General features: G+C 34.6%; 1 pseudogene; it reads left to right on the top strand.

Annotated features, from left to right (window-relative positions):
• The first annotated feature begins 21,022 nt into the window (after positions 1-21,022).
• LOC145165478 (NADPH:quinone oxidoreductase pseudogene) lies at positions 21,023-21,937 on the top strand (annotated as a pseudogene).
• The last annotated feature ends 50,152 nt before the right edge of the window (positions 21,938-72,089 follow it).

Consider the following 72,089-nt stretch of genomic DNA (forward strand, 5'->3'; position numbering starts at 1 on the left):
TAATTTTGTGGTCAAAAGAGACTAATTAAATATATAGGGATTGATTGTGTAAATCATTCATTCTTATAATGTGGGCTAGTGATCCATGATTCCTTATGTTGGTCTTAACCCATGTGGTGACCCATGGATGCTCCATGGAGATTAAACCCTATGGATCATGAGGAATGTGGAAAGTCATGAGTTACATGGTGTAACCCTAATGTGCACACTATATAAGAAACCCTTTGGTTCAAGAAAATGGCACCCTAATGTATTGACAAGGAGAGGCCGATTTTGTGATCATTATAGTTTTCTTCCAAGTTTCCAAAGTGTTGGTGGTGATTTGTGATTCCACTTGAGGCATTCACATTATTGGTGCTAAGATCTTAAAGCTCCAAGCAATAAGCCACGATAAAAGGTATGTTTCCTAACTTGTTTTATTCACTATGTATCAAAGTTTTGTATGCTAGTTAGGGTAATACCTTGGAAACTTCAAGTTTGCATGTATAATAGTGAAAACATAGGTCCAAGGTATTTAGGGTTGCATGAACACCTTAGGAGTGTTAGAATGCTTTAAACCCTTCAGTGGTATCAAAGCCTAGACTTGCTTTCAATTATACTTGATGCTACTTGCTGTTTGAAGTGAACAAATCGAGTTTTTTGCTTTCTGACTGATGAACTCATCGAGTCCACTGATGGACTCGACGAGTCCATGTACAAATTGTGCTACTCGACGAGTACAGTTCATGGACTCACCGAGTTGGCTAGGCAGAGTGCAGAAAAACGATTTTTGGCCCCAAATGGATAAGATCATTATCCCAAACTGTTTTGAATCATAAAAATATGTTTTTTAAGATATGGTAATGATCATGTTAATCCATTTGAAAGGTGATTGTCAAAATTTCATGTTTTGTTTTAGTTTATATGATTAGTCTAAATTACATGGAATTTGTTTGATTTGAATTACCTTGATGATATGAGTTTAATCTAGAACTTGAACATTCTTGTTAGTTAAATTGTTGTTCTTGATGATTTTAATGGACTCCATAACTTGTCCTCAAGTTATGGAATTCCAAAAGTTTTTCATTTAAATGAATCATTAAAAGTCATAGGTTATAGAAAAATGAAGAGTCTCATTTTAAAAGACCATTAAACTCTTATGTTATGAAGTTGAAAAGTTTTGAAGAGTTTCAAAACTTGCCCTCAAGTTTTGGAATTTGTAAAGTCACACATTAAAACTTTAATTCCAAACCCTAGAATTTTAAAAGTTTAAAATTCAACCCTTATACTATTATAGTATTATAAGTTTAATAATATATATATATATATATATATATATATATATATATATATGTATGTATAAGAACAAGTCAGTCTTACTGTTAGTAGGCCTCATTTACGAAGCCGGTCTATAAGGGGGGGGGTATAAGGTTACTGCCTATAATATGGTGGTTTAATGGGTGTCCACTCTCACCCACCACTTCCTTGACTGGTGGAGGGTCGTTAGCCGAACGAGTAGGACAAAGACTATAATTCTCATTAAAAGTATAATGATAGATATAAAGTAACTAAATGTTTTATAAATTCCCAATCTTAGTTACTTTAGGAAAATGTGAAATTGATGCTAACCCATAAAATTACACTTTGTACCTTGCCAAGTCGTTAGTGGAGCGTGTGTGGTTAACCGACACAGTAACATGGACTAGTAAGGGTGGCAAAGGGTGGCTTAATGTTTGTCATAGATCGATGGAGCTTGTGTGGTTAACCGACACATCGATTAGGTGATAAATGACATTAAGAGTACCAAGTATATATGTATGGTTATTCACACCTTGTTTGTGATACTCGGTATCCCAGTCACAAACTTGAAGGGTATAATCGAGATTTAAACATGCCATTGAAAAGTTCAATGAATCTCAAAAGAATCTAGGAATTTCAATTCATCTAAAACCTAATAATCAATTTCGTTTTTCATGGTGGAAATTGGTAAATCGTCATTTACCTACCTTCAAATATTTTGCAACTTGGATTACGACATCCCTCTTCCAAATTGTAAAATATCGTGTTAGGTCCTAGCCTTAATATTTCACTTTGGGTGTTATATTAAGGACTCAATATCTAATCTAAACTTTGTCTTTCTTCTTTTTCATATGTCTTCCAACAATGCTGCTTCTGGCTCAAACCCTACCTGCTCCTTCTCTCTCATGAACCTTTATGGGAGAGTCGTCTTTGATGGAACTAATTTCAATGATTGGATTAGGAACATAAGGATGGTCACTCGTTATGAGGACAAGGAATATGTCCTCGACAAGGAGCTTAAGGTCATCGATGAGTCGTCTGCTACTCCCGAGGAGATTGGTGAGTACACTACCCATGAGAAGGATGCCACTAAGGTGTCCTGCATCATGTTGGCCACAATGACAGCAGAACTCCAAAAGTCCTATGAGGACTTCTACCCTTTTGAAATGCACCAATAACTAATGGAAAGATACCATCAAAGTGCACGACAAGAGAGGTATGAAATCATCACCTCCATGATAACAACAAAAATGAAGGGTGGAGAGTCCATCACAACCCACTTGCAGAAAATGCAAAGATTTGTGGACTGTTTGCTTAAGTTAAATGTGAACTTTGATGAGGAGCTAGCTATAGATATTATTCTACACTCCTTACCTCCATGTTATGATCAGTTCCGCATGACCTATTATATGAACAAGGAGGAGGTCACACTTATCAAACTTCAGGGACTTTTGAGGACTGCTGAAAGTAGTCTCAAATGTAAGAATGTTGTTACCACTCCTACTACTGCTCCAGTTTTGGCAATCGGGCAAGGCAAGGGAAAAAAGAGGAAGACCCCTTCCAAGGGTCACAAGGGAAAGTCTCTCGATGGGTCCTCTTCTAGCAAGACTAAATTCGGTCCTGCTACTCCCTCCTCCAACCCAAAAGAAGTAGAGTGCTTCTAATGTCATGATAAGGGCACTGGAAGCGAAGCTGGCCGAAGTACTTGCAGGATGTTAAGGATGGGAAAGTAAAACCCATCCATGTAAGTTTTACACTATATTGTCTAATAACTCACCACATACTAATTCTTGGGTCCTTGATACAGGTTGTGGTATTCACATTTGTCCTGATTTGCAGGGACTAAAAAGAAGTGAGGATGTGGAGCATGGGAAGATAAACTTAATCATGGGGAATAGGAAAGCTTCACCTGTCACCAAGATTGGAGTTTATTCTTTATTGCTTTGTAATGGGTTAGAGTTAGATTTGAATAATTGCTGTTACTCGTCTGAAATGGCGAGAAATATTATTTCTTTTCATGGTTTGTACAAACAAGGTTTCATATTTTTGTTTGATAATGAAATTGGTGCAATAAATGCTTATTATAATGGTGTTTTTTATTTTAGAGCATTACCTTGTAATGGTGTATATGAAACTGTGATGGTTGTAGACAACTTAGGAAATAATGTATTGCATATTGATTCTTCCACTAGTTTAGACAAAGCATCCTTGTGGAATTGTCGTCTTGGACATGTCAACAAGAAGCGCATAGGCCAACTCCAAAAGGCGGGAGTCTTGGAATCATTTGACTTAAAGTCAGATGATAGTTATGAATCTTGTTTACTTTGAAAAACGACTAAATCACCCTTCACTGGCACTTGTGAGAAGGGTGAAGGTTTGTTAGACCTCATACACACAGGTGTGTGTGGACCCTTCAGAACCGCCACAAGGGATGCTAACCGCTTTTATGTGACTTTTACTGATGATTATAGTAGATATGGCTATGTCTACTTAATCAAGCATAAGTAAGAAACCTTTGAAAGATTCAAAGAGTTTAAGAAAGAAGTGGAGAATCAGTTGGGCAAGAAGATAAAGATGCTCAGATCCGATCGAGGTGGAGAGTATCTTTGTATCGAGTTCCTAGACTATCTTAAGGAATGTGGAATTATTTCACAATTGACACCTCCTAGGACACCACAGCTTAATGGTGTGGCTGAGAGGCGCAATCGAACCTTGTTGGACATGGTTCGTTCCATGATGAGTCGAGCTTCGTTACCTATCTCATTTTGGGGGTATGCTTTAGAGACTGCCGCCCATATCCTTAATCGAGTCCCTATCAAGAAGGTTGCCAGTACACCTCACGAGATGTGGACAGGGAAGGTTCCCTCGTTAGCACACATCAAGGTTTGGGGTTACGAGGCTTTTGTGAGGCGCAAGACTCATGACAAGCACGAACCTCGGAGTGAGCGGTGTATTTTCATCGGCTACCCACATAAATCCTTTGGTTATCTCTTCTACAGACCGAGTGACAATGTTGTCTTCGTTGCGAGGAGAGGAGTCTTTCGTGAGAGAGAATTCATAAGACAAGGAAACAGTGGGAGGCAAATTGACCTTGAAGAGCTTCAAGAGTCAAGCGGTGAGGGAACCTCAAACACTAGTGATCAACCTGAGGAGGAAACTCTTGTTGAGCCGATTGACGAATCTGTACCTCTGAGGCGTTCCACAAGAGTTAGGAACTGACCTGAGTTTTATGCTTTCCATATTACTACAGAAGGTGATACATTTATCAGTGATAGTACACTGGTAAATTTGGATGAACCTAACACTTACAAGGAAGCCATGGCGGGCCCCGAGTCTGCAAAGTGGAAAGAGGCTATGGATAGCGAGATTCAGTCCATGTATGACAATCAAGTTTGAAACTTGGTTGACAATGTACCGGGTCGTAAGACAGTCGGGTGCAAATGGATCTTCAAAAAGAAGACCGACATGGATGGGAAGGTACACACTTATAAGGCGCGACTGGTTACGAAGGGCTTTACTCAAACTCCAGGAGTTGACTATGATGAGAACTTCTCACCAGTGGCGAAGATTAAGTCTATTAGGGTTATGCTAGCCATTGTTGCATTTCATGACTATGAAATATGGCAAATGGATGTCAAAACCGCTTTCCTTAATGGAAAGTTTGCTGAGGATGTTTACATAAGTCAGCCAGAGGGTTTTGTCGAAGCTAAGTATCCTAATAGAGTGTGTAAGCTTGAGAAATCCATTTATGGATTGAAACAAGCATCTCGCAGATGGAATCTTTTTTTCGATGAGAACGTCAAAGAGTTTGGCTTTTCAAGAAGAAAGGATGAGTCCTGTGTATATGTCAGAGCTAGTGGGAGTACATTTAGCCTTTTGGTACTGTGTGTGGATGACATACTACTCATAGGAAATGACATCCCAACCTTGCAGGACGTGAAATCCTGGCTTGGGAAGTGTTTCTCTATGAAGGACCTTGGAGAAACTGCCTATATCCTAGGGATAAGGATATTGAGAGACAGGAGTAAGAGACTAATTGGACTTAGTCAAAATACCTACTTGGACAAGGTGTTGAAGAGGTTCAACATGGAGAATTCCAAGAAAGGTGACTTACCGATCCAACATAATGCCCGACTGAGTAAGACTCAGAGTCTGAGTACAGAGGCTGAGATAGCTGAGATGAGTCGATTACCATATGCTTCCGCTGTTGGCTCGATCATGTATGATATGACTTGTACTCGCCCTGATGTGGCCTTTGCTTTGAGCATGGTCAGCAGATATCAGGGAAACGCTGGTAAGGCTCACTGGACTGCGGTAAAGAATATTCTCAAGTACCCGTGAAGGATTAAGGACTGGATTCTTGTCCTCGGTGGGAGTGATGACTTGAGGGTGACAGGGTACAGTGACGCCAACTTTCAGACCGACAGGGATAATTTCCGCTCTTAGTCGGGCTGGGTATTTACCTTGAATGGAGGAGCAGTAACTTGGAAAAGTTCCAAGCAGGAGACCGTAGCTGATTCAACGTGCGAATCAGAGTACATAGCAGCGAGCGAAGCGGCGAAGGAGGCGATATGGCTGAAGAACTTCATAGGAGACCTTGGAGTTGTACCAGCTATAAAGGAGCCTATGGAGATTTTCTGTGACAACGATAGTGCGGTAACCTTAGCCAATGAACCAATTGATCATGGAAGATCCAGGCACATTGATAGAAAATATCACTTCATAAGACACAAGATAGAAGAAGGACTCCTCGTGGCAAGGAGGGTATCGTCAGAAGAAAACCCAGCAGATCCCCTCACAAAGGGACTGAATAGGGTTAAGAATTTGCAGCATGCAAGGAGCATCGGGCTGAAAGACGATATTAGTTTTAATAATTAGATAGTTATTTCTGAAACTTGTAATAGATAAAATGTAATTGACATTTGATGATTAAATAAAAGTTGTTGTTTATTTATGAGTAAAGTTACTATCTTGTGTCAATTATTTACTATTGTTTCAATTTTGCATGTTTTGACTTCCAGAATAATAAGATTATTCAAACTGTCCACAGTCGATCATACTTTGGAAGTAGGTATTGAATCAAGACTGTCATGATTTTGGCTTGTAGGTTGTCTGAAATGGTTAGACATTGCTATGACATTCATGAGTGCTCATAAGTTCTGAGTATTGGATTAAACTCACGCTTACTTGTATCACTTCAGTGAATTTATCTCGAGTGATCGTGAGACGATAATATCGTATAAGTATTCAAACCAAGAGATATGAGTTGTTGACTGTGAGTCTTCAAACGTATTGTTGTGTATGATTTGGCGAATAGTTAGTACAAGCATATGAGTCGAAGTTTATCTGTTCCCTTTAGTCCTTAGAGGACTGGAAGCGATATATTGGGCCCCTCGATGATTTTGTTTTGACTTATGTGTCGGGCCGGTCAGAACTCAATTGATGTGTTCGATTAAGTTCTATGTCAAACAAATCGGAAATCGGGAAACAAACTGCTGGACAATAAGTATGACGTTGTTCCATGTATTTGTCTGGCTAATATCTTGAGAACTGAGGATTATATGATCACTTGTCTAAAATGGCGCATTCTAGTTCAACAGGTTTTAAGAGCTACGATTGCTGGTCGGATCCTGAACTTGTACTTGCAATTATAGTTATTAGACTTATCCAAGTGGGAGATTGTTGGATAAGGTGTCTAAGTCCATAACTATATTTAGTGTGTACTTGACCCGATTTAGCATGGTCCATTTGGGTTGCACTTCACCGGAACAATGTGGACCTTGAGAAGCGGATATGTATGATTTATTAATATATTATTAGTTATAATATATTAATATGAAATCATATTATTTAATTGGTATTGATCAATAATTAATTTGGAATTAATTTTGTGGTCAAAAGAGACTAATTAAATATATAGGGATTGATTATGTAAATCATTCATTCTTATAATGTGGGCTAGTGATCCATGATTCCTTATGTTGGGCTTAACCCATGTGGTGACCCATGGATGCTCCATGGAGGTTAAAACCCATGGATCATGATGGAAAATCATGAGTTACATGGTGTAACCCTAATGTGCAGACTATATAAGAAACCTTTTGGTACAAGAAAATGGCACCCTAGTGTATTGACAAGGAGAGGCCGATTTTTGTGAGCATTATATTTATCTTCCAAGTTTCCAAAGTTTTGCTGATGATTTGTGATTCCACTTGAGGCATTCACATTATTGGTGCTAAGCTCTTAAAGCTCCAAGCAATAAGCCACGACAAAAGGTATGTTTCCTAACTTGTTTTCTTCATTATGTATCAAAGTTTTGTATGCTAGTTAGGGTAATACCTTGGAAACTTCAAGTTTGCATTTATAATAGTGAAAACATAGGTCCAAGGTATTTAGGGTTGCATAAACACCTTAGGAGTGTTAGAATGCTCTAAACCCTTCAGGGATAACTATTGTTTTAATTCAAGTATTAAGTTGATTTTTCGAAACATTATACAATGAATAAGGTCAAATCAATATGGTGATTAAATAATAAGTGTTTTATTTATTTTCAAAAATTTTGAGACCATATTGTATTAGTTTGGTCTTGTGTTTCACTTCGCATGTTTTACTTCCCGAATAATAAGATTATCCAAACATCCACAGTCAATCATACTTTGGAAGTAAGTAATGAGGTAAGACTGTCATGAATCCGACTGTAGATTGTCTAAGTTTTTAGACATAGCACAAGTTTGCTGCAGTGTTCGTGAGTACTCTTGAAATAAGATTTGAGTATTGGATTAAACCCACGCTCATCTGAATCACTTCATGGATTTTATCACGAGTGATTGTGATACGATAATATCTTATATTCTTGAAACGGAGAGATATGAGTTGTTGTTTATGATTCGGTTGCATATTGATAATGCATAAACGCACCAATAACTTGGTGTTATAAATCATATTGTTGTGGGTGATTTGATGAGTAAATAGTACAAGCATATGAGTCGAAGTTTATCCGTTCCTTTTACCCTAAGAGGGATAAAAGCGATATTTGTGGGCCACTCGATGATTTAGTGATGACATCCTAAGCGTTTGGCCAAGCCTGGACTAAGTTAATGAGTTCAAGTGTAGTCTATTGTCAGTCGTCATAAATCGGAAATCGGGAAACAACACATGGACAAAGAGAATGATTATAATCCATATCTCATGTCCATATGATATCTTGTAGAATGGAGGAATATTTGACCCCTTATCTAAAGGACGCGTTACTGATATGATTAGAGTTCGACATTGGCTTTTGAAAGCTACGATTGCTAATCGAATTTTGAAGTCGTACTTGCAATAATAGTTATTAGACTTATCCAAGTGGAAGACTGTTGGATTAGGTGTCTATGTCCATAACTATTTTTGGTATGTACTTGATTTAATTATGAGCATGGTCCTTTTGGGTTGCCTTCACTCATGCAACTTGGTAGGATGACAAGTGGAGAGAGAGTAGGATTTATTATATGAATAATAAATTGGTACTCAGAATGATTTTATTAATGTATTATAAGATTAATATACTATTTGGAAATCATATTATCAATTAGTAATTAATCATAAATTAATCTAGTATTAATTTTGGGATTAAAGGAACTGAATAATAATGGAGGGACTAGTTTTGCAAATCATTGATAGTTGCAAAATGGGCTGATGGACTCCATATGGTGGAGTGGATGAAATCATATAGGGAAGCTCTATAGATTTCGTCCAAGGGCTCTAAGGAAGGAGTCCATGGGCTGTTTAGGCCTTAAGCAGGAATTAGGGTTTCCTCCAGAAACCCTAGCACCCCACACAACTATATAAAGACCCTCTCACTAAGGATTTTCGGCCTATGCATGTCTTCAAAGGAACCCTAGCCGAACTCCTTCTCACTCCAAGTCATCTTGTTGCATTGAGTGTTTGTGACTCCATTAGAGGTGCAACACTTGGGGCACTAGGCTTTCAGAAGTCAAGATCAAGAAGGATTAATCTTGTCATTACTACATAAAGAGTAAGGTAAGCTTCTAACCCTAATTTGTATGTCAATTTCGAAAATTGTATGCTAGTCCATAGGGTTATTGCTTTGGTGTTCATAGTTATATGTTTAATCGAGAAAAACTTAGATCCAAAGCAATTAGGGTTGCATGTACACCATAGGATTGTTGTAATGCTCAAAACCCATCAGTGACACCCACCACTATAATGGTTAGTGATGGAAATAACGGATGGTCTTATATCTCTTTATTTTTACCTAGTAATTGAACAATTGTATCACTACTAGTCTCGTATCCTTCATATATATATATATATATATATATATATATATATATATATAGGGAATGGTTATTAGGAAAACAAAAAAAACCCTAAAAATCATAAAAATGCATAAAAAAATACTTAGAGATTACGAAACTTTTTTTTTTTTTAATTTTTTTATAAAAAAATCGCAAGTTTTTTAATAAATTCGGTAAAAAAAATAAAAAATCAACTTTAAAAAAAATTCAAAAAAAAAACCAGCAAATTTATTTAAAAACATGCGATCTTTTCATAAAAAAAAATTCAAAAAAAAGTTTTGTGATCTCTAAGTATTTTTTTATGTATTTTTATGATTTTTATGATTTGTTTAGGGTTTTTTGTTTTCCATAGAACCTAAGCCTATATATATATATATATATATATATATATATATATATATATATATATATATATATATATATATATATATATATATATATATATATATATATATATATATATATGATTAGGTTATTGTGTTTTTGATAAGTATTGTGTGCATGTATGGTTGATTGTGGACCAATCATTTTAGTTATTTCAAGTAAGTGATTAAAAAATATTATTAAATTAAAGATAACACAAAAATACCATCTAAATTCATTATAAGAGTATTTTAGTCAACTCAGACAAATTTAAAAAAGGAAAATTCGAGATTTAGGGGATAATTAATGCTCTTTATTTTAAAAAATCTGATTTTTTAAACTAATTCAATTTCAAACGTAATTTGTAAGCATAAACCGATTTTATTCTATCAGAATGTTATTTTGTTATAATGATGTTCTGTGATTCTGTTAGAATGATATTTTATTAGAATATTATTAAAGAATCATTTTTTTGAACCCCCAGTTGAATAATAACAACATTCTTATATCTATTCATAGGCATCTGAACTTAAATACAAATTAATACATATTCTTACCAAGGTTCTAAATAACGTAAGGCATAACTTGGTGGCAATGACAAGCCTCAAGCTTTTCCGAGCCTTAGCGAGCCACGTCGTTTGTAAGGCGTGACTTAAGGCGACAATTTTGTATATAATTAATGTTTTTATACGTATTTTCAACTATTATTCTATTATATATATATATATATATATATATATATATATATATATATATATATATATATATATATATATATATATATGAGTTAAGACGGTGTTTTGTTAAAGCTTGACGGCAGGTTCAAGCCTTGGAGCCATGACGAGCTTTTTAGAACCTTGATTCTTACAGAATAAAAGACTTATACATTTTAATATAATTACACATATTCTAACAAAATGTCATAAAAAATGAATAAAATTCTTACAAAATTGCATTCTTAAATATACAATTATTGAACAAATGCACTTGATCTTCTTCAATGGTCCAAATAATCGACTTGATTCTAACTATTATTATGAAAATGTGATATATTATCGTAAGAATGTAATTCTTCAACCCATTCTTCCATCTATTCCTATCACAAATAAAACAAAAACTAAAAATGGTTAAAAGCATGTTACTTGCAATTCCTCGCACTTTATATATTTTGGAAGAATACATAGAATATGATAGAATACATAGAATACATTCTGACAGAATCCATTGCATGCCACTATTTTCTTATTCCAGTAAAATAGTAAACAACACACATATGCAAAATCCATTGTAATTTGCAAGCAAAATCCACTTTTCCAAAACTCAACCAAACAATATTGAATCATGTAGGAACAAGAAATGAAAAATCTATCTAATCTAATTTCATACCAACTATAAAAGAGCGTGAAATGGATTGAAGAAACCGAATACAATTCCAAATTTAATCCAAATCAACTAGCATCAACCTGTTGTTATGAAAAGGGCATCAAACCCAATCTAAATTAAGTTATATGGTCCTGAAAAGAATAAGGAACAAAGCGAAGTAAAAACATTAAAGATTATTAACTATTTTTTCATTGAGGCATTTATCAAACACATGGAGGCCATGGCAGAATGTTATTGTTTGTAAACGAAAATTCCAAATCAATAACGATTTTGGAAATCTTCGATGTCTAAATTAATGTAAAGCAGGATAGAATTGAGTTTATAACAATATCATCTAGGTAAAGAAAAAAAGAGATGTTAGGCTGTTACCTCAAAGTAAGAACAAGATTCATGATTCCATTGGCTGCTGACAAAATTTCAGTAGCCCATTACAAATATTCACCATTAAACTCAAGCTTGAGATTCGCTGAATGAACAAGGGAGTGATTTTCATGGTAGTAGGCATCTTATGTATTACCGATTAACTCATCAAGTCCAAACTTCAATCAATAGATCCACCAAATCACTTTCGATCTGATCTGAGAAAGGGGTAGGTTCGATAGATGCAGAGACTTGTGTCGACAGTGAGGATATCGACAAAGAGGAGAAGATGGAAAACGGTGTCGACGATGGTTGTTGTTGGTGATGATGGAAGTGTGGTACGAAGGTTTTGAAAAACCTGACTGTGGTCGGCGATTTCAAGGCCTTCTGTGGTGATGGTGATGAAAACGATGGTTTTGTAGGGTTTAACTGATATCTTTATTTTAGGGGATATTAATTGAATTATTTCTTTTACCATAATTAGATGTGTTAAGTTTACCAAAATACCCTTTTATATTTATATATTATTTAATTTTTGCTAATTTCTGATTGGTGCGTTCAGGAACACAATAATTGTTAGAAACATTTGAGCCTCTCTCTCTCTCTCTCTCTCTCTCTCTCTATATATATATATATATATATATATATATATATATATATATATATATATATATATATATATATATATATATATATATATATATATATATATATATATATATTGGGAGCGGTTCAAATGAGAACCACAAAAGATTAAGAACCGTAAGAACCCCATTTTATAAGTAAATATGTACACAATACTTATTAAACATGTTAAAATCCGGATTTTTTTTTGTATTTTTGTTACAAAAAGAGCAAAATTGTAATTTTTGCAGTCTAATATTTTAATTCATACATCGATTCATATTTTAACACAAAAACTATACAAAATACAAAATTTAATACAATCCATTCATAGTTTAGTATACAAAATTCAGAATTTATTACAATCATAATATCACCAATTCACTAATTAGGAAAGCCAAACCCAAACTCTACCACCACCACCAACTACCACATATCAGCACCATCCATCTATGTCAACGTCGTAACCATCATTCCTTTCAAACCAAATCTGTATATAAAATCATACATTGTTAGCTTAATACTATATTCACAGCTTAATAAACATATTAATTCTCTAATTTAGAGTTTAATGCAACAATTATAAAAACTAATACATTCTTATATATTTACTTCACAAAAAAATACTCATAAGAAAATTAATACAAATATTTATATTTTAACATAAAATTCATAAAAAAATCACAATTTAATACAATCAATTCACAGCTTAATACAGTCAATACACAAAATTAACAGCTTAATATATTAAATTCACAGTTTAATATACAAAAACTATATATTCACATCCATATTCTGTACTTAATAGTTATATTTATACCTTCAGATATGTGGGCTAGTTTTTCTTTCAAATTATAATTTATATAATATTCACAATCTAAGTTTTACATGTTATTCAAAATTAGAGAAAATAAAATCTATATATAATGCTTCTTTCATCTTATATTTTAGAAGAAAAAATAAAATCCTTTAAAAAATTAACAGCTTAATATACTTATTTCACAACTTAATATATTTAATTCACAATTTAATACACAAATTCACAGTTGAATAAAATATATTTACATGTTAAAATTACATCTGATGATGTTTGGAGCTTGGAGGTTATATTAGATTGTAGTTCACACACTCATCACAATTCACAACTTATAAAACCTAAATTCACATTATTTGAGAAAACACTAATATAATAAAAATACGTTTAAATTCACATTAAAACTTATAAAAATTCATACATATATTGCTTAAAACTTATAAAAAATTCATTTAATCACAACTAAAACTTATGAAAAAAAAAATCATACATTCACAAATTAATACTTACAAAAAATCATGTATTCACAACTTAATACTTATAAAAATCAGGCATTCATACCTTATATTTTTTTCTAATTGAAACAATCAGATATGTATAGAATCCATGCATTAACAACTTAATAATTATAAAAAAAACGCTTATTCACAGCTTAAGAAACTAGTTCAAAAATTAATTCATATTATTCAACGTTTAAAAACATACCTTGGTTTTGGTGAAACATTTCATCAAACACCTTCAATGCATCTTATATCCAGATCTGAGATTGTTCCCTTGCTTCAGATCCATGAGCACTGATGGTAGGTAGCAACAACGGTGGTGCGACGTCGGTTATTGTAGAGGTGGAGTCACATCGATGGTGGTAACATCATATATGGATCTCAGATCTGTTAGCGGTGATTTCCGTCAGATCTATTGTTCCGGCGAAGCAAATCAGAGAAGTTTTCTTGTATTCCATCAGATTTGGACGTCGAAGATCTGGAGACGAACTAGATCTGGACTTCAGAGCAGAGTGTGACGTTTTTTGGTGTTCCAACGAAGCACAATAGCTGATGTTAGGTGGTGGTCGGTGGTGATAAGGTCGACTATCAGATCTAACCAAATTACACTAGATCTGATATGTTTTGTGTTTTAGAGAGGGAAAGTGAAGCTGAAACAACTTCTTGACTTCAGATCTGAAACCAAATGACGATCGACAGCGATGGAGGAAGGTGGTGGTTATCACCGCTGACCGAAGCTCATAATCCAGAGGAGAAAATCGAAGATCTGAAATCGAAAATAGTAGATTTGAAGACAAAAACTTAGATCTGAAGAGAGAAATCATAGATCTGAAGCTGAAATTGTAGATATGAAGAGGAAAATCGTAGATCTGAAGCTGAAATTGTAGATCTGGAGCCAACCGGAACTTGTGGATCTGATAGCGGTGGTTCGTCGGCGGTAGGAGGCGGCGGCGGTTCGCCAGCGGTAGGAGGTGGTGGCAGTCAAGGGTGGTGGTTGGTGGTTAACTGGTGGTAATGTTTGTGTGTTCTTCAAGTTTGAGATGAGAGAGAAAATAACCATGTAAGAGTGTATGTAATGTGTGTTGATCTGATTATAAAATGGGGTTATTACGGTTCTTAATTTTTTGTGGTTCTCATTTGAACCTTTACCTATATATATATATATATATATATATATATATATATATATATATATATATATATATATATATATATATATATATATATATATATATATATATATCTTTCTCTAACCATTTTTTCTCACTTTCTCAAAACCCTAGCTAGAAACGAAGAGGCTCCATTATTCTCTCATGTGAACTCAAGTTTTGAAATACAAATTCTTTCTCCTAAAACAATTTATATCCCCTCTAGAAAAATCTAGATGTCGTGACCTATTTCTTCACTCACAGACAACCTGCTGCTTCTCTCACCATCATTTGTGTACTTGAGCTTCAACGCCATCACTGTCATCTTCCTTCCGTTAGGTTTTCCTTGTGATTACTAGGTTCGTTTTCGTTTTTTTATTTCCCATCTGTATATGCAAAAGAGATGCATGAGTTTATGTTTTTTGATTTTTTGAATATTTATTGTGGTTTTTATCAGTTGTTTGGCTTGGTTGGTTAAGGTGTACGAGTATTTCTTCTATTAATGGTTATGGTGGTGAAGCCTGAATCGACTGAAAGAGGTTGTGGGGTTGTTTACGATATAACAGGTGACTATATAGTGGCTCGAGTAAAGTTGTTCGACTATGGCTCACGGTGGTGTTCTGTTTTGCTAAAGGCCCAGCTGTGGTGGTCGGTTTTGATGGTGATGATAGTGGAAGAAGGTGGGTGGTTTGTTCTGGTGAATAGGGAGGTGGAGATGGTATTCTCGGGGCTGTGGAAGAGGTGTTTTTTCTAGAGGTTCGGTGGATATATTTTGGTGGTCGGTGGGTGAAATAAAAGATTTTTTTATCCAGGAATCATATTTTCTTTCTAGAAATCGTTCTAATGCAAATATGTCATTTCTACTTCAAAATAAGTCAGATTGCTTGCTCCATTTTATTGTTGCAGATGCAGATGTGTTGTTCATTGGATCAATAAGCCTCTTTCTCTCCACTTGTAGGGGGTGTTTGGCTAAGCTTATGATTTTTCATAAGCACTTTTCAACTTATAGCTTATAAATTATAAGCTAATAAGTTAGGGGGGAGTTACTTATAGATTTTGACTTATTTCCGGTATGGCACCTTGATAAGTTATTTCTATCCAAACACTCCTTTTAACTTATACCAGTGTGGAACTGGTAATAAGTTCAAAAAGGAGCTTAAATAAGCTTAGCCAAACACCCTCGTAGTCTCTATTTGTTAAGGATGCATTCACGCTTCAGGTTTTCCATTTTGTGACGCAAAAAAGGTAACAAATTCGGTTCTCACATTCTCTATACATGTAACATTTGTTTGATAAGGATGCGTTCATGCATTATTTTATTCTTTTGATTTGAAACCTAATAAATCCCTATGTGTATATGTCAAGTGTCTTTCAAGTATTCGTGAAATGGAAAAGCCCTTTTTAACTTATGGTAGGTTGCTTTAAATAAATGATTTTATTATTGATTTTAACACTTCTAAGTTGTTGATTAAGTGAAACAGAGTATTTGCAAAGCACTAGAGCTATTGTGAAATAAGATTTTATGAAATGGAGCATGAATGTTGGTTAGGTATGTAATTGTGTGTTTATATTTCAGATTTTAATATTTTTTTATTTCATTAATATTTTTTCTTGATTTATCCATGACTACAATATTTATAGTTCTTGATTTGGTTTGAAGGGAAATGATGGGCTGTTTGTGATATGTTGGTGGTGATGTTGTAGTTATCCATGATGTAGTAAAAAAGCTACTAACGAGCTACATATCTTCAGTTTGTTGATAAGCTCCCGAAGACACAAAAAGATATTGAAAGGTAAGCTTCTTTACATTATTTTAATTCATAGCTATTTCAGTTTGTACAAACTACACTTCTTATAAATCTAATCAATTTGTGCGTTAGGGTCTCTTTATAAAAAAGAGATCTAAAAATCCCATTGTCCCGATTCTTTGGATTTATATTCTTTCATATTTGCTCTATAGACCTCATGTTTCATGGAATGTTATTCTGATGGTTGGTAGAGACGGTCACATCTTGTCGTAAAGACATCTTTTCGGTTATCAAGTTGTATTAAACAACACATTTGTTTTTGGAACTTTTACCCACTTGTAAATTGTTTTTATATGCTTATGTGAACATCGTTTTGTGTCAACTCTTTGTAATATTTATGTTTTTACGCATCTTAAGTGTTTTTATATGCTTATATTGAAACTTTTTAATTTAACCACATGTAAATTGTATTTTTGTTTGTATCGATTTTGAGCTGAAGTTATTTTCTTGGTTCTATGACAGCATCACACATACTGGGTTCATGAGCCTTTCACTTGGGTTTTTCACAAAAATCAAGTATAACACATTATTCTCTCCTAATGTGAATTGAGTCAAAAAAAAGTTATATGTATTGAATGGACATTTTATTTGTTTTCAAGTTGGAGGACACTTAAATAGAAATTGTACTGGGATTTGGAGGGGACAAGTGTCTATCCATATAGAATTTTCTCTCCATCCTCTCGCGTCACCACCATCAGCAACCTGTTTCACCACTATCAGCCACACCTTCAAATCATTGTCTTATATCTTACTTATTGCATGCCATTTTGTTATATATGCTTTTGTTTTTCCTTATTTGCTGGTTTGAAATGCAATGTGGTATTTTAAATAATGGACTTTGTGTAATGATCATCAAGGGAAAGATAGAGGTGAAAGTAGAACAATCAAAGCAAAATTTTTAGTTTATTCTCAATTCTAGATTGTCAATAGATCAGCTGGAATTCAGGAAATCATATGATTTGGTAATTTTTCCGACCCCACTTTTTATAAAAGAAAATTCATTTAGAATTTCTAAATCATTCTTAAATATATCATGTGTTGCTTCTTAAATATTCTCTTAAAATCATCTTATTAGCCTCAAGTCAGAATTGCACATTAAAGTTATCTTATTAGCCTCTTCATGTTTTGTTTTTTTTTTATGTTTTAATTTATTATCAGGTTTGGCTGCCTATTATGCGTATCAATCCATTGAGTACATGACTTGTTATTTTACAACAATATTGTGTCCCACCACACATTGATCAAGTTGGTTATAAAAAACTATTTTTCCAAAAACATATGAGCTTTAAAATAATAAAAATTTGTGTGATAAGATTTAACACATGAAGTGGAAAAGAGCTTCCTTGGTGGCCGACTTATTCTTGATTTACATGAATTTGATTCTTTTTTAGTTTAGTTATTATTGTATTAGTTTATTAAAAGATTAAAGTTTTGATTCACGCAATTGTTCATGGTGAAAATGCAAGAATGGAATGGTGTTTTAAAGAAACTTAATAAGTAGCTTGCAACAAGTTCATCTTCTTTGAGAAACTCATTCATTTATTACATTGTACGTTGTTCTTATATTGTGATCCAAACAACATTTTTAAATACAAATGATAAAAGACAAACCACACATTCCACTAAAAAAATAAGGAAAATGTTAAAAAGACCAAAGGACTTTTCTATTTGTCCACTTTGTCATTCAAGTTATTTTTGTCAACTTTTAACTAATTAACTTTTCAAAATCATATAGTTTTTACTCAACTTATTTTTGCCCATTTTAGATAACGAACATTCCTAAAACAGTATTGTAGTCATGTAGGCCGGTAAAAGCGATGGTCGGTTAAAGGGATAATTTTTGAAAGTTCTTTATTTAAATATGGACAAAATAAGTTGAATGAATAAAACTAAGGGATTTTAAAAAATTATTTACTTAAAAGTGGATAAAGATAATTTAGAGTGGCAAAAAGTGGATAAAGTGAGCAATTTGTTGGAAATTTTTTAACCTTTTCTCCAAAAGATATTGTTTTGAATACATATCTAAGTACCTCATGTTTTATCTAAATGCAAGTGTAAAAAAACTTACAACATTTCAAAGCTAAGTTCTTCATCGTATATAAAACGGCTTATAAATAATAAAATATCAACTAAAATTTATTCATTGAAAGGAAAGTATTTACCGAAGTGAACAATTCGCCGTCACTGCTTTGCATTGGTGTGTATATATATATATATATATATATATATATATATATATATATATATATATATATATATATATATATATATATATATATATATATATATATATATATATATATATATATATATATATATATATATATAGAGAGAGAGAGAGAGAGATGTGATTGTTAGACCGGACGGTATGGGAGGGAAGCTTCCCTCACTTTTTGTGGGCCATACTACCATTTCCCTCACTTTTCTTTCCCTCGCCTAAAACTTAAGAAATAGGTGGGAAGCACTTCCCTCACTATTTTATTATTATTTTTTAAATAAAATTAATTGATTTTATGATTTATAATTTTTAGATTAAAAATAACCAAAAAATTTAATTAAAAAGAAAATGTATTTCATTAATTAAAATAAAAATTACAATAAACCTAAAATTTAAAAAACTAGAAAATTAAAAAAAAAACACAAACTAAAAATCAAACAAACCAACGACCTACGGAAAATATTTTTTCAGAATTTTTTCCCTCTTCTTCATCACGAGCTCAAGAGCCGGTCCCGAGAGATGATCGGTGTTTTCCATCAAAAACTTCATATCCTTCATTTCTTGTCTCTTCGCCCGCTCCTTTTTCCTTGCTTCTTCTTTTTCTTTGTCGAAAGCCAAACGTTTGGAGAAATTAAGATTATATCGATCAAACGACGCTGTTATTTTCCGCATTTCGTCAACGTCCATGCTAAAATCAGATGCACCCGAAGAAGTCCCTTTTCCATTTCTCTTCGTTTTGTCCCTACCCATTGGGCGGAAAATTTCTTCTAGCTCGAGTTCGTCATCCTGATTTAAATCTAGACCGACCCGAACATCGAAGGAGGTTGTGTAACCACTAGAGCCCGTTTTCGTTCGCTTTGATTGTTGGACTCCAAAAATAAAATCTTGCTCGTATTTTTTCCACCTAGGACATCGGACCAATAATTTCCAACAATCGTGCCACTTGAATGGTTTTCCGACTTCCTCAAGGTAAAATTGCAAAGCTTCTTGAAGCATTTGTTCGTCGCCTTGGCCGCTTTTTCGTTGGGTTTTTAGGTTGTTATATAACCCGTTTATTTTTGAAACCCCATTTGCTATTTCTCGAAACTTCGAATTCAATTGATGTTTCGTACGGTAGTCGTCACCTTTTTCTAGCTCCTCTCGAAACCGTTCCAAAATGCGAAACCAAAAATGGTCTCCAGGTTGTGCGTTTCCTTGAATCGAATCCTCAGAAATGTCAGCCCAAGCTTTGACCAAAACCAGCTCTTATTGTGGAAGCCATGCTGTCGGCTTTTGTCTTCCCGGTTGTGCGACACCCTCGCGCGCTTGTTTTTTCCCTTTACGTCTTTGTGGGGGTGGTGTGGGTTGAGTTTCGGGAACCATCTCTTCTTCTTACGAGTCATCCAACTCATCGACAAGTTGGCGTTGTTGTTGGGTTAGGGTTTGAGTTTGAGTTTGGGTTTGGGGTTGAGGTTGATTTGGCGATTGTTGATCCGGAAACACAGCAAAGTTTGAAAACATTTGCGGCGTAACATTTGGAACTTGGATCGGGTAATATTGTCCAACATTTTGGTATTGAAATTGCAGTGGGGATTGAATGGGAGCATCGAGTTGGGGGCAATAAACTCCTTGTGGTGATGAATCGATAGCAAAAATGTTTCGAGTAGGGATGTTTAAACTCGAACCATGGTTTTTTTTCCTTCGATCGGAAGTTGGGGTTTGATTATCGGGATTCATTTTTTTTTAGAAGAAAATAGAGAGAATAGAGGGTTTGTTTGAATGTTGATTGAAGGTAAATAGTTGAGTATTTATAGGTGTTTAAAAAGGTAAAAAAAAAACAAAAAAGCAAAAAAATTTGGGTTTAAATGCATACATATATATATATATATATATATATATATATATATATATATATATATATATATATATATATATATATATATATATACCGTTAATCAACGGCTATTTCACAAAAAAAAAAAAAAAACTTTGCTCCGGCCAATGATAGAGGGAGAGAAAACGCGGGGTATCTTCCCCTCTCCGGTTCCCGCACCTCCGCCTCCCGCAGCAACGGTCCGGTGTTCTGTCGTGCGGGAAGGCTCCCGCTCCCTCTTCCCGCAATGATTCCGTCCACCCTTATATGAACCGTACCAATCAATTTTATTTTGAAAATATTGATTCTATTAGAAGGGTAGTACGGTAAATTCCCTTGTTCCGATACCTAAAAAGCGAGTATTCCTTTTCCATTTCAACATTAAAAGAACAGCAGGGTGTCTCAATAATTCCACTCATTTCAATGGACTCCACGTTAGCATCCAAACCGATCATCAACGTTGCTGCCATCTGTGGTTCCACTCGCAAAGCTTCCTTCCATCATGGCCTCATCCGCGCCGCCATTGAATTGGCCACCCAAGCGATCGACGGGATGTCGATCGTAAACGTCGACATATCGCTGTTACCGATGCTCAACACAGATCTCGAAGTCGACGACAAATTTCCACCGGAGGTCGAAGCATTTCGTCAGAAGATTCTTCAATCTGAATGTTTCCTCTTTGCTTCTCCTGAGTACAATTACACGGTCACAGCACCTTTGAAGAACGCAATCGATTGGGCATCTAGACCACCGAACGTGTTTGCCGATAAGGGTGCTGCTATTGTTAGTGCCGGAGGTGGGTTTGGCGGAGGGTTGGCACAGTATAGTCTCCGGCAAAATGGTGTTTTCCTTGATCTTCATTTCATTAATAAGCCAGAGTTTTTCCTCAAGGCGTTTGAAGGTCCTCCCAAGTTCGACGATGAAGGTAATCTAATAGATACTGAGGCTAAAGAGAGTCTAAAATCTGTTCTTTTGGCGCTGAAAGCTTTCACGTTGAGACTTCGAGGCAAGTAAAGTGATGAAGGTTAAAAGTTAAGGAGAGGTTGATTTCACTCATTTATACATTTCCTCGGTGGACGTGGTTGTGTGAACTTGTGGCTGATCAGGCGATGAAGTTATAAGAAAGGATAAAGTTATCCATTAATAATTCATTTATAATCCATTAATATATGTGATGAGATAAATGAACTAGTCATCTTGGTTCTCTAAAAATAAAAGAAATTTTTTTGGATGTATGAGTCACGTTTTGCAAGAATATATAAAAATATGTTTATTTTTTCTTTTGGATTTGTCCACTGTCTACGTCAACGACACCGACGACATTATCACCGTCATTGTCACTCTCGTTGATTTGTTATGCTACCACTCATGCTTGTAGTCGACCAACAGAAGTCGTTTTTGCATCAGATCTAACATGAACCACCACCTCCGGTGCAGCCTAACACCAAATCTGTTGGTGATTTTAGTGTTACCATGTCATTTTAAGTAACTGGAACTAACATGTGAGCTAAGTGGCTTCATGATTTGTACTCTAATATATGTACGGGGTTGTGCGGAGTGCACACATGTATAAGATCGAGTCAGAAGCCGGTTTGACGACTAGTCGGGGGTCCGGGTGCAGCGCCCCCGGGTCCGGGGTTTCCAAAGGGGCAGCGCCCCTTTGGTGGGGTCTAGGGGCAGCGCCCCTAGCGGGGTCCAAGGGGCAAAGCCCCTGGCTGGGGTCCCGGATTAATATTACTAACGTAACATAATGGAAAACTCAATTTCTTGAGGGTGATTATGGTAAAACTAAAGTAACTCGTTAGTTTTGGTAACCCTAATCCGGATTAATATTACTTGCTTCCAAAGCAACTAATGACGGCCCAACCCTAATGAAACCCTAATCGTGTTTAATATATAAACAACTCTTCCTTTCCAGAAGGGGGGGGGGGACGTTCTTGAGCTCTTGTTTTTCATCACACATTCACAGAACCCTTTAGCATATTGGCTTACGTTTTCTGTGCCTAGAAACGTAAGTGTCCACTGGGATTATCCTAGGCTGAATTTCTTGTAACCCAGGCATAGGGTAGAAATATCAGTTCGGAAAGTGATATCACGATCCAAGTCGGTATCCAGATCTCCACCACAAACCCTAAGATTCCCAACAAAATCTTCATCTGTTTTTTCTTCGATCTTCAGTGAAACCACCAGATCTGTCGCCTCCATCTTTCGAAGATTAGAGATCGAGACCTTAAGAGTTTTCCGGTAAGATTTTCGTTTAAGCTATCAACAATCACATGCGATTACAAATCAGATATGAGTTTGACTATACGGTACTTTTCCGGTGACGTCTTCCGATGATTTACACTTACCAGTGCATTCATTCAACAATATAGGAAATGTGCGAGATCTGTTTTGGCGAGTATTTCATGTGGTATTCAAAAGATTTCCTTTAGAATATAATATGAGATTTGGAGGAAATAAGAGGTGGAAGTTATTGTTCTTTGGTGATGTTTTGGAGGTGCTCCAACAATTGTATTTTTGTTTCCTTCGCTTGCATCAAGAAAGTTCAAAGGTTGGCAGCTACCATGGAGCTGAAGCATAATAATGAGATGGTATATATTTTTTCCATTGTTTACTTTTCGTTTGACTTTGATATACTTGATGAATAGTTATTAAGAGTTATACAAGCATTAGTCTAAGAATTATGCAAGCTTTAATTTATCTATCAAATTCATATAACATATAGTAACATTATTAGAGAACAGGGGTAATACCTACGGCACAATCCGTAGGTATTCCGTATGTATAAGACAATACCTACGAAATTGCTACGGAAAAAGGTTTGTAGCATAAATGCCCGTGAGAAATTTATACCTACGGACTAGCTACATAATACCTACGTTTTTTCCGTAGGTAAAATAACTACAAAATAGCTAAGTAAAGCCATAGTTACGGAATACCTACGGATTACTCACGAGAGTCAAGTTTGACTAAAGTTGACTACTTTCCTATCGAATAGCTACGGAAATACATAGTTACGGATTTCCTACGGATTACCAACGGAGCCCAGTTTGACTAACATTGACTTTATTACCTACAGATTTCCTACGACTCACATTACCTACGAATTTTCTATAGGTAATCCGCAGGTAATGACTTTTTATTTAAAAAAAACAGCAAAAAATTATAAAAACAATCATGTTTTTTCTGTCCAAAATATTGAAAAAACTCATTACATTAAACTGCTAATAATATTAAAATTCAACCACACAACAAATAACATTATAATAAAACTAATAAACCTAAAAAAGTATTAAATACAAATACATATTACTAATGAACATTGTCTAATAATACATTAAATATGTCGAATAATACACATTGAAAGTGTCAACTATAAATGTTTAACTAAGTGCTTACAAACATAAATGTAAATTTAAATATAATAAGCTTAGTGGACACAACACAAAAGCAATGAATATATAAATGTAATAAGCGTAATAGACACAACACAAAAGCAATGCATAGATAAACATATCTTACAAACAAGAGAACATGTGTTTTTTATCCTGCAACAAGGCACCAAACAAGAGAACATGTTAAAATTTTAAATGGCACAACAACTTAGTTGATTTGTGAAGATTTTAGGGCATCATGATGCATCCAGATAAACAAACAACCAATTTTATGGAGCTTTTACTGGTTCATATGACCATTAGGTTGTGATTTCAAATATATATCAATGCATCTGTTGGAATCAGAGTTATCAGTTTGATAAAGTTTCGTATTTCAGCATTTTTCATTAATAAAGATAAAATTCGAAATGTGAAATGCATATCTAAGGATCAAGTTTCTGATTGCAATAATCCAAGAGTATTGAAATGAAATAAGCGTATGGAACTATGAAATAAAAAATATACAAGAGCCTACATGAATGAATGGGTATCAGCAGAAGAAGCACCACCAAAGAGGAAATTAGAAAGGAAATCAACACAAGAGTTTCTACTTAGTTGAAATCATGGAGTTCCATTCTTCCTCCATCAACCTTTTTCTCTCCTCCTCCATTATTGAGCTCGGATGTTACAAACCACATCAAGAGCACCACCTAAGGGGAGTGTAGAAATCAGAAATCCATTCTTCCATATATATAATCGTCTAATAGTTATTTTGTGATGTTATAGCAAGTTACATGAAGCGATTTCGGGGATAGAAAAAATAACAAGATCTAAATTAGGGTTCTACGATGCTTGAATTGAACATACCACTAGTTAACAAACAATATCTATCTACATTGAACATACCAGATTAAACGAACCAGTCATCCACAGCGGTGGGGTACCGCGAAGACGACGGGGAGTAAGGTGTGACAGTAAATGTTTGATGGTGTGACGACGACAAGTAGATGCTTCACCTACAAATCGATCTTGGTGGGTGGAAATGGTACTTACCTACGGATTAGCTACGGAAAAGGCTTTCCTTCAGAATTTTGTCACCAATTCGTAGGTAATTATGTAACACTCGAGTCCAGGTATTTTCCTTTTTAGTCCTTGAAGCAAAATTTAAATTTTGAAAGAGGTCCCCTCGTACGTTGGGTGTACGTTTTGGTAAGCTTAGCATACATGGGCAAGGCGTATGTAGCCGAAGTTAAAACCCTAATTTTAGGGCATGAGCCCTATTTAAAAACACATATGACCTTTGGACCCTCACCCTTAGCAGCCTCCATTGTTATTATCGTCCCTAAAACCCTAGTTTCCATTGAGAGTGATATTTGAGCTTGGAAGTAACTTTAGTGGCCTTTTTGGTGTGTTTGCAAGAAGAAGATCTTGGTGATCAAGCCTTGGTCATGGATGAGCATCAAGATCCTAAATCTACATCATCTTAGGAAGCTTTTGGAGGTAAAAAGCTCATAACTTGTTGATCCCTTTGATAGTTAGAGTTAAGGTTTGTTTATAAGCTCGTTTTGGGTCAATGGATTCTCTTTTGTGAGTTTGGGCAACTCCAAAAGCTAGAAATGATAGATCTTAGTCCCTATGATGTGTTAGAGGCATAAAAATGTTATCTTGGTGGTTGATTTGAAACCATGCATGAATCTAGGTCCTTAATGTGAGCTTTGATGAACAAAAATGGATGTTGGACTCCCATAAGACATGCTAAGGCATAAAGTTTCCAACTTTATGCCCTAGGACCCCTTAATGACCGAGATCTAGAAGTTAGATTAAGTGGTTGTATGGATTAAGCACCAAATGACTAAAGGTGTTGAGCAGCTCAGTACGTTGAGCGTACCAGGATGTACGCAACGCGTATTGCATGCGGTCGAGTACGCCGAGATTACGTCGCGCGTACGCCCCCAGTGGGCTTTTGGACTTTTTGTTGGGCTTTTAGATCATTGGGCCTTAGTTGGTTTTGGGCTTTGACCTGTTTAGAGTAGGTGGGCATTTGACTTCTGCTAATGGGCCTTAAGTGGTGTAGTTGGGCCTTTTGGGCCTTAAAGCCTGTTATTTCGTTTGGGCCAAGATCGCTAGGCCCATTATAGGAAAGGCAAATGGGCCCTTATCTTAGGAGTTTGGACTTACGGTTTAGGCCCATGATTTGGGATTATGAACTAATTCTGATTAGGGTTATTTGTTTGCGTTAGTGTAGGACTTTCCTGTTCAGCAGCTGAGCATCTTGTTGTTTCCAATAGACTAAGTTGAGTTTTCTCATTGTATCAATGGGTCGAAGGCACTAAGGCTCACCCATTATTTGTATTATAGGATACATATTATTTGTGTGATATGTGTATAAAAGACCAGGGTTTGGCCCCTGACAATTGTTTGAAAGACCAAGATGTGACCCCTGGCACCTGTATGAAAGATCAGGATCTGGCCCCTGGCAGTTGCATGAAAGACCAGGATTTGGCCCCTGACAATTGTATGGAAGACCGGGATTTGGCCCTTGGCAAGAATTATATGTACGACTATGATTTGGCCCATAACATTAATTTGTATGTTGGTATGTGGTACTTTGGGGGAAACTCTTTAATCATTTGCTTACAGTTTCTGTTTATGGTTACAGGTACTTCCGATACTAAGGGGAAGGGCCCGACGTGATGGCACAACATTATCTCCCCTTATTTCTGCATTTTTTATATTTTACTATGATGATGTGACATTTATGCATTGTGATTGTTTTAGAACAATTTTTATATCTGTAGTATTTGTTTTAACAATGAAAAATTTTATTCTGGTTTTTGGGCTGTTACAAATTGGTACCAGAGCCTTGGTTTGAGGGATTCGGGCACACTCTCGGGTGTGTTAGAAATCAAACTGAGGAAATTGTAATCTTTTAAAAGAAAAAGAATTGAATTTTTTTGATTTTTTTTTCTTCAAGTAAAAAGGGAGAGTGCAATGTGTGCGATCGGCTGAGCTCAAGTAAGTGTTTCCCAAGTTACCCTTGCTTATGTATTACGGTTAGTATGCTTGATATGTGAATTGCATGCTAGAGTAGGGCTAATGATACCTTCAGGAATCATGTTATAGAGTTGCCTGATTGTGTGATGCCTTATAGCCTAGGAGAATTGGATGCCATGTATTACTTGGAATTGTCGTGATTCTGTTATTTGCTAAGTGTATGCTTTCAAAGTTATATATGATTAGGATTGCATTGCCCTAGAATGATGGATTCTGCCTTATTTCCCTATTCCTTGTTTGGTTGTTGACTTAGGGTAGAAACTTTATTTGACAATCTATGTGATTCTATTTGTGTATAACTTACATGCATAAGGCAACTAACAGTGTTGATTGAGGTTTCTAGTTCTGTGTGTGGTGAGGGTTGAGAAATCCTAAAAGAGTATAGGATATTTGTGTTGTGTTGTATGAGTTTTGTTCCTGAGTATTGTATGGTGAATTGGAGGAATCAGGTATGACCTTGAGGAATGTACATGTAGGTGTGGAAGGTAGTATTGGGCCCGTACTATTAGAGGCACAAGATCTGTACCCGAGACGAGTGCCGACCTGGAAACTCTAAGGAGACCGGTGAGGAGGAGTCCCCTCGAACTTATTTATCGATTGTTTTCTATGTTGTATTTTGAGTTTGAGGATGGTGATGACTACACGAGGAGGTTCAAGATCGGGCTCTGGTTCAGGTTCAGGTTCAGGTTCAGGTGTTGAACCAATTGATGAGAGGATACGCGAGTTGATTGCAACTGAGGTTACTCGTGGCATTGTTGACGCTACCCATGTTATCTTTGGTACCATCAAGGAGGGGATACTGGAAATCTTGGAGGAGCGGCTCCGGTCCATTCGAGCTGAGATTGTCGCGGGTCAGATTGGGGCTCAAACTCCCTCATTCCGGGAGTTTAAGGTGTGCTGAGCGCCTGAGTTCTTTGGGGTTAAGGACCCTATTGCCAGCGGTCGATGGATCGCTGACATAGAGAATGCTCAGGGCACGATCTTTTGCCCCAAGGCGGAAAAGGTGGGATTCATGTCCTGCTTGCTGAGGGACAGAGCGCGAGACTGGTGGGAGGAGGCTACCAGAGCAGTTTGGACGGCGGCTGTTATAGTGATGACTTAGGAGGATTGTGTGCAGAGGTTTTATCAGTAGTTTGCACCGACTATTGAGGTGCAACAGCTGGTGAGGGAGTTCCAGGACCTTCACTAGAATATAGAGACTATGGTGGAGATCATCACCAAATTCAGGGAGAGGGCATTATTTGTTCTGCAGTACGTTGTGGATGAGGAGATGAGGAAGACGAGATATCATGTTATGCTGAGGGATGATATCAGGGAGTTCGTGATCTTTTCGGGGTGCAAGACCCTGAATGATATGATTGAGAAGGCCCGTGAGCGGGAAATTGAGTTGGAGCTCCGAATGAAGCGAAAGTCGAAGCAGGTGCAGACAGCAGTGGGCCAGGCCAAGAAGCCCAAGACCTCCAATACTCACAACAGAGGCCAGCGGGACCAGGGCCAATGTGCCAAGTACGAAAAGCCGCACTGTAGATCATGTCGATCTATGGGCTCCAGATGTTTCAGTTGTGGCCAGGCAGGTCACGTGAGCAGGGACTGCCCAATAGGGCTCTGATTTGTTTCCACTGCAACCAGACCGGCCATAAAAAGACCGATTGTCCGAGATTGACAGGGGGCGGGGGTGGCGCATGCACCCGCCACCTTGAGGATTACCAATGGCCGCCAGGGCAAGGGGGGGGGGGCTCCTATGGTCAAGAGCAGGGCTTTTCAACTGACCACTGATGAGGCCCGTGCAGCGTCGGATGTAGTTACTGGTATGTGACTTAAATCTATCTTTTATTGCTTTCTTGTTATGCTTATGTTTATTATGATCTTGTATAGGGATCTTTTTGGTCAATGGGTTGTCTGCTCATGTTCTGTTTGATTCGGGGGCAACCCGATCCTCTATATCTCTTACGCTCAGCGAGAAGTTTCGAGACGCTCCGGGGACTTTGAATGCCCCTCTGGAGGTGGAGATCGCGGATGATCGTACTGTGAGTGCTTCGAGGTTTTTCTATGGGTGTGTTTTGAACATGTTTAGTGAGAGATTCTCTATTGATATGGTGTCGATTCCCTTGCGAGGTTCGAAGGTTATTATTGGGATGGATTGGTTAGGCCCAAATGGGGTCGTGATTGATTACGAGCAGCAGCTGGTGCAAGTTCGAACCCCTAAGCAGGGGAGAACTGGTTATTACATGAGAGAGAGTTTCGCATGGGCCAGCTCTCTGTTCAGCCGCTAGGGCCAGGAGATATCTACAACAGGGATGTTTTGGGTTTCTAGCTTATGTTTTTGAAGCACGGGTTGAGGCCTCGACTGAGTTGAGCAAAGTACCTATTGCGAGGGATTTTCCTGAGGATTTTCCCGGAGTGCCTCCTGAGAGGCAGGTAGAGTTTCAGATTGATCTAGTACCTAGTGTTGCCTCGATAGCCAAGGCATTGTATCGCATGACACCGCCTGAGATGCAAGAATTGTCTATGCAGTTGCAGGAACTGTTAGACAAGGGTTTTATTTGTCCGAGCAATTCTCCATAGGGAGCACCGTTTCTTTTTGTGAAGAAGAAGGATGGTTCACAAAACATGTGTATTGACTATAGGGAATTGAATAAGCTGACGGTGAAGAACCGATACCCACTATCTCAGATTAACGACTTGTTTGATCAACTTATGGGCGCATCTTGGTTCTCCAAGATTGATTTGCGGTCAGGGTATCACCAGATGAGGGTCAGAGATGAGGATATTCATAAGACAACATTCAGGACTCGTTATGGTCATTACGAGTTCGTGGTGATGCCCTTCGGGGTCACCAATGCACCCACAACATTCATGGACCTCATGAACCAGGTTTGCAGGCCGATGCTGGACCGGCCTGTGACTGTTTTCATTGATGATATTCTGGTCTATTCCAAGACCAAGGAACAGCACGAGCAACATTTGCATAAGGTATTGGAGACCCCGAGGGAAGAGAGGCTTTATGCCAAGTTCTCCAAATGTGAGTTTTGGTTGAGAGAGGTGCAGTTTTTGGGGAATATTGTTAACCATAAGGGGATCCTGCTGGTTGACCCGACCAAGATTCAGGTGGTAATGCGTTGGGAGGTCCCGAGGACAGCGTTGGAGATTCAGAGCTTTTTGAGTCTCGTGGGGTATTATATAAGATTCATCCAAGATTTATCCAAGATTGTTGTGCCCTTGACTCGCCTGACAAAGAAGAATATGACCTTCTGGTGGGGGCCTGATCAACAGTTAGCTTTTGAGATGCTTAGGCAGATGTTGTGTGAGGCCCCGATCCTGGCACTCCCAGAGGGTTTAGATGATTTTCTAGTGTACTGCGACCAGGGCCGGCCCCAAGAATTTGGAGGCCCTGTGCAATTTAATAAAATAAGGCCTGGTAAATTCTAAAAATATAAACAATAAAATTATAATTTTTCATCTAATCTCATAATATCAGGCCCGAATGCCCGTGATGAGGTATAATTTTTATGCCCTTATGTTTGTACTATATATAAAAACTTTTATAGAGGAAAAATACAGTAAATTTTACAGTTAAACAAAGCAATATTAATACGAACCAAAAACTACAAAAATCACAACAATAGCTATATGCATTTTCTTGAAACAAATACATCTTTTATTTTACAATAATGAAGATTTTGTAAAAATCAACTTAAAATTTCTTTGAATTGATAATCCATTCATTCTTTCTTGAGTCATGGTACTTCAAAGATATGATATCAAGAGCTTCAACTTTGACAAACTTCTTTACCCGGAAACAACCGTAACCGGTACCGTCGACAAAATTTTATATGCAACCATCACAATAGGAAACATATCCATTGTTCTTGCAAACTCCATTATTTGGATATTTGTCCAAAGACTTGCAACTTCATTTGCTTTATCCGACAACATTTTCTACAAAATTTATAACTCAATAATTACATCACTTCCATTAGTATAACATTCTTCCCTATCAATTTGATTTCTAACAAAATATTAAAGACCCATCTTTTAGTATTAGCCATTTCTTTGTTTTTTTTTTCATTTTCAATTTAGAACACCCAATGGTTGTTGTTGGGATACAACCTTACCAATAAACCAAACTTAATGTTTATGTTTTGATTTTAAAAATGCAAGTAATATGGAAAAAAAAAGAATAATGAATCTTAAATCATATATTTTTTTTAAATAACACCGTTGCAAGAAAATTATACCTCTTGAATCGACACGAAAATGATGCTCACGCCCTCCAGAAAAATAAGAACTCGGATAAAGAAGTAAACTACCTGATACAAACACACAAAAAAAACTAAGTTAAAAGACATACCTATAGAACTGTAAAAAAATAAGAAAACAAAACATAAAAAATATACCTACATCGTATACCTCCTGAAACAGATGTACAAACTCAGAGTTAGATTGATTAGAAATTAATGAAAAAATATACGAAATGTAATCACTAGAATAGTAAAATATGCACAAGTCCAACAAATTAGAAATCAAGATATCAGATCAGGTTAATCAAATCGAAAAGCATAGATCTGAAGGCTAATATGTCAAACTATCTCCTATCTTCACTCTTTAGATTTCGCTATCTCGGTATCTAAAATTGGGTATAAGAAGAAATCGTGATAGAGGGTGAGATGGTATACATAAATCGATTGAAAAGTGTATTAAAAATTTGAGAGAGAAAAAAGGACTTCGAAAACGTCGATATATCACTAACCGATTGAAAGAGTATATATTCAGAAATCGCATGTCTTGAGAAGAATATCAACTACAACCGACTCCTCGTTTTCTACATACTGATTGTAGAGTCTTGTGTCTTGACGCTTCGTTCTTCCAAGCATTTCAATTCCCGCGCCCTCCTGCATCGATAGAATATACTACCCTCTTCGTTTTGATTCTTTCCGGCGAGAAATTGGACCCCTAACGCACATAGGTAATAAGGCTAAAAAAATTGGGCCCCTGTTGGAAGATGGGCCATGTTCATGGGCACCTCTTGAACTTGCCTAGGGCCGGCCCTGACTGCGACGCCTATATTTCGGGTTTAGGAGTTGTTCTGATGCAAAGAGGTCACGTGATTGCGTACGCTTCGATGCAGCTGAAGCCTCACGAGGCAAATTACCCCACACACGATTTGGAATTGGGGGATGTGGTGTTCGCCCTCAAGATCTAGAGGCATTATTTGTATGGGGTCTGGTGTACTATCTACACCGATCACAAGAGTTTGAGATATTTGATGGACCAACCGCATTTGAATATGTCGTAGAGGAGATGGTTGGATGTAGTGAAGGATTACGATTGTGAGATCTTATACCACCCAGGGAAGGCTAATGTGGTGGCCGACGCTCTGAGCGACAAGGCGGCAAGCTCGCCTATCCGAGATACATGTTTGAGGATGACCGTCACTTCACCTTTGATGGATTTGATAGAGGAGGCTCAGGTGGAAGGATTGAAAAAGGAAAATTAGAAGACTGAGCGGATTATAAGGCATATTGCTTTGTTTGTAAGAGATAGTCGGGGGTTGTTGACACAGTGTGGTAGAGTTTGGGTTTCGGCATCAGGTGGGGCGTGACAAACGATTTTGGAGGAGGCACATAAATCAAAATTTTCTATACACCTGGGGGCCACGAAGATGTACCGAGATTTGAGGTTGAGTTACTGGTGGCCCTGTATGAAGAGGGAATTTGCGTGATTCATTGAGCGGTGTTTGACTTGTAAAGCTCAAACACGAACATCAGAGACCTCACTGCAAGGTACAACCGTTACCCATCCCTATGTGGAAGTGGGAGGAGATCACTATGGATTTCATCACAATATTTCCTAGGACGGCGCTGGGTGTTAATTCTATCTGGGTCATTGTGTAAATTATAAAAAAAATCAGTGTATTAAACTGGGAATTATATTTTTTTTGTTGCGTTTTGATTTTTGGAGTTTGGTACAATGTAAGAGATTTGAATCTGATGGTGGTAAGAGGAAGGAAGCATGGAGGTGGTGCAAGGTGTCAACAGTAATAGGTAATGGTAGTTGTGACAGTGATGTTCTAATGGTGGTGGAAGATGGAAGATAGTGGCAGTGGTAGTCGTCACCACCATTGTTGCCTTGCCACTCCGGTGAAACACCGTTAACTCTTCTCCGTTTTTTTCTCTAATCAATGGTGAAACAACACCAGATTTGGGCATCATGTATGTTAATTTTTTGTTTTTAATTGTTTTTCCTTTTGTTAAGGTGTGAATTTAATGTTTTAATGCCCAGTTTGTTGTTTATTCAATGGTAATATTAGCTTTAACGATTGTTAAGTTGTGAATCCAAGTTTTATTTTTCTTATTTGCTATAGTATTTGCATAAAATTGTTATTCACAATTCATGTTTTATGGTTGTATGTTGTGAATTAAATTTAAACTGTGTTATTATCTTAGTGTTTTCTCAAATAATATGAATTTATGTTTTTCTAAGCTGTGAAATGTGATGAATGTCTGAACTACTATCTAATACAACTTTCAAACACCACTACATGTAAGTTTTAACTTGTGAATGATATATGCATGTATTTTATTAAACTGTGGATTTTATGTATTAAACTGTAAAATTTACTATATTAAACTGTGAACTGACGATATTAAGTTGTTAATTTTTTATGATTTTTTGTTGCTTTTGAAATATGAGATGATTTTATCTAATTTGAAATAAAGTATGTAAAATTTCAACTGTGAATATTTATGTAAATAAACTTTGAAAGAAGCATTAGCCTATCGATCTTAATGTATAAAGATAAGTTTTAAGTTGAAAATATGGTTGTGAATGTCTAATTTGTGTGTATTGAACAGTGAAATTAATATATGAAACTGTGAATTTTATGTATTAAATTATGAATTAACTGTTTTAAGCTACGAATTTTTAATGAATTTTGTGTTAAAATATGACTGATTTATGTAAGTATGTTTATATTGATTTTCTTGTGAATATATTTCTTTTTTGTGTCGTATAAATATGTAAAAATGTATTTGTTTTTATAATTATTTTGCATTAAACTCAGAATTAGTGAATTATATGATTTATTAAACTGTGAATATAATATTAAGCTGTGAATCTATGATTATATATATATATATATATATATATATATATATATATATATATATATATATATGATTCGGAAGGAATGATGGTTGCGACGATGACACAGGTGGTTGGTGGTGGCATGTGGTAGTTGGTAGTGGTAAAGTTTGTGTTTGACTTCTCTGAATATGTGTATTAGTGTAAAATGGATTGTATTGATTTGTGAATTTTATGTATTAAATTAAGAATGAACTCTATTAAGTTGTGTATTTTTTAAAAATTTGGTTTTAAAATATGAATGAATGTATGCATGAAAATAACAAATTGTGAATCAATGAATTTATATATTTATTAAATTGTGAATATGGTATTTTGAACTATAAATATATCTTATATCTAATACAATTTTTAGAGATATATACTATTAAGAAGAGAGGAAATTAATTTCGTCAAGTAATAATTCAACTTTTTTAAAAATTTTATATATTTTGCGGCAAAAATGAATTGGTATGTGTTTAAAAGTATTACCAAAGGAATAGGAGCCACACTATTTGTTCTATTAAGCTGTGATTAGGATCAGAAAAATGTCACTGAGTTTTGTGCTACTACGGCGACGGTCTGGCGGTGGTCCGACGACAAGTAGTACCTAGTTGTAAATCAGGGAATAGAAACATTTGTTTAATATAATATAAATGTTTGATTTGTCAAAAAAGACATTAATGAAAGCATTTAAAGAATAGTTCTTAGGGTTCTTAACCTTTTTCTGTTCTTATTTGAACCACTCCACATATATATATATATATATATATATATATATATATATATATATATATATATATATATATATATATATATATATATATACACTAGGCGAATGCCCGCGCGTTGCGCAGAAACACCTATATAGTTGAAGTCTTTACAAATATATGTTTTTTTTAAAATAATAACATTGTTGTTAAATTTGATATAATAATTCATATACTAAATTGATATAATATATTGATTATTTTGAATTATATGATAATATATACATCTATTATAACTGCATAATGTCAATCGTTTGAATGACTTCTATCCGCGAGTTAAACATGAATAAAATGAAATATAATATAAGGTTTAATGTTATTTATAGTTGTTGTTATTGTTAATTAATTTTTTAAAATTTATTTGCTTAATGTTTTATTTTTTATCATTATAATTATTTAAAACATCAAACATTGTTTTTTGATTTTAAAAGTAACAATATAATAATTTATATAGAGTTATTTTTAACTATTGTTATTATAAGTTATTTTAAGCTGCTTATTTGAAAACTTTTAACGATTATAAAAATATCTTTAGGAAATATTTTAGTTAAATTGAGATTACAATTTAGTTTTTGCATTTAGCGCTACAATTTATCAATTTTAACTATTCATAAAATATTCTTTGGGGTTTTTAAGTGGAACTGAAATTTATATTTAAGTTGACACTGTAATGTTATATTTAACTTAACAATTTAAGTATTTTATCCAAACGGTTTAAAAGTTGTAGCTTTAAACAGATAATGGTTTACATACAACAACATATTAAATCTAATAAAGTAAGTATAATATGTTAAAAGTTAAAGACATAACTTTATAAGTAGAAGTAAAGATATTATTTTAAAACTGAAATTTAGTATATTTATGATTACACTTTATGTTTGATATGTATTTAACCTTATTAACCAACTTATAGTAATTATTAGAAAGACACTACAATTAATCACTTCTAACTATTTAAAAAATATTCTTTGGGTTGTTTAAGTTCAACTAAAATTTATATTTATGTTGACCCAGTAATGTTATATTCAAATTAATAATTTAAATATTTTATACAAAATGTTCTAAAATTGCATCTTTAAAATGATAATGGTTTACATCCAACAATATATTAAAACTAATAAATTAATTATAATATGTTAAAAGTTAAAAACATAACTTTATAAGTAGAAGTAAAGATGTTATTTTAATATTGAAATTAAGTTTATATATGATTACACTTTAGGTTTGATATTTATTAAACCTTATTAACCAACTTATAATTATTATTAGAAAGAAATTGAAAAGTCATGAGAGTTTCAAATGAATGTGGTGAAAAGAAAAATGCATGTGAGTTTCAAATAAATGTGTTGAAAGAAAAAATGCTTCCTTTATAATATAGTATGATATGATATGATGATGATGATGATATATATATATATATATATATATATATATATATATATATATATATATCATATCATATCATCATATCATATCTCATCATATCATATCATACTATATTATAAAGGAAACATTTTTTCTTTCACCACATTCATTTGAAACTCCCATGACTTTTCAATTTCTTTCTAATAATCATTATAAGTTGGTTAATAAGATTTAATAAATATCAAACCTAAAGTGTAATCATATATAAACTAAATTTCAAAATTAAAAGAATATCTTACTTCTCCTTATAAAGTTATGTTTTTTTTAACTTTTTACATATTATACGTAATTTATTAGTTTTAATATATTGTTGGATGTAAACCATTATCATTTTAAAGCTACAACTTTTGAACAATTTGTATAAAATATTTAAATTATAAACTTAAATATAACATTACAGGACCAACTAAAGTATAAATTATAGTTTAACTTAAACAGCCCAAATAATATTTTGTAAATAGTTAAAAGTGATAAATTGTAGTGTATTTCTAATAATGATTATAATTTTGTTAATAAGGTTAAATAAATATCAAACCTAAAGTGTAATCATAAATAAACTAAATTTCAATATTAAAATAATATATTTACTTCTACTTATAAAGTTATGTCTTTAACTTTTAACATATTATACTTAATTTATTAGATTTAATATGTTGTTGTATGTAAACCATTATCAATTTAAAGCTACAACTTTGGAAAAGTTTAAACAAAATACTTAAACTGTTAATTTAAATATAACATTATAGTGTCAACTTAAATATAAATTTGAATTCCACTTAAAAAACCCAATGAATATTTTGTGAATAGTTAAAAGTGATAAATTGTAGTGTTAAATGCAAAAACTAAATTATAATATCAATTTAACTAAAATATTTTCTAATGATATTTGTATAATCATTAAAAGTTTTCAAATAAATAGCTTAAAAGAACTGATAATAACAATAGTTAAAAATAACTCTATATACATGATTATATTGTTACCTTTAAAATAAAAAAATAATGTCTCATGTTTTAAATAATTATAATGATAGAAATTAAAATGTTAAGAAAATAAATTTTAAAAAATTAATTAACAATAACGAAAACTATAAATAACATTAAGCCATATATTATATTTAATTTTATTCATGAGTAACTCGCAGATAGAAGTCATTCAAACGGTTGGGATTATACAGTTATAATAGATGTATATATTATCATATAATTCAAAATAATCAATATATTATATCAATTTAGTATACGAATTATTATATCAAATTTAATAACGTTATTGTTATATTTAAAAAAAAAATATTTGTAAAGATTTCCACTATATAGACGTTTCTACGCAACGCGCGGGCATTCGCCTAGTATATATATATATATATATATATATATATATATATATATATATATATATATATATATATATATATATATATACACTAGGTTATAATGTGGATGAAATCTATTGTGTGGCCATATGAATAATTATGGACCAATGGATGAAAATAATAAATGGATATGATTTAAAGTTCATGCTACTAAAATGGTATAGCATGTACCATATAATAATACAAATTTCATTAAAAGGGTATTTTAGTCAATTAACTTAAATCTAAAAATGAAAAATTCTGGATTTCAGGGGGATATTTAATTATTTTAGTTAAAAAAATTGATTTTTAAAATTTATGTGGTTTCATTTAAGATTTTTTTTTTAAGAATTAACATTCTTAAAGAATATCACGTCATATATTATCAAAAATAACAATATGAATGAGAAAAATTCTATGAGAATCGTTTTTTTTTCTCAAAAATATGATTCATAAAAATTAATTCAATTTCAATTCAATCGTAATTTTCAAATAGTTTTGATTTTACTTTTAAAGAAATTAGTTACATTCAAAATCTTTTTGAGAATTAATATTCTTAAAGAATATCACAACATATATTCTTTTTGAATATATGTTAAAATATTTGGATACTAGTTAAATTATGTGATGACATTCTTGAAAAAATAACAAACATTTTGATCATTTTATGTGAGAAAGGAATAAATAACATTCTTAAGCAATAAAAAACATTGTGTTATTCCCCCATCGAGTACAAGTTTGATCCATTGTGGTTGAATTGTTAAAGAATAAAAAAAAATATTGTGTTCTTTTCCAATCGAGTACAAGCTTAATCTATTATGAAAGAATTTGTTGATGATGCATTCTGAAAGGATTTGTTGATAATGCATTCTGAAAGAATATCACGATGAACATGTAACCTTTTCCCCCTTCGATTTGCAAGTCTCCAAAAAATGAACACTAAAATCCATTTCCAAATAGGAAGAACATGCAGTAACCCAATGCCAAATTTTTTTTGAAGGAAGAGGACGTGTTCGCTGGATGATATTTACAATTTGACAGTGCAAACATACAAAAAAATAATAAAAAATCACTAGTCATTCAGTTACATTCCATCAAAAAAACTTAATATCATTCAATCATCATGTGAAAATATATCAATATCATTCAATCATCCAAATATATAAATAGTTGTATATAGTATATGAAAGTAGATAATGCATAACTCTATATATGCTTGAAATTACATTATGTTAATCAAATGCAAATCACCATGTTAAATTCTTAACTTTCTAAGAAAACTTATAGTATATTTCACTTGGGTATTTCATCGAGCATTTGTTGTGCAACATATACGGATACATAAAAAATCATAGACACAAAGAAACGGTTTTACAAATTAATCCATTTAGACATTCATATAGAGATAGAGAATAGGTTCAATAATGTTCTATCAATTGCGTATAAAAAGATAAAAAAATCGATTCCGGATACATCATCACGTTTTTTTTAACCACCACTGGACTCATTTTAAAAAATAGGAGATTGAAAAGTTTCTCAAACCACATTAATGTTTATATCCTTCTAGTTTTAGGTAATTGTCTATAAACAATATAATATCAATAACCCTCAATTAAACTAAAACAAAATAATTTAGTGTTTCATGCTTCGTTTACTAAAGGAATTATCAATATTCAAAAAATAAAATAGATAAAGTCTATAAACAAAAACAATCGTGGTAAGCATCAATTCGTGCTAATTAATACGGACTCGAGATTTTAATCACGTGCGAAAAACGGCCATGGAATATCATTTAAGTAAGTTTTTTTTTGTTTTTTTTTTAAATTTCAAAAAAAAATTTAACGTATATATACTTGGTTTTTAGGTTTTTATTTATTTTTCGTTTTTTTTATGTTTTTTTTTAGTTTTTTCGTTTTTTCTTTAAATTAATTTTTTATTTTTTTAATATCTTTAATACATACTTGAAGATAATAGTATTTTTTTGTTTAACTTTTTTGATTTCTTTTTTGATTTTTTAAAAACTAAATATCAGTTCAAGTTTTTAATGTTTAACAACTATAAAATTTTAAATAAGAAAAATATTAAGGATCATAATATTTTTCGTTCATACTATTTTTGAATCATATTATTTTGGATCATAAAATTTTGAATCAAATTATTTTGAATCATTGTACTCTGAATCAAAATCATTTTTGAATCATATGATTTTGGATCAATAATATATTCAATTAAATAAAGTTTTTGTTAAAATAAATTTTGATTCATTATATATTTTGAATAATTTAATTTTGAATCATAAAAGATATAATTAACGATTAAAAAATATTTGAATCTAAATATTTTAGATCATAACAAATTAATGATCATAAATAAGTAGAGTAAAAAGTTTTTTTTAATCATAAATATTTTGAATCATCACATTTTGGATCATATTATGTTCAATAGTTTTTTTAAAAACTAATATTTCTTAAACTTAAAAATAAACATTTTAAAAACTTATTTTTGAAAAATTCATTTTACAAAGTCACTAGTATAATGAGTAAAAGTATTCCTTAAATTTTCATGATGTTGGTAGAATTTTTTTTTCAGAGTTTTTTTTAAAAAAAATTCAAATTTTCATGATTATGCTCATTTTATAGAGAACTAAATTTTAAGAAATTTGTTTTTTCAGATTTTTTTTCAAAAAAAATAAAATAAAGTTATGGCAAAAATACAAAGTGAGTGGAAAAAACGCGTCAGCCAATGGCTGGGGGACAAATGGCAGAGAGAGAAAAAGTGGGGGCGTGCTTTTTTTTTTTTTAAATTTTGTTTGCCTACTTAACCCTCCAAACAATCAACCTTTCGCCGAAATAAACACAATATCGCACATAATCACAAAAACATCATATCATCTCGCGAGATTTTGACGAAATCTTAACCCTTTATTTTTGCAGTACTATGACAAATATTTGTCCTCGCAGTCCTCACTTATTTTTGAATCCTACTCGATCCAACTTATATATATATATATATATATATATATATATATATATATATATATATATATATATATAACATAACACTAATATTTAGTTTATACTTTAGATCAGACGGAGTGGTTCGGCGTGCAACTCGGCAAATCCGAGGTGGCATCAGTGAACACCGCGCCACCACCTCGGTGAGCTCGGTTCAGCGACGGTACTCGGCGAGATTTTACCGAGTTTGACCACGTTCCTTCAACTAATGGGGCAACGACTCTTTTAGTTTAATTTTTTTTTAATTCCTATAAATACAATCTAACACTCATTCTTTTAACACAACAAACTCATCTTCTACTTCTTCTACATTCTCTCTACAAATGTCGTCTTCATCGTTGGACATGTTTGATGCGTTTCTTGAAACGACCATAGAGTCCATTCAAGAGGCTGAACAGAAGATCGAAGAACTACATCAACAAAATTTGAATAATGTGTGTTGGAGAAATAGAAGGTACATACAAAGACATCGTGACATGGCTAATCAACGACTCGTGGAAAATTATTTTGAAACGCCACTTTTCAAGGATATTACTTTCATCGACAATTTCGTATGCATAAACCTCTATTTTTGCGTATCATCAACTACGTCACGACAGTGTGTCCATATTTTCAACAACGTCGGGATACTAGAGGTACAATTGGTTTTACTCATTTACAAAAATGCACTGCTACACTTCATCAATTAGCATATGTCACTTTCCCCGATGCATTAGATGAGAATCTTAGGATATCCGGACGTACTGCACGCGAAATCCTTCACAAATTTTGCAAATATGTCATGAGATTGTATGGTCCATGATATATGCACAAACCTACTTGTAGTGACGTCTAATAGTTATATGTTCATCGTTCGAATGTGCATGGCTTCCCTGAAATGTTAGGAAGCCTAGATTGCCTCCACTGGGAATGAGGCAATTTTCCGAATGCATATTAAGGCCAATACACCCAAGTAGATCATGGTTATCCAATTATCACACTTGAAGCGGTGGCCTCACAGGATTTTATGGATGTGGCATCATTATTTGGTTCTGCTGGTTCACTCAAAGACATTAATATTCTTAACATGTCTCCATTATTCGATGACATGTATAATGGGACTGCACCAGATTCTTCCTTTCAAGCACGTGGAACATCATATAGGTACGAGTATTATCTTGTTAAAGAGATCTAGCTGGAGCGTGCTTGTTTGTGAAGTCACTGTCTCATCCAAATAATAGCAAAATGTTGAAGTTTAAAAGAGCTCAAGAGAACGCGAGAAATGATGTTGAACGAGCGTTTGACGCTCTTAAAAAATGTCGGCATATACTTAAATATCGTGCACTTTATGTTGATGCGAAGAAAATGAGTGAGATGATGTATACTTGTATCATATTGCATAATATGATTCTCGAAGACGAATGAAATGCAATATGTGAGTATAACGAAAACGAGATAGTTCCATCGACACAACATTTTGAGGTTAGAAGCGACGAGTATTTGACGAGGAGAGTGATAATTCATGATGTTGAGACCTATCATATTCTTCATAGAGACTTAATAGAACATATTTTGAACGTTGACCACTTTGATCTTAACATGGAACCGGATGATGATTTAGAGGGCCAAGCTCAGATGAAGATGTCCTTTAGGTTTATCTATATTTCGTTTTTTAATATCTTGGTTTTGTAATTTCAATTTTTGTATTCTGTATTTTTAAATTCTATGTTTTTTATAGGTTTGATGTAATTTGTTTTCAAGTTTAATGAAATTTTAGTTTTAAATTAATTTGTTCAAGAAATGTTTTTAATATAATTAATTTACAAAGAAATAACATGGCAAGTGTGGCAACCTGTCACACCCCCAAACCGGAACGGCGGAAACGTTTGGGGGTGGATGACATCTTGTGTAGTATCACAACAATTGTATCATAGCAATCATAGTAAACACAACCATTACATTGAATACATATATGAAAGGATTTTACATCTATTTAATTCTTGTTTTTATACATCAAAAATATAATCAAAAGAAAAGACGTGACTCTAACGCTCCGTCTTCACAAAAATCTGAGCGAGGTACTTGTCTACTGATTCCCTGAGAATACAAGCAGTTTTGAAAGAATATCAGCATAAAGCTGGTGAGTTCATAAGCGATGTTTTGTAATGAAAACCTGTTGATGACTCTGTAAAAATGTTTGTATGTTTTCCAAGAAAATCCAATATTTTCTTTAGTAGAAGTATGGTAATACCAGTTCCTTCCATAACCACTTAGTTCATGCTAGTCACGTATAAACCAATATCGAACATACAGTTGGTTATATGGATCTGCCCTAAGGCCACAAGCAAACAAGGAACATGAAATGAGGCAGAAACCACATATCCCACAGTCTATCGAGTATTCTTCATACGTAACCCTGATGCATAAACTAAAGAGTTATAGAACTAACTATGAATGTTTATTATTGTATCCGGTTGTAGTATATAAAACATATTAGTTTGTATGCTTGGTTACTACTAGATGTATTAAATGATGAATTATGTATGAAAACCTCTGAGTAGAATGTTCTGTTTGAAAATCCTGGCTACCACCAGTATGTATAGTAGTTTTATTATTTAAATAAAACCGTGTATTGTATCTTTGAAATCCCCCAATGTAATGTATAATAGTTCTATTAATTAAAATAAAACTAATGAAGAATGAAATATCATAAACAAAGGTTAGTTTATACTTATTGTGAGTCGTATAACCATGCTTGATATGACCTAGTGACCTTTACGACGTTCTTCAAGTGTCGGTTAAATGACATTTGTCACCTCAGACATGCCTGCCTAACTGTAGCTAGGAGTTCAGGTGTGGGATTGTCAGTCCCGAATATATCTATTCACAAATCTCATGCTCTCCCTCCAGGAGACTCTGGTTATACTATGATAGGATTTAATTCAGTACACCTAAGGGTACAGTTTTGAAGTAGAGTCTCAGAATTCTTCATAATCTAGTTTACGTGTAATTCTGTAGTGTTCTCTTGTATTTGAATCCGTTGAATACTGTATAAGGTAATAATTATACTTAAATAATTATTAAATATTGTACTCTTGTAGTAATGTATATCATAAACTAAATCTGTCATAGTTTATATGTTTAGCAGTGTATAACTCTGAATTCGTAAAAACTGTGTATTGAAAACCCCAAACTATACCTATTATAGTTTGCTTGTATATTGTGTATTTGGTTCGTATATTGATCTAAAAACTGTGCAATTATGGTTGTACGTTGAAAACGTCCCTTATGCTCAACATAGTACAAAAGGGGTAAAATATCTAAATATTTTATAAGAACGTGGAAATCGTTTGTCTGTATCAATTGCATAATTTTTATACTTGTTAAAATTCTTTTGTTTTAGTTCACAAAATCATTTGTTTTTGGCTTGTATCCCCCTAAAAACGTTTAAAAACCATAAAAGCGTAGGGGTATGAACTCATTGTTAGTAGTGTGCAAACGTCGAACCAACGAATTGAAATGAAGACCCTCGAGTTGTAGCATGTGGCACTTAACGGAATCCTAATAAGAATTAAATACGTAATGTATCTAAATTAGTGATTTCGTTAGATAAAGTGTTAGGAAAAACACTAGCTTTCGGTTAAGGAATGTTACCGGGGCTTGATTGAATCGAGGAAAGTAGGTTTTCAGTCTAATACACCACTTAGGAAGTGTGTACGGCCGTGAAGGGAGTGTACGGTCGGGAACAGGGTGTACGGCCGTGAACAGGGTGTACGGCCGTAAACCGGGTGTTCGGCCTTTGAAGGTGTACGGCCGTATACTGTTGTGCGATCAATAAACTTGAAGGTGTACGGCTGTACACTCAAGAACACAGATGTTGATTTCGACGTGAAACGTGCTCTAGATGCTCCGAAATGACCCTCAATGGTGATTCTCAACGTTTTTCGGAAGGTTTAGAGTGCTTTTAGGGGTGTACGGCCACACACCTTCATAAGGCTGGCCGTACACCCCCTTAAAGGCTCTCCAAAGTGAGAGTTTGGCCCCTATCTTCTAGTTGGACATAATCTTAGCCTTGATGCACCTTAAAGTCGACAACTTGGGCATGAACACGAAGAGTGTACGGCCGCACACCCCTTTGTACGGCCGCACACCCCTTTGTACGGCCTCACACACACCTTAGGGCCGTACACCCACTTTGATGAACATTTTAGGCCTCAAACTTGCATTACAACCAAGCATGAGACCTAGAACACTTCCTTGATGCTTCTTAGGGCCTTGAAACACCTCAACATGCACACTTTTTCATGAGTGTACGGCCGTACACTCATGGGCCACACACCCAGGGTTGTACACACCCTTAGGGTGGCCGTACACCTCCTTCACTCAATGCCATATGGTTTTAACACTTAGTCCAAGTGTTTCCATGTCCTTAGGGTGGTTTCCTATCATGTCTAAGTCGTGAAATACCATAAATTGAATCATATATGTTTTATTACATGTTAAATAGGATCCAATTGTGTTCGAGGCTTCATTTGACACTCAGTATCTGTGACAACCGTCAAAATTCGAGTCAGTTCTAGATTTGACTAGACTTAGTTGCATATATAGGCACTACACATACTAGACTTAGTAACTAGAAGCTAAGTTATAACCTACTAGAAACTTGGAAACAATTAGAATCAATGGATAGTGTACTTAGATTTCACATTGATATGTGAATTCTACATCTACTGAGCTGTAGTGACTATCCATATTTGGGTCACTCTTTGACTCGAACAACATTTCATGAATCATATACACACATCATGCACTTGACCTAGAAGTAGAAGTTAGTTCAAAGTCTCATAGAAACTTAAGTCAAAGTTGAAGAGTAGGACTAGTATACTTGATTCCTCAATTTCGCTTGAATCTCGGAATCACTATATAGAATGCCAATAAACCGATAAAACTAAATTACAAACATTATTTATAACTATAAAAGAGTTATAATACCATAAGACAATTTGAAATCTCAAAGATTCAATTTATTTTTATATTCAAAGTTTATTAAACTCCAAAACCCTAAAAGTCATAAAAACTCAAATTTATGAAGTTTTATATTAAAATCTTATAAATTTTTTTTTATAAACACCATAATATCAAATTAATATATTTAAAATGTTGAAATGTAATCAAGGAAATTAATTTAATTCATTAATATTGACATTACATTTATAAGTTAAACATCCAAGAGTTATGAACAAATTTTATATAAAATGCATATTTTATATAAATTGAAAGAAAATTTATAAAAATTTAGGAATTAATATAAAATAAATAAGCAAAACAAGATAAAATCTCATCTCTCCACTCAAAGGTCGGCCTCATCCCTCCCAAGACCACTCTTCCCCAAAACTCAATCAATTCACTCACTTATTCACTCTACCACTCCATCTTCTCTCTCACTCTATCCCTCATTCTCTCTCACACTCTTCATCACCACCACTCCATTTCTCTCTTCATTTCTCTATACCCACGAAATTTTCCAGAGAATAAGTCCAAGAACACACCTCAAACTCAAAATCTTCATCATCTAGTGGTGTTCATTAAGGTAGAACACGATTTCCTTTCATTTTCCTCCATGTTTTCAAGGTTTTTCTTGCATTTCCTTCTTCTTCTACACCTTTCTCTTAGAAAATATGTGTGCATGTTCATTCACTTCAGTTTTGATGATGATGGTGGTAGGATTTCACCCAAAAACAACATGCATGTTGTAAATGGTGAAATCCAAGGACCTAAACCTAAGTCAAGATCATGAAAATGCACTTTTCTACAAGTTTTGGTGGAAAATCACCACATGCACTCTAAGTTTTATTTCAAAAACGATTTTTGAACATTTCAAACTCATGAATGGTCTTCAAACAAACATGCATGTGATGATCTTCAAGCTTAGATGCTAGACCATCAAAGTATGTAGTTAAAAGCTTTCAAATATGTTCATGAAGGATTTATTTCCAAATAAATATCTAAAACTCCTTTTCTGACCAAATCCGATTTTTCCCAGATTCCCATCAACAAAATGAGATGTTCAACAAATTTTCAGAAAATAATTCTGTTTTCTCGAATTATTATAATTATTGAAATAAAATAAGGCAATAAATCATATAAAATACTTTATGAGGTCTATAAATCCTAGATAAATTCGTGGATGACCCCTATGCTAAATAATGACCCCACATTAAATTTCATCGGTTTTTGTTACTGTTTAATATGATTTTGAATTTTCTTTTTGTTTAGCCCCAATAAATCATAAAACCGCTTTAGATAATTTGAAAAGGGTATATAATAATTTTCGCAGCTTATACTCTCTGTGGAAGACTTAGAAAAATATTTTCAGAATTTTTCATAATGTATTCCTATTTTTCTCCGATTTTTGTATTTATAATGGACTAAAAACAGGAAAAACAGTTTTACTCATCCAAAAATTATGAACATTTACCAGAACACCTTGAAGTACATTAGGAGGCTACATAAAAATTTTGATGATTTTTCTCTTCTGTATACTATTTTTCTCCTATTTTCTAAGATTAAATACACTTAAATACACAAAATCGGATTCCAGTAGATAAAAACCACCTTTGGGATTTTTCCCAGATTATTTACTCTGTAAATGAACTTTACAAAAATTTTGGTAATTTACTTTAACTGTTTAATAATTATTCTCCAATTAATGATTATTTAAGAGGATAAAACAAAGAAAAATAGAAAGACTAATTGAAAAATATCTTTTATATTTTTCACAGCTTCTACATGTATAATAAAAATGTTACAAAAATTTTGGGCAATTTTGGAAACTGTTTCCTATTTATTTCAATTTTTATTAGAATAAATGCTCAAAAATCATAAAATTTGGTTAAACAGTTTAGAAATCAATTTTTATATTTTTCCCAGCTTAATAATGTTTAATAACAGTAATACAAAAAGTTTGGGTAATTTTGGAAACTGATTTCTATTTTTCATGAATTTGTATCTATTTAGAGAATTAAATATATGAAAAATGGTTATACATATTCATAATCCATGAAAATTTATCTAGAAGTCTTTTAGTACATTTAGAACCAAAATCTGAAGTTTGGTAATTTTTATTAACTGTTTAGTATTTTTCATGATTTTATGGTTATTCAAGAAACTAAAATCGTGAAAAATAGTCAGACAAATCAAAAATTCAAGAAAATTTATCTTGAGGTCTTTGACTTCAATTAAAACTAAAATGAAAACTTTGGGAAATTTTAGAACTAAATTAATTTAGTTTTTGAATATTTAATCATTGGAACACCTCTTAAAATGTTAAATATTAGCATTTCAATAATGGGAAATTTCCACTTAAATTGTTATATAACAATTGATTCATTGAAATTAAATTTTCACATAAAAATGTTTGTAACTTGTCAATATTAAATTTTGACACACTATTAGCATAATTCTATTGTAGTAGTAAGTATACTAGTGTTAGATTTCGATTAGAGACTCACTAGCGAATACCATTATTGTAGGAATCGATAGTGGTACGAGTGGAGCGTAGTCAAGGCACCATTTGCATCATCTCAATGCATATTGTGAGTATTCACGCACTCCCCTATTTTCAGTTTTTATGTTTTGGGGTGGAAAAGCATGTCCCGAAAAACTATTATTTGAATGTTGTATTTAAATTGAGTTGTATCAAACATGATTGCTATTTTATTGCTATATCTCTCTATGTATGTATATGCAACCCGGAACATGAGAACTTATCGTATTAAGGCCCTTCCCTTATCTCTAACCATTAACTCTTTGAGCCAATGGTCATTATAGATAGCGCTATTAGGAATTGACAACTCCTCACTCGCCCTATTGCTGGAGTGCATGATACCATATTAATCTATGGAACGATAATCATAGATCTTGATAGGGCTTCAGTCATAGGTTTGGTTGAGAACTCATTGTTTGCTCATACACATACAAACTCGTTACTTATTATAGCAATAAACTTGTTTATTAATTATAGCAATGAACTTTGTTTCTCATTATAGCAATGAACTTTGTTTCTCATTATAGCAATGGAATGTTATTACTGGAAACTTATTTACTTGTCTTAACAATGAATTTGTTTGCTCCTTGTAGCAACAAACTTGATTGCTCATTATAGCAATGAAACTTGTTTACTCGTTTTAGCAACGAACTTTATTTCCATGAGGATATGAACGTTGCATCTCATTTGGGCAACGTAACTTTATTTCTCAAGATGGCAACAAACTTTGTTTATGAAAACTTATTTACTCATTTTTGCAATATATTTTTATGGAAAACTTTATCAAAACTTTGATTTCGATTCATGAAACTTATATTATTTTTAATCTGTGAGTACTCACCAACTATTTTTATAGTTGACGCTCGTTTTACATGCTTTTTCAGGAATCATCGAGTAAGTGGCACTTAGGGACACTTCACTTTTAGGAGCATTCGCATGTGTTGCCTTTCAATTTACATTCTAATTTCTTTTAAAAGTTGTTCAAACCCATTGTAAATTTGTAATGATTTTTAATACTATGGTTGGTGTTGTCTTTTAACTTTTGCTATGAAACCCTTTATACTGCCACGCCTCGTGTTTCCGCTTTAGCGGGGTGTGACAGAAAATGGTATCAGAGCCGAAGGTTATAGAGAATACCGGTTTTCCTTTGGAGAACCACAACTATAGCCAAAAATTTTCATAATGTTTTTAAAATATTGAACACACTACTGGTATAACTAATTCGAGTACGTATTATTGGACTTTAATTAAATATAGCCTGGCCAACTATGCTTAATTAAGGAAAATTAATGCGAGGCTGGAAACGGTTATAGTAGAGTTATGTTCAAAACGATTTTCAGCTTGAACTTTTGAAAAACAAAGTTTTTCGGTGTGCGTACGGGCATTGCATATTATAGGCATTCATCTAGATACACTTAGAAACTAAGTGCACTTTTATAACAATGCCTTTATTTAGAAATAATCTTATCCCTTATCAAGTGCTAGGTTAACCACTTAGGTTATATCACTAGCCACTCTAGGAGCAATGCACTTAGTACTGAGAAAGAGTATTCCTCGGTAGTTGTTGACTTTAGATGTAAGGTTAGTAGCTAGATACACACTAGTAATAATCTTTAGTCGAAACATATACCAATTATACCTCAGTACCTCTTCATCGTCTTTGTACCATAGTTACAACTAGGAAAGCTTTCCGATACCGACACAGATGAAAATTGGAGCATCACGTAAGGAGGTAGATGAGTCGCCACTAAGTAATCACTTGGATACCATTGGCAGGCATTCCGGGTTCGACTCATGAGGAGACATGGAAGTTTAACCCATACGTGAGACCTTATTACTACGCTACGATTTAGCTCTACGTTGTTTCCACCTTGAGCTTAAAACTTAACATAGGATATCCCTTTGACCTCTATAAAAGGTCGTAAACTGTATTGAGACCATAAAACGTTTTTCAAACAATTTTTCTTGTCCTTTATCTTGGGGGAAAAGACACCGGCACTCGCCTTAGACTCGCCTTAGTATTTAGGTACGATCAGCTACACTAACATACTTATTCCTTACTTCTTAACCTTCCATCGAAAAATTATTTCGCTTCATCGGTTTTATTTATCATCGATAAAATATTTTATATCCACTTCATTCAACTTAGTAGACATTTCCTAACAATTTAAGCCATATTCTCGCTAAAACTCTTTTGACAACTTGCTTTAACTTAACGCTTTTCTTCAAAACTCAACTTAACCAATATTGGTTTTTACCTTGCTATTTCAATTTCATTTCAAATCCATTTCATTGGATAGATGTGCTTTTAAAGGGCATAGAAACCATTTTAAACCTTGATTACAATTTTGGCACGTTTTCGAAAAACTTAGAAACGTTTTCTTTTATAAAAGTGTTTAAATTTTATGCTATAAAACATAGACATATGACATTGAAGTTCATATTACGTGTAAAAGCTTCATCAGATCTTTCAAACCACTTTTGTTTTGACTCTTTTGACCACTTTCTGATTTAGGCATTGTACCTTACTTAAATGTATTTTCTTGAATCCCAACATGATATTTTCACAACTTTCTACTTCACACATGTTTCTAAGATATATCTAATTCCTAAATTTCCAACACACATCATTTGTTTATTTTATTTCAAATTAGTTTTATAATCCGTGTTTATAAAACTTACAACATTGCAAAACTTAGTGTTCACTTTTAAACTTCCAGCGACGTACTTTTGACAATGCACAATTATTCATCTAAATATGTTAAGTCTTTACCTTATCCGTTTTAACCATTGTTGGACCCCAGTCAAAAAGGTCAAAACTGTCAGATTTTCAATTACAAGTTTTAGTGTTTCTTCTTTTTCACAAATGGAGTTTAACTTAATAGATAACTCGTGGATTTTTTGCAAAACTTAGAAAACACTTTAGAACTTCTACATTTCTATTTAGTCATCAATATACATCAAAGATTGAAGTTTGAAATATATCTCAACGTGGTTTTAAATCTACCTATATGTATTGTTCTTATAATTTTAACAATAAGAATCATTGTCGCTGCTACCTTCCTTTTTCTTTCCCCCAAACTTTATTTCTCGCTCTCCTTCTGATTTTAGATCTCGCACGCCGTAATATTAACATAATACATTATCTAACTTTGTTTCTATCTATTTTGCTTCTCTTGGTACCATGTTCGTACACATATAGACTAGAAGTCTACCCTTTCGTTTTGAGCGATTAATACGTGTATAGTTGTGAGTCATAATTTGGATTTAGTCAACTTTGATATATTCAATTATGCCTTTTTCCATATACATCTTGTTTTATTTTGAAATCTACAATAAACAAGTAATCCTTATTTACATTTGCTCTTTCGTTCTAAATTTGGAAACTTGATTTAAAATGCAAGTTTCATTGTATTTTTCGTTATAAGTAATACACAAGATGAATACCTTTATGCTTATAATTTTTCTATATCCGAAAAATATATGTGGAGGATATGTATCCTTATGTTTCTTATTTTCTTTAAATACATCAAAAGTTTTGAATTTTACGATTATATATTCTCTAAATGATTGTTTTTGTAGAAACACTAAATTAAGAATGCACTATTTTCAATGATCGATAGTTTACACATTTCTTAAAATAACATTCTACTTTGTAATTTTCAGTGAGTTCCTAAACTCTCAACTTTGTTTTCATAAATATTCTGACTCATAAGCTTGAACTTGTCCTGACTTAGACAATTAGACATTTTTTTTTCAAAAGAGTAATCAAAATATTTTTGTATAGATTCCCTTATTGATGACTTAAACTTGTAACCTTAATTAATCTTTATATTATTTTACTACTTCGTTTGATCGCCACACATATATCTTCATTATCTTGGAATTATTACACATTTTGATAATAATGAGATTAATTATCCTTTCTAAACACACATTTTGATAACAGTGAGATTTCTATCACTTCTAAACACTTAAAATGCTATCTACACAATGTGATTTAAAATATGATAAACTTTCACCGCCTTCATTAGAAACAATGACTCTCTAATTATATATATTCTTCGAATATAGTTCTATTATTGTAAGAGTAACCGTAGTAGTAATTATAGCCTCGGAGATCCTCAATGATTTCGTAACTTATTTTGTAGACGACACTTAAAAAGCCTTTACATTCGAGAGGTACCAAAACTTCGTTGCCTACCCTTAGTACGTATCTTTAGGAACTTACCCTTGATCATTTATTTTCATTCGTGCTACCCCTTCTTATTTCAAAATATATCTTTTCCAGATGTAGTAGCCAACCCGGAAGTGAACAAATTGTTCCTAATCTCTTCTTTTTTTAAGCGGCGAAGTTACACGTAGTGCTAATTTAGAATGCAACTTAAAGATCAATGCGGATTTAACGCTCAGTGCAGTTGGTGCATCATCGAAACTTATACCGCTCTCTTAATTCAGATAATATCTAACTAGATAATCTTTTCAACTAGGTCGCCATGGTCGGATCATGTCACACCCCGAAACCGATGGCGGAAACGTTTCGGGGCGGAGTGACGTCATGTAGAGTATCACAACCAATGTACATAGCAAGCATAGTAAACACAACCATTACATTACATGAGAAAATTTTACATTTGTTTGAAAATAAAGTACTACAAGTTTTCTTAGATACATTCGCTAGAACAAAAGTGAAGACAAGTCTTCTATATGCTCCGTCTTCTCCAAAAGTTAGTGGGAGTACCTGTCTATGGATGCCCTGAGAATACAAGCAGTTTTAAAATATCAGCATAAAGCTGGTGAGTTCATAAGCGGTTTGTTTTCTGAAAAAGAAGATTCAGTTTCCTTTAGTTTCATGAACAGTTGATATCCAAGAAAATCCCGTATTTTCTTATAAAAGAGTTTGGTTATCCCTTTGTTATACAATTTGAATTAAGAAAATCCTGCAAATTTCCTTATGAAAATATGATTTGAATTCTCGTTAGATGTACCATACCACCTTGTTTATGAAAAGTTACGTTATCCCAAGAAAACCCTATGTTTTCTTATGAAAAGTATTCGTTGGTTATCGATTCTGAAGTGATGTGTACAAGTATCTACCATACTTGTATTGATTAAGTGAAACATACTGAATGACTAGTTATCCCGTGGTAAGCATATTAGTTTTGACACGTACACAAAACTAATAAGTAGGTAGTGAACTAGTAGTAATCCAAGATAGTTATTACTAGGAGGTTAGTTCACTAAGTTCGTTATTACTTTATCAGTAAATCTCCATTATCTAAGTTGCGAATTCCATAACCATACGATAGACTAGATATGGCAATAAGAAGTCCATCATCATTTTATGACTTTTGTCACCCATGGACCTGACGATCCAACTGTAGCTAGCAGCAGGGTGCGGGGTAGTCAGCCCCGTATAGAATCTATACACTCAAGTCACGCTCTCCCTCCAAGAGATTCTGGTTACGGGAGTAGTCCTCCACTCTCGTATCCATGTGGAGTGTTACCGAGGACGTGTCTCCAATCATAAGAATAATGAACTTTACAAGTAATAGTATAGAAAATCCCGGTTTATGAAATAACATGAAATCCTTGTGAAATGTAAAAACGTAACATTTTATAATGAGTTTCACAATTGGTTTTGAAAACTAACTCCACGAGTTAGACGGTTGGTTAATACGGATTCCAATGTTTAAAACCTATTGAACATGTAGTTATGTCATACGAAATATAGATTTGAGTACAAGTTTCCTTGTACTTTTGCTTGTATTCCCCCCCTGAAAACATGAAAAACACGGAAAATGGTGTAGGGGTATGAACTCACCTGACAAGAATGTGCCGATTTAGATGCTAAATATCAGTTTGGGGCTTGAACACGCGTGAGGTTCCTATGTAACATGAAGAGATACATAATTGTATCTAATTAGACTTTGATTTACTAAGATAGCAGGATAATACACTCCGAGGCATGAAAACACTTCAATTCAAGTGTTAGGGATGGTACGGGTTGTATCTAAGGAGTGTAGGGCCTAGATAAGGTGTTTACTCTTCAAGTGTAAACCCTTAGGGGAGTTTACGGTCCAAAGACCACATCCCCCATGAGTTTACGGCCGTAAACTCATGAGTGGTGTGTTCTTGGTTGATCAATGACCTTATCTTGCACACGGGAAGGTTCTAAGGTTGATTCCATGGCTTAGGAAGTGATCGGGACATGAAATGGCCTAGGAATTAGGGTTTACGGTCCTTGGACCACCCTTGGGGAGTTTACGGTCGTAAACTCATGGGTTTACGGTCCTTGGACCACCCTTTGGGAGTTTACGGTCGTAAACTCATGGGTTTACGGCCGTAAACCCACCCTTGTCCATGTTTGTCCATTTTCCATGTGTTTTGGTGGTTTGAAGGCCATTCATGCAAGTTCTAGACTCAAATACAAGCCATGCAAAGTGTTTGGAGCATTAAAACACTCTTGGAAGGTGTTTACGGTTTTAGGAGATGTTCCCAAACCGTAAACTCAAGTTTATGCTCATTTGGACATGTTTTAGGGTTCTAAGGTCATCTAAGCAAGTTTCAAGGCCATTAGACATGCATTGGAAGGGTAAAGGGGCATCAAAACCCCATGAAAGGGTGTTTACGGTTCTTGAACATTCAAGAACCGTAAACTCATGTTCATGGCCAAAAATGCATGATCTTGTGGTTCTAACTCCATGCATGTAAGGATCTAAGCATTAGAAGAGGTTTGGAAGGGTTTTGGGGCTTCAAAAACCCCCATTGAAGGAGTTTACGGTTTTTGGGAGGCTCCCCCAAACCGTAAACACATACTTTTGGTGATTTTTGGGAGGTTCAACATAGATTTGCATGCGTGATAGGATAAACAACTAGTTAGGAAGGATCACTTACCAAATTGGAGCTTGAAAGTGAAGATTCTTGAGAGAGTTCGATTTCTAGAGAGAGAGAGTAGAGAGAGAAAGTTGAAGTGTGGGAAAAGCTCAAATGGTGGTCACTCCACCCTTTTATGTGTCTAGAGTTAGTGACCCGGTGGGAATACACCCAATATCGGCATTAAACGGAGCTTAATATTTTACCCGGGTAAATAACCATTACCCGCACTAGTCATAGTCTAGAAATTTTCAAAAGATTATTTAGAGTGTTTTCACTCAAATAAATATTTCGTTTCAATACATAGGAAAATAATAATAATAATTCTAAATGAATTATTTAATTTGAAAGTGAACGGAAAAACCCAAAATAAAATAAATTTTATTAACGGCATGGGTTATGCTAACGAAATATCTTTCGGGTTGTCACATTATCCCCCCCGTTAGAGGAAATTTCGTCCCGAAATTTAGAATTTAGATACAAATCATGGAATTGGAAAGAGATGCGGGTATTTCGTTTTCATCGAGTCTTCGCGTTCCCAAGTGAATTCGGGTCCCCGCTTGGCATTCCAGCGAACCTTCACTATCGGGATGCGGCTTTGTTTCGTTCGTTTGATCTCTTTATCCATGATTTCGATGGGCTCTTCCACAAAGTTCAGGTTTTCGTTGATTTCGATCTCATCCAGAGGAATCACAAGGGTCTCATCAGAAAGACACTTTTTAAGGTTTGAAACGTGGAAGACAGGGTGAATATTGCTAAGTTCATGAGGTAAATGGAGTTTGTAAGCTACGGGACCAATCCTGGCTAGAATTTCGAAAGGTCCTATGTACCTTGGGTTAAGTTTTCCACGCTTTCCGAAGCGTATCATGCCCTTACAGGGTGAGACTTTCAACAAGACACGGTCTCCAACCTGGAATTCCAAGGGTTTTCGTCGTTTATCGGCGTAGCTCTTTTGTCTATCTCGGGAGGCCTTAAGTCGTTCTCGGATTTGTACGATCTTTTCGGTGGTTTCGCGGATGATTTCTGGACCAGTGAGAGTGCTGTCAGGGACTTGTCCCTTGACCAGCTGCGTGTCACCCAACTCAGCCCAGCACAGAGGGGATCTGCACTTGCGGCCATAGAGGGCTTCGAACGGCGCAGCCTTGATGCTGGTATGGTAGCTGTTGTTATAAGAAAATTTAACCAAGGGAAGATGGGTATCCCATGACGCGCCGAAGTCGATGACGCAGGCTCTCAACATGTCTTCCAAGGTTTGGATGGTTCTCTCACTCTGTCCATCTGTTTGAGGATGGTAAGCTGTGCTCATATCCAGCTTAGTTCCAAGAGCCTTCTGTAGTGACTGCCAGAACCTAGAAGTGAACCTGCTATCCCGATCGGAAATGATGGACACAGGTACACCGTGCAGTCGGACCACCTCTTGGATGTAGATTCGCATGAGTTTTTCCATTTTGAAGTTTTCCTTGATAGGAAGGAAGTGAGCAGATTTGGTCAGTCAGTCGACAATTACCCAAATGGTGTCGTACCCACTCGGAGATTTGGGTAACTTGGTAATGAAATCCATAGTAATCATTTCCCATTTCCATTCAGGTATTTCGGGTTGTTGGAGTAGACCGGAGGGTTTTTGATATTCGACCTTCACTTTGGCGCAAGTCAGGCACTTGCCCACGAAGGTAGCGATTTCGGCCTTCATATTTGGCCACCAATACAGTTTCTTGAGATCCAAGTACATCTTATCCGAACCTGGGTGTACGGAGTATTTAGTATTATGGGCTTCGTTCATGACGACCTCTCTGAAACCTCCGAACTTTGGGGTCCAGATTCGGTCCATGAAACAATAGACTCCGTCGTTCCTGATCTCAAGATTCTTATCCATTCCTCTCAGGGCTTCGCCTGACACATTTTCTGGTCTTAAGGCTTCCAGCTGAGCCTCTTTGATTTGCGCGGATAAGTGGGAATGGATAGTCATAGTCAGTGCCTTCACCTTACGACCTGAGTATTCTTTCCGGCTGAGGGCATCTGCCACCATATTGGCCTTGCCGGGATGGTAGCGGATTTCACACTCGTAGTCGTTGAGTAGTTCAACCCATCGCCGTTGTCTCATGTTCAGCTCCTTTTGGTCGAGGATGTGCTTTAGACTTTTATGGTCAGTAAAGATGGTGCACTTAGTTCCGTAGAGATAATGTCTCCAGATTTTTTTAATGCAAAGACCACTGCTCCCAATTCTAGGTCGTGAGTCGTGTAGTTGACTTCGTGTACTTTCAGTTGTCTGGAGGCATAGGCGATGACCTTGCCTCGTTGCATTAGGACACAACCGAGACCTTGATTGGACGCATCGCAGTAGACAACGAAGTCTTCCGTCCCATCGGGAAGGGACAGGATAGGTGCGCTGCACAAGGCTCGCTTCAGTGTTTGGAACGCAGTGTCTTGCTTTTCGCTCCAACAAAAGGGTACACCTTTCCGAGTTAGAGTGGTTAAGGGTTTGGCAATTTTGGAGAAATTTTGGATAAATCTACAATAGTAGCCAGCGAGACCCAAGAATTGACGGATTTCGGTGGGTGTTTTCGGTGCTGACCAGTTTTCTATCGCTTTGATCTTTGAAGGATCCACGTGAATGCCCTCCTTGCTTACCACGTGACCAAGGAAAGTAACCTTCCGGATCCAGAATTCACATTTGGAGAATTTCGCGTACAGTTGCTCCGACCTAAGAGTTTCCAACACTAGCCTCAAGTGTTGTTTGTGATCCTCTTCGCTTTTGGAATAGACAAGTATGTCGTCGATGAATATGATGACAAACTTGTCCAGAAAGGGACGACACACCCGGTTCATCAAATCCATGAACACTGCCGGTGCGTTGGTTAGACCGAAGGGCATAACTACGAATTCGTAGTGACCGTATCGAGTCCGAAAGGCTGTTTTGGGAACGTCACCCTCATGGACTCGCAGCTGATGATACCCTGATCTTAAATCGATTTTGGAAAAGTAGCTAGCTCCTTGAAGTTGATCGAAGAGGTCGTCTATCCGAGGAAGGGGATAACGGTTTTTGATTGTGAGCTTGTTCAGCTCTCGGTAATCGATACACATTCGAAAAGATCCATCTTTCTTTTTCACGAATAAGATCGGGGCTCCCCACGGTGAGGAACTCGGTCTGATGAATCCTTTACTGAGCAGCTCATTGAGCTGACTAGATAACTCCTGCATTTCTGCCGGAGCTAATCGATAAGGAGATTTGGCTACGGGGGTAGCTCCGGGGATTAAGTCGATACGAACTCCACTTGGCGTTCAGGAGGGATTCCTGGGAGATCTTCTGGAAAGACATCAGGAAAGTTGCAGACTTCGGGGATGCTCTCGAGGTCTTTAACTTCCTGTTTTTCGTTAACGACCTGAGCTAAGAATGCATGACACTCCTTCCGCAGAAGTTTCTGGGCTTTGATGCACGAAATGATGCGAAGGTTTGAACTGAGTTTATCCCCGTAGATTACAAGAGTTTCATCCGAAGGAAGATTGAGACGGATAGCTTTTTCGAAACAGAGGATGTCTGCACGATTGGGGCTCAACCAATCCATGCCAACGATGACATCAAAGCTTTTTATGGAGACTGGCATAAGGTCAATGAGAAATGAACGGTCGTTTAAGGATAGGGTACACCCTACGTATATCTCGTTAGTGCTCTCTTTCTCACCGTTAGCCATTTCGACGGTAAACTTTTCGGTTAATGGTTAGGATTTTTGTTTAAGAAATTGTTTGAATGCATGACTAACAAAGCTCCTTTCAGCACCAGAATCGAAAAGAATGCATGCATAAGAGTTGTCGAGGAGAAACGTACCCGTGACAACGTTGGGGTCAGCGACTGCCTCTTATTGTCCCATGGTTAGAACTCTCCCGGTGTTGTTGGTTGTTGCTGCTTTGGGGCAGTCCCTTTTGAAATGCCCGACCTCCCCACAGTTGTAGCAGGCTCGACCAACACCCGCTCCGGAGGCTTGATTTGTTGGTTGGGCTGGGGTTCTACAAAATCGCATTGTGTGTCCCTTTTTGCCACAGCTTGTGCATGACATCTCCCGGCACGGGCCGGGATTATGGTGGTAGTTACACTTGTCACACCGAGTAAGGGTGCCAGTGTACCTGCTGATAGGAGTCTGGGTGGCAGGAGTAGCAACAGGGGTAGTAGCAGCATGGACCGCTACAGTTTGCTGTTTCTTGGAGGTTCCTTGCGAACCCTGACCCTTTCGTTTGTTCCAGGATTTCTTCTTGTTTTCACCACTCCCTTTAGCCGGCTCAGGAGTGGCTATCACTTCGTCGGGCTCGTCGCTATGATCAATCAGGGTTTGCGCCAAACACTTAGCGCTGTCGAAGGTTTCTGGCCTTGCAGCCAAAACATTTCCCTTGGTTGGCTGGGTCAGCCCCCAAATGAATCGTTCGATCTTTTTGCTTTCCGGGGATATCATTCCCGGACAAAGGAGTGCTAGGTCTTCAAACCTAGAAGTGTAGGAAGCAATGTCGGAACCCTTCATCTTTAGTGTCCAGAGTTCATGTTCGAGTTTCTGCATCTCGCCCCGTGGGCAATACTGGGCTATCATGAGTTCCTTCAGTTTGTCCCAACCCATGGCATTTGCCACTGGTAGGGTTAAGGACTTGACCCGGCCATTCCACCAGGTTAATGCTTTGTTGAGGAAAGTGCAAGCGGCGTACTTCACTTTGTTGGCCTCGGAGACTGCACAAATTTCGAATATGGACTCAATCTTTTCGAACCATTGAGTCAGAGCAATAACACCTCCCTTGCCATCGAAAGATGTGGGTTTTGCGTTCATGAAATCTTTATAAGAGCATTCTTTCTGGTGTCCCTGACCACCTTCCTGAATTTGAGGATGCATACCACCTCCCTGACCACCAGATCCACCGGGATTCATTTGTGACATCGCAGCAGCCACGGCAGCAGTAACAGCTGCCTGAAACATGACAGGATCAAATTGGGGAGGATGCGGTGGTGGAGGAGTGTCGTTGTTTCTCCTGGTAGATCTCCTTCGGGGAGGCATCTTGATCTGAAATGACCAAGAAAGAGGAGGATGGAATTTAGAGATATGAAGCAAGGATATATCTCATAATAATTTTTAGAGTGTTCTACTACGCGATAGGACAGGAAAATTACTTGAAGTAAGTAAACTATCGCTAAGGGAGGAATGAGTAGTAACACTCGGAACGGATTTCCATGAGGTATTTGGTTCGGACTAAAATACTCCCATAGTATTTTATGTTGAATGGATATTAGGTAAGTTATAGGCCTGCTGTACACCACAGTCACTCCCAAGCACATGTTGGCCGTGTCTCGAATGAATATAGTTGATCAGGCTATATTGACCCTAGACATGACTACATAACTGCCCAGGTTTAACCACAGTGCACAACGCCCAATTTACTTATGCTTTGTTCTCTTCGCGATACGGATTTCGGTACTCGGGAATTACTTGTATACTTTTATAAAAATACTTATATTTTAAAAGCATACTTTTAGTTTAGAGCTCTTAGGCCCCTTAGTGTTTATAGTTGTATACCATGTAAGGTTCGGTATACTTAGTTCACTATAAACAAGGGCTCCGATACCAATCTGTCACACCCCGAAACCGATGGCGGAAACGTTCCGGGGCGGAGTGACGTCATGTAGAGTATCACAACCAATGTACATAGCAAGCATAGTAAACACAACCATTACATTACATGAGAAAATTTTACATTTGTTTGAAAATAAAGTACTACAAGTTTTCTTAGATACATTCGCTAGAACAAAAGTGAAGACGAGTCTTCTATATGCTCCGTCTTCTCCAAAAGTTAGTGGGAGTACCTGTCTATGGATGCCCTGAGAATACAAGCAGTTTTAAAATATCAGCATAAAGCTGGTGAGTTCATAAGTGGTTTGTTTTCTAAAAAAGAAGATTCAGTTTCCTTTAGTTTCATGAACAGTTGATATCCAAGAAAATCCCGTATTTTCTTATAAAAGAGTTTGGTTATCCCTTTGTTATACAATTTGAATTAAGAAAATCCTGCAAATTTCCTTATGAAAATATGATTTGAATTCTCGTTAGATGTACCATACCACCTTGTTTATGAAAAGTTACGTTATCCCAAGAAAACCCTATGTTTTCTTATGAAAAATATTCGCTGGTTATCGATTCTGAAGTGATGTGTACAAGTATCTACCATACTTGTATTGATTAAGTGAAACATACTGAATGACTAGTTATCCCGTGGTAAGCATATTAGTTTTGACACGTACACAAAACTAATAAGTAGGTAGTGAACTAGTAGTAATCCAAGATAGTTATTACTAGGAGGTTAGTTCACTAAGTTCGTTATTACTTTATCAGTAAATCTCCATTATCTAAGTTGCGAGTTCCATAACCATACGATAGACTAGATATGGCAATAAGAAGTCCATCATCATTTTATGACTTTTGTCACCCATGGACCTGACGATCCAACTATAGCTAGCAGCAGGGTGCGGGGTAGTCAGCCCCGTATAGATCTATACACTCAAGTCACGCTCTCCCTCCAAGAGATTCTGGTTACGGGAGTAGTCCTCCACTCTCGTATCCATGTGGAGTGTTACCGAGGACGTGTCTCCAATCATAAGAATAATGAACTTTACAAGTAATAGTATAGAAAATCCCGGTTTATGAAATAACATGAAATCCTTGTGAAATGTAAAAACGTAACATTTTATAATGAGTTTCACAATTGGTTTTGAAAACTAACTCCACGAGTTAGACGGTTGGTTAATACGGATTCCAATGTTTAAAACCTATTGAACATGTAGTTATGTTATACGAAATATAGATTTGAGTACAAGTTTCCTTGTACTTTTGCTTGTATTCCCCCCCTGAAAACATGAAAAACACGGAAAATGGTGTAGGGGTATGAACTCACCTGACAAGAATGTGCCGATTTAGATGCTAAATATCAGTTTAGGGCTTGAACACGCGTGAGGTTCCTATGTAACATGAAGAGATACATAATTGTATCTAATTAGACTTTGATTTACTAAGATAGCAGGATAATACACTCCGAGGCATGAAAACACTTCAATTCAAGTGTTAGGGATGGTACGGGTTGTATTCAAGGAGTGTAGGGCCTAGATAAGGTGTTTACTCTTCAAGTGTAAACCCTTACGGGAGTTTACGGTCCAAAGACCACATCCCCCATGAGTTTACGGACGTAAACTCATGAGTGGTGTGTTCTTGGTTGATCAATGACGTTATCTTGCACACGGGAAGGTTCTAAGGTTGATTCCATGGCTTAGGAAGTGATCGGGACATGAAATGGCCTAGGAATTAGGGTTTACGGTCCTTGGACCACCCTTGGGGAGTTTACGGTCGTAAACTCATGGGTTTACGGTCCTTGGACCACCCTTGGGGAGTTTACGGTCGTAAACTCATGGGTTTACGGCCGTAAACCCACCCTTGTCCATGTTTGTCCATTTTCCATGTGTTTTGGTGGTTTGAAGGCCATTCATGCAAGTTCTAGACTCAAATACAAGCCATGCAAAGTGTTTGGAGCATTAAAACACCCTTGGAAGGTGTTTACGGTTTTGGGAGATGTTCCCAAACCGTAAACTCAAGTTTATGGTCATTTGGACATGTTTTAGGGTTCTAAGGTCATCTAAGCAAGTTTCAAGGCCATTAGACATGCATTGGAAGGGTAAAGGGGCATCAAAACCCCATGAAAGGGTGTTTACGGTTCTTGAACATTCAAGAACCGTAAACTCATGTTCATGGCCAAAAATGCATGATCTTGTGGTTCTAACTCCATGCATGTAAGGATCTAAGCATTAAAAGAGGTTTGGAAGGGTTTTGGGGCTTCAAAAACCCCCATTGAAGGAGTTTACGGTTTTTGGGAGGCTCCCCCAAACCGTAAACACATACTTTTGGTGATTTTTGGGAGGTTCAACATAGATTTGCATGCGTGATAGGATAAACAACTAGTTAGGAAGGATCACTTACCAAATTGGAACTTGAAAGTGAAGATTCTTGAGAGAGTTCGATTTCTAGAGAGAGAGTAGAGAGAGAAAGTTGAAGTGTGGGAAAAGCTCAAATGGTGGTCACTCCACCCTTTTATGTGTCTAGAGTTAGTGACCCGGTGGGAATACACCCAATACCGGCATTAAACGGAGCTTAATATTTTACCCGGGTAAATAACCATTACCCGCACTAGTCATAGTCTAGAAATTTTCAAAAGATTATTTAGAGTGTTTTCACTCAAATAAATATTTCGTTTCAATACATAGGAAAATAATAATAATAATTCTAAATGAATTATTTAATTTGAAAGTGAACGGAAAAACCCAAAATAAAATAAATTTTATTAACGGCATGGGTTATGTTAACGGAATATCTTTCGGGTTGTCACAGATCATGATTTCCATGATCCTAATTTCTCGCAATCTAGGCTGTAGAACTCGAATTAAGGAAACACTAAATTGTTGATAGCAAAAAGAATTGGGCTTTTCCCTTGAGGAATTAACCCAAAATGATCAAAGAGCTCTTCAAGTCACCACCTCTCCAACTATACAATAGTATTCGGCTGAGTTCTAATAGAATATGTCACGAATTGAATTTCGGGACGGAATTCTTTCAACCGGGGGAGACTGTGACAACCGTCAAAATTCGAGTCAGTTCTAGATTTGACTAGACTTAGTTGCATATATAGGCACTACACATACTAGACTTAGTAACTAGAAGCTAAGTTATAACCTACTAGAAACTTAGAAACAATTAGAATCAATGGATAGTGTACTTAGATTTCACATTGATATGTGAATTCTACATCTACTGAGTTGTAGTGACTATCCATATTTGGGTCACTCTTTGACTCGAACAACATTTCATGAATCATATACACACATCATGCACTTGACCTAGAAGTAGAAGTTAGTTCAAAGTCTCATAGAAACTTAAGTCAAAGTTGAAGAGTAGGACTAGTATACTTGATTCCTCAATTTCGCTTGAATCTCGGAATCACTACATAGAATGCCAATAAACCGATAAAAATAAATTACAAACATTATTTATAACTATAAAAGAGTTATAATACCATAAGACAATTTGAAATCTCAAAGATTCAATTTATTTTTATATTCAAAGTTTATTAAACTCCAAAACCCTAAAAGTCATAAAAACTCAAATTTATGAAGTTTTATATTAAAATCTTATAAAAAAAATTTTATAAACACCATAATATCAAATTAATATATTTAAAATGTTGAAATGTAATCAAGGAAATTAATTTAATTCATTAATATTGACATTACATTTATAAGTTAAACATCCAAGAGTTATGAACAAATTTTATATAAAATGCATATTTTATATAAATTGAAAGAAAATTTATAAAAATTTAGGAATTAATATAAAATAAATAAGCAAAACAAGATAAAATCTCATCTCTCCACTCAAAGGTTGGCCTCATCCCTCCCAAGACCACTCTTCCCCAAAACTCAATCAATTCACTCACTTATTCACTCTACCACTCCATCTTCTCTCTCACTCTATCCCTCATTCTCTCTCACACTCTTCATCACCACCACTCCATTTCTCTCTTCATTTCTCTATACCCACGAAATTTTCCAGAGAATAAGTCCAAGAACACACCTCAAACTCAAAATCTTCATCATCTAGTGGTGTTCATTAAGGTAGAACACGATTTCCTTTCATTTTCCTCCATGTTTTCAAGGTTTTTCTTGCATTTCCTTCTTCTTCTACACCTTTCTCTTAGAAAATATGTGTGCACGTTCATTCACTTCAGTTTTGATGATGATGGTGGTAGGATTTCACCCAAAAACAACATGCATGTTGTAAATGGTGAAATCCAAGGACCTAAACCTAAGTCAAGATCATGAAAATGCACTTTTCTACAAGTTTTGGTGGAAAATCACCACATGCACTCTAAGTTTTATTTCAAAAACGATTTTTCAACATTTCAAACTCATGAATGGTCTTCAAACAAACATGCATGTGATGATCTTCAAGCTTAGATGCTAGACCATCAAAGTATGTTGTTAAAAGCTTTCAAATATGTTCATGAAGGATTTATTTCCAAATAAATATCTAAAACTCATTTTCTGACCAAATCCGATTTTTCCCAGATTCCCATCAACAAAATGAGATGTTCAACAAATTTTCAGAAAATAATTCTGTTTTCTCGAATTATTATAATTATTGAAATAAAATAAGGCAATAAATCATATAAAATACTTTCTGAGGTCTATAAATCCTAGATAAATTCGTGGATGACCCCTATGCTAAATAATGACCCCACATTAAATTTCATCGGTTTTTGTCACTGTTTAATATGATTTTGAATTTTCTTTTTGTTTAGCCCCAATAAATCATAAAACCGCTTTAGATAATTTGAAAAGGGTATATAATAATTTTCGCAGCTTATACTCTCTGTGGAAGACTTAGAAAAATATTTTCAGAATTTTTCATAATGTATTCCTATTTTTCTCCGATTTTTGTATTTATAATGGACTAAAAACAGGAAAAACAGTTTTACTCATCCAAAAATTATGAACATTTACCAGAACGCCTTGTAGTACATTAGGAGGCTACATAAAAATTTTGATGATTTTTCTCTTCTGTATACTATTTTTCTCCTATTTTCTAAGATTAAATACACTTAAATACACAAAATCGGATTCCAGTAGATAAAAACCACCTTTGGGATTTTTCCCAGATTATTTACACTGTAAATGAACTTTAAAAAAATTTTGGTAATTTACTTTAACTGTTTAATAATTATTCTCCAATTAATGATTATTTAAGAGGATAAAACAAAGAAAAATAGAAAGACTAATTGAAAAATATCTTTTATATTTTTCACAGCTTCTACATGTATAATAAAAATGCTACAAAAATTTTGGGCAATTTTGGAAACTGTTTCCTATTTATTTCAATTTTTATTAGAATAAATGCTCAAAAATCATAAAATTTGGTTAAACAGTTTAGAAATCAACTTTTATATTTTTCCCAGCTTAATAATGTTTAATAACAGTAACACAAAAAGTTTGGGTAATTTTGGAAACTGATTTCTATTTTTCATGAATTTGTATCTATTTAGAGAATTAAATATATGAAAAATGGTTATACATATTCATAATCCATGAAAATTTATCTAGAAGTCTTTTAGTACATTTAGAACCAAAATATGAAGTTTGGTAATTTTTATTAACTGTTTAGTATTTTTCATGATTTTATGGTTATTCAAGAAACTAAAATCGTGAAAAATAGTCAGACAAATCAAAAATTCAAGAAAATTTATCTTGAGGTCTTTGACTTCAATTAAAACTAAAATGAAAACTTTGGGAAATTTTAGAACTAAATTAATTTAGTTTTTGAATATTTAATCATTGGAACACCTCTTAAAATGTTAAATATTAGCATTTCAATAATGGGAAATTTCCACTTAAATTGTTATATAACAATTGATTCATTGAAATTAAATTTTCACATAAAAATGTTTGTAACTTGTCAATATTAAATTTTGACACACTATTAGCATAATTCTATTGTAGTAGTAAGTATACTAGTGTTAGATTTCGATTAGAGACTCACTAGCGAATACCATTATTGTAGGAATCGATAGTGGTACGAGTGGAGCGTAGTCAAGGCACCATTTGCATCATCTCAATGTATATTGTGAGTATTCACGCACTCCCCTATTTTCAGTTTTTATGTTTTGGGGTGGAAAAGCATGTCCCGAAAAACTATTATTTGAATGTTGTATTTAAATTGAGTTGTATCAAACATGATTGCTATTTTATTGCTATATCTCTCTATGTATGTCTATGCAACACGGAACATGAGAACTTATCGTATTAAGGCCCTTCCCTTATCTCTAACCATTAACTCTTTGAGCCAATGGTCATTATGGATAGCGCTATTAGGAATTGACAACTCCTCACTCGCCCTATTGCTGGAGTGCATGATACCATATTAATGTATGGAACGATAAGCATAGATCTTGATAGGGCTTCAGTCATAGGTTTGGTTGAGAACTCATTGTTTGCTCATACACATACAAACTCGTTACTTATTATAGCAATAAACTTGTTTATTAATTATAGCAATGAACTTTGTTTCTCATTATAGCAATGAACTTTGTTTCTCATTATAGCAATGGAATGTTATTACTGGAAACTTATTTACTTGTCTTAACAATGAATTTGTTTGCTCCTTGTAGCAACAAACTTGATTGCTCATTATAGCAATGAAACTTGTTTACTCGTTTTAGCAACGAACTTTATTTCCATGAGGATATGAACGTTGCATCTCATTTGGGCAACGTAACTTTATTTCTCAAGATGGCAACAAACTTTGTTTATGAAAACTTATTTACTCATTTTTGCAATATATTTTTATGGAAAACTTTATCAAAACTTTGATTTCGATTCATGAAACTTATATTATTTTTAATCTGTGAGTACTCACCAACTATTTTTATAGTTGACGCTCGTTTTACATGCTTTTTCAGGAATCATCGAGTAAGTGGCACTTAGGGACACTTCACTTTTAGGAGCATTCGCATGTGTTGCCTTTCAATTTACATTCTAATTTCTTTTAAAAGTTGTTCAAACCCATTGTAAATTTGTAATGATTTTTAATACTATGGTTGGTGTTGTCTTTTAACTTTTGCTATGAAACCCTTTATACTGCCACGCCTCGTGTTTCCGCTTTAGCGGGGTGTGACAGAAAATGGTATCAGAGCCGAAGGTTATAGAGAATACCGGTTTTCCTTTGGAGAACCACAACTATAGCCAAAAAATTTCATAATGTTTTTAAAATATTGAACACACTACTGGTATAACTAATTCGAGTACGTATTATTGGACTTTAATTAAGTATAGCCTGGCCAACTATGCTTAATTAAGGAAAATTAATGCGAGGCTGGAAACGGTTATAGTAGAGTTATGTTCAAAACGATTTTCAGCTTGAACTTTTGAAAAACAAAGTTTTTCGGTGTGCGTACGGGCATTGCATATTATAGGCATTCATCTAGATACACTTAGAAACTAAGTGCACTTTTATAACAATGCCTTTCTTTAGAAATAATCTTATCCCTTATCAAGTGCTAGGTTAACCACTTAGGTTATATCACTAGCCACTCTAGGAGCAATGCACTTAGTACTGAAAAAGAGTATTCCTTGGTAGTTGTTGACTTTAGATGTAAGGTTAGTAGCTAGATACACACTAGTAATAATCTTTAGTCGAAACATATACCAATTATACCTCAGTACCTCTTCATCGTCTTTGTACCATAGTTACAACTAGGAAAGCTTTCCGATACCGACACAGATGAAAATTGGAGCATCACGTAAAGAGGTAGATGAGTCGCCACTAAGTAATCACTTGGATACCATTGGCAGGCATTCCGGGTTCGACTCATGAGGAGACATGGAAGTTTAACCCATACGTGAGACCTTATTACTACGCTACGATTTAGCTCTACGTTGTTTCCACCTTGAGCTTAAAACTTAACATAGGATGTCCCTTTGACCTTTATAAAAGGTCGTAAACTGTATTGAGACCATAAAACGTTTTTCAAACAATTTTTCTTGTCCTTTATCTTGGGGGAAAAGACACCGGCACTCGCCTTAGACTCGCCTTAGTATTTAGGTACGATCAGCTACACTAACATACTTATTCCTTACTTCTTAACCTTCCATCGAAAAATTATTTCGCTTCATTGGTTTTATTTATCATCGATAAAATATTTTATATCCACTTCATTCAACTTAGTAGACATTTCCTAACAATTTAAGCCATATTCTCGCTAAAACTCTTTTGACAACTTGCTTTAACTTAACGCTTTTCTTCAAAACTCAACTTAACCAATATTGGTTTTTACCTTGCTATTTTAATTTCATTTCAAATCCATTTCAATGGATAGATGTGCTTTTAAAGGGCATAGAAACCATTTTAAACCTTGATTACCATTTTGGCACGTTTTCGAAAAACTTAGAAACGTTTTCTTTTATAAAAGTGTTTAAATTCTATGCTATAAAACATAGACATATGACATTGAAGTTCATATTACGTGTAAAAGCTTCATCGGATCTTTCAAACCACTTTTGTTTTGACTCTTTTGACCACTTTCTGATTTAGGCATTGTACCTTACTTAAATGTATTTTCTTGAATCCCAACATGATATTTTCACAACTTTCTACTTCACACATGTTTCTAAGATATATCTAATTCCTAAATTTCCAACACACATCATTTGTTTATTTTATTTCAAATTAGTTTTATAATCCGTGTTTATAAAACTTACAACATTGCAAAACTTAGTGTTCACTTTTAAACTTCCAGCGACGTACTTTTGACAATGCACAATTATTCATCTAAATATGTTAAGTCTTTACCTTATCCGTTTTAACCATTGTTGGACCCCAGTCAAAAAGGTCAAAACTGTCAGATTTTCAATTACAAGTTTTAGTGTTTCTTCTTTTTCACAAATGGAGTTTAACTTAATAGATAACTCGTGGATTTTTTGCAAAACTTAGAAAACACTTTAGAACTTCTACATTTCTATTTAGTCATCAATATACATCAAAGATTGAAGTTTGAAATATATCTCAACGTGGTTTTAAATCTACCTATAGGTATTGTTCTTATAATTTTAACAATAAGAATCATTGTCGCTGCTACCTTCCTTTTTCTTTCCCCCAAACTTTATTTCTCGCTCTCCTTCTGATTTTAGATCTCGCACGCCGTAATATTAACATAATACATTATCTAACTTTGTTTCTATCTATTTTGCTTCTCTTGGTACCATGTTCGTACACATATAGACTAGAAGTCTACCCTTTCGTTTTGAGCGATTAATACGTGTATAGTTGTGAGTCATAATTTGGATTTAGTCAACTTTGATATATTCAATTATGCCTTTTTCCATATACATCTTGTTTTATTTTGAAATCTACAATAAACAAGTAATCCTTATTTACATTTGCTCTTTCGTTCTAAATTTGGAAACTTGATTTAAAATGCAAGTTTCATTGTATTTTTCGTTATAAGTAATACACAAGATGAATACCTTTATGCTTATAATTTTTCTATATCCGAAAAATATATGTGGAGGATATGTATCCTTATGTTTCTTATTTTCTTTAAATACATCAAAAGTTTTGAATTTTACGATTATATATTCTCTAAATGATTGTTTTTGTAGAAACACTAAATTAAGAATGCACTATTTTCAATGATCGATAGTTTACACATTTCTTAAAATAACATTCTACTTTGTAATTTTCAGTGAGTTCCTAAACTCTCAACTTTGTTTTCATAAATATTCTGACTCATAAGCTTGAACTTGTCCTGACTTAGACAATTAGACATTTTTTTTTCAAAAGAGTAATCAAAATATTTTTGTATAGATTCCCTTATTGATGACTTAAACTTGTAACCTTAATTAATCTTTATATTATTTTACTACTTCGTTTGATCGCCACACATATATCTTCATTATCTTGGAATTATTACACATTTTGATAATAATGAGATTAATTATCCTTTCTAAACACACATTTTGATAACAGTGAGATTTCTATCACTTCTAAACACTTAAAATGCTATCTACACAATGTGATTTAAAATATGATAAACTTTCACCGCCTTCATTAGAGACAATGACTCTCTAATTATATATATTCTTCGAATATAGTTCTATTATTGTAAGAGTAACCGTAGTAGTAATTATAGCCTCGGAGATCCTCAATCATTTCGTAACTTATTTTGTAGACGACACTTAAAAAGCCTTTACATTCGAGAGGTACCAAAACTTCGTTGCCTACCCTTAGTACGTATCTTTAGGAACTTACCCTTGATCATTTATTTTCATTCGTGCTACCCCTTCTTATTTCAAAATATATCTTTTCCAGATGTAGTAGCCAACCCGGAAGTGAACAAATTGTTCCTAATCTCTTCTTTGTTTAAGCGGCGAAGTTACACGTAGTGCTAATTTAAAATGCAACTTAAAGATCAATGCGGATTTAACGCTCAGTGCAGTTGGTGCATCATCGAAACTTATACCGCTCTCTTAATTCAGATAATATCTAACTAGATAATCTTTTCAACTAGGTCGCCATGGTCGGATCATGATTTCCATGATCCTAATTTCTCGCAATCTAGGCTGTAGAACTCGAATTAAGGAAACACTAAATTGTTGATAGCAAAAAGAATTGGGCTTTTCCCTTGAGGAATTAACCCAAAATGATCAAAGAGCTCTTCAAGTCACCACCTCTCCAACTATACAATAGTATTCGGCTGAGTTCTAATAGAATATGTCACGAATTGAATTTCGGGACGAAATTCTTTCAACCGGGGGAGACTGTGACAACCGTCAAAATTCGAGTCAGTTCTAGATTTGACTAGACTTAGTTGCATATATAGGCACTACACAAACTAGACTTAGTAACTAGAAGCTAAGTTATAACCTACTAGAAACTTAGAAACAATTAGAATCAATGGATAGTGTACTTAGATTTCACATTGATATGTGAATTCTACATCTACTGAGTTGTAGTGACTATCCATATTTGGGTCACTCTTTGACTCGAACAACATTTCATGAATCATATACACACATCATGCACTTGACCTAGAAGTAGAAGTTAGTTCAATGTCTCATAGAAACTTAAGTCAAAGTTGAAGAGTAGGACTAGTATACTTGATTCCTCAATTTCGCTTGAATCTCGGAATCACTACATAGAATGCCAATAAACCAATAAAAATAAATTACAAACATTATTTATAACTATAAAAGAGTTATAATACCATAAGACAATTTGAAATCTCAAAGATTCAATTTATTTTTATATTCAAAGTTTATTAAACTCCAAAACCCTAAAAGTCATAAAAACTCAAATTTATGAAGTTTTATAT

The sequence above is a fragment of the Lactuca virosa genome, chromosome 1 (genome assembly GCF_052849685.1).
Source record: "Lactuca virosa cultivar CGN04683 chromosome 1, Lactuca_virosa_CGN04683_v6, whole genome shotgun sequence".
NCBI lineage: Eukaryota > Viridiplantae > Streptophyta > Magnoliopsida > Asterales > Asteraceae > Lactuca > Lactuca virosa.